The sequence below is a fragment of the Ailuropoda melanoleuca genome, chromosome 16 (genome assembly GCF_002007445.2).
Source record: "Ailuropoda melanoleuca isolate Jingjing chromosome 16, ASM200744v2, whole genome shotgun sequence".
NCBI lineage: Eukaryota > Metazoa > Chordata > Mammalia > Carnivora > Ursidae > Ailuropoda > Ailuropoda melanoleuca.
The window spans coordinates 77,960,948-78,032,502 of record NC_048233.1 but is presented as its reverse complement, the minus strand read 5'-3'; the positions used below and the strand labels follow the sequence as shown (position 1 = coordinate 78,032,502).

Here is a 71,555-nt window from a genome sequence, read left to right as displayed (position 1 = left end):
AAGATTTTTATTTATTTATTTGACAGAGACAGACAGCCAGGGAGAGAGAACACAAGCAGGGGGAGTGGGAGAGGAAGAAGCAGGCTTCCAGAGGAGGAGCCTGATGTGGTGCTCGATCCTGGAACGCCCGGATCATGCCCCGAGCTGAAGGCAGACGCTTAATGACTGCGCCACCCAGGTGCCCCGAGGAAACAAATTTCTTTAAATAATTTTTAAAGTTACTGTCATTTTGAGTTTCCTATTTTATATATCCAATCCTAATTCAAACTGATGTAAATCTCTCTTTTGAAGGCAGAGGGTGGGAGCGGAATGCCCACACAAAGCCTTGGTTGACTATTGGCTTGACTTTTAAGCTTTAGTCAGTTAAAGGAGAATAAAATTAGAAGATATTTAAAAAGGCGTGTAGTTGAGAAGAGGTTCTGTTCATTTTCTCTCTCCCCATTTGACACCCTTCAAGAGAAACAAATGCAGGTAAATTTCATTTTATCTCACTTTGCTTTACTATGCTTCCGTGGATACCGTGGTTTTTACAAATTGAAGGTTTGGGGCAACCCCGCAGTGAGCAAGTCTATGGGCAATATTTTTCCAACAGCATTTTCTCACTTTGTGTCTCCCTCTCACGTTTTGGTCATTCTGGCAATATTTTAAACTTTTTCACTATTATCATGTTTGCTATAATGATCTGTGGTCAGCAAGCTTGATGTTACAATAATTGTTTGGGGCACCACGAACCACGTCCATGTAAGATGGTGAACCTTGTACATGGGGGTGTTCCCACTGCTCTGGCAACTGCTGGTGCCCCCATCCCTCTCCCTCTCTTTAGGCCTCCCTATTGGCTGAGACATCAGACTGAAATTAGACCAATTAATAAGCCTGCAAGGACCTCTAAGTGGTCAAGCAAAGAGTCGATGGACGTGGCAAACTTCCTTGTCTTACTTTAAGAAATTGCCCCAGCAGCATCCCTGATCAGTCAGCAGCCAGCAACGTGGAGGCAAGACCCTCCACCAGCAAAGAGACAACAACTAGCCGAAAGCTCAGATGATGGTTAGCATTTTCTAGCAACAACGTATTTTTAATTAAGGCATGTACATTGTTCTTTTAGACATAATGCTATTGCACGTAATAAAGTATAGTGTAACTATCACTTTTATATACACTGGAAAACCAAAAAAATTCATTTGACTTGCTTAATGTAATATTCATTTTATTGCAGTTAACCCCCCACCCTTCCCACTCCAGATCTGGCACAGTGTCCTTACCTCTGGTGTTTTTGGAGAGGCAGAGTCTTGTGATTTACAGCCCCTCCCACGTGTGGGATGGACATGTTACTTACACTGAAAGAGTGATTCTCCTGCCAAAGAAGGGAAAAGGGACATCTGGTCTATTCCAGATGGACTCATTTGAAATGGAACTTGGAGGAAAGAGAGAGAGAGGTTTAAGGATGATGTCTGGAGAGAGAAAGAGATGCTGTTTCACACGTTCTTATCCCCTACCAAGGTGAGAGACAATGAAAAAAAAACCCATTTTTAAACATGCTTAGATTGTTGTGTGTGGATGATAGATAGAGGGNTTCTTATCCCCTACCAAGGTGAGAGACAATAAAAAAAACCCCATTTTTAAACATGCTTAGATTGTTGTGTGTGAATGATAGATAGAGGGAGAGGGAGAAAGAGGAAGAGGAGAGAGAGAATTTAGATGTGAATGGCCTTGTTATATTCACGTTTCACAAGTGGGACTGCGTAATGCAGAATTCAAAATAAGAAGCTATATCCAACAATACAGAAAATTTAAACAAAACATTTCTCGCTATACTTATCAATGAAATGGAGATAACATTATGTAGGTCACTTTATTATTAGAAAATTAAGAGAGATATTACAAAGAAGTTCTCAGAAGATTGTGACTGATATTTCTAATTTATTATTATTGCTTGTCTAATAAAAATTTTATATGATCATCTTTATAGATGTTAGGAAGGCATAGGACACCATTTGCTCCTGATCAAATTTTATAAAATTTTAGTAGCCTAAACAAAGAGAAATGCTTCCTTATCGCATGTCTTGGGGAAATACTCCTTTATCACCAAAGTCTAGCACAGTTTCTGACACAGAAGTGATTCGACAAAAGTTTGTTAAATTCATCTGAGGTCATTTTGAAAGAAATGTGATGAAGCATCATTAACTTCTAAGGCTGATATTAGTCTTTCTCTCATTTCATGTTAATAAAGATTCCCTCAAAATGACCTTATATCCTCGATTCTTAAAAACCTAGCTTTAAATATTTAGTATGATTTTAGAATAAGAGGGTCAAGGTTTGTTTACAGTATGTGCTTTCAGGACCACGACAGGCACAATTTCACATTAGTCATGAAATATCTTTTATTATCCTCCTCATTTTTAAAGTCACCTATTAACATGGTCTCAGTGAATATAGGATGTGTTCAAATAAAAGGAAGGCCGGTTTCCTTAGTGAAATAACCTTGTTAAGAATTCCACCTTAAGGTATTGCTAACTTCAGCCACTAGATGGCAGCATCAGCTTATAAAACACAATAATTTTGTCCACTGAGGCTTCCTTTAAAATTGAGAGCATTATTAAAATAGGAGGCTTGGAAAAAGCTTTCGAAAGTCAAAAAATTAATTTTGAAGGACTGTGAAATCATATATACATTTTGTGTGTTTGGGCCTATGTACCCTAGTCCCCTATTATCCTTGGTTTCGCTTTCTGAGGTGTTAGTTACTTGCAGCGAATTGCGGTCTGGAAGTAGATGATTGTCTTTCTGATGTATTGTCAGAAGTTCAGTAATAACGTTACGTCGCAATGCCTGTGTCATTCACCTCATTTCATCTCATCATGCAGACATTTCATTATCTCACATCATCTCAAGAAGAAGGATGAATATAGTACAATATTTTGAGAGACAGACCACATTTGCATACCTTTTTTTTTACAGTATATTGCTTTGTTTTATTTTATTATTAATTATTGTCATTAATCTCTTACTGTGCCTAATTTAAAAATTAAACTCTATTCTAGGAATGTATGTGTAGGAAAAAACTGGGTTTATAAAAGGTTCAGTACTACCCACAGTTTCAGGCATCCACTGGGGATCTTGGAATGCATCCTGTGGATAAAGGGAGCCTACTGTACTTTCCACTGGATTTCTCATCACATTCTTTTTTTTCTTTTCTTTTTTTCCTCTTTTTTCTGCCTCTCATCACATTTTTTAACGTTCCTTGTACATAAAAATTTAACATCTCTGATCTACTCTCCTGTTCTTTTTTTTTTTTTTTTTTTAAGTTTTTTTTTTTTTTTTCANTATTTATTTATTCAACAGAGAGAGAGACAGCCAGGGAGAGAGGGAACACAAGCAGGGGGAGTGGGAGAGGAAGAAGCAGGCTCATAGCGGAGGAGCCTGATGTGGGGCTTGATCCCACAACACCGGGATCATGCCCTGAGCCAAAGGCGGATGCTTAACCGCTGTGCCACCCAGGTGCCCCTACTCTCCTGTTCTTATCTTTCAAATTTTGAGGTAAGGTATAAAGGCGGAAAGAAGTCCTATGAAGTGTAACAAAGTTATGGGACACCTGTTCTAGAAGACATAGCTCAGAGATTGTACTCTGTCAACCAACATTCTTACAACCCATTACATTGTCATAATGATAAATAAAAAGGCTTTATAACATTAGCTGCAAAATATTTTCCCTGGTCTGTCCTTTGCAACTTTGAAAATAAATAAAACTGTGTGGGTTTTTTTTTTCTTTTTGCATTTTTATTATGACTTCCATCTTTAAATATCGAGCATACATTAGAATATTTGGCAAGCATTTATTTTTGAGGTTTTTTTTTTAAAGATTTATTTATTTATTTATTTGACAGCCAGCTAGCCAGCGAGAGAGAGAACACAAGCAGGGGCAGTGGGAGAGGAAGAAGCAGGCTCCCAGCAGAAGAGCCTGATGTGGGGCTCGATCCCATAACGCGGGGATCATGCCCTGAGCCGAAGGCAGACGCTTAATGACTGAGCCACCCAGGCGCCCCTATTTTTGAGTTTTTATGGTTTTTCATGTTTGTATTTTAATCTGTTCAGGAATTTAAAAATACTTAAAGAATAATCCCCTTCCTCTTCACAGGCTAACATGTCCATATTAATAATAGTGGTGATTGTAAAGTGCAGTTGTCAGTTCAGCAATTGAGACCCTCTGTAAGAGCAGGTGATAATGTCTGACTCTTGATTTCAGCTCAGGTCATGATCTCAGGGTTGTGGGATTGAGCCCGTGTAGGGCTTCATGCTGGGTGTGGAGCCTGCTTGGGATTCTCTCTTTCCCTCTCCCTCTGCCCCTCCTCCCTGCCCCTCCTCCCTGCCCCCCCCCCCTTGCGCTTTCTCTCTCTCTCTCAAAACAAAAACCAAAACAAAAACAAACCCAACAAAAAAGAATTGAAAAAACGAGCAGGAGAACAGGTGATATAACATTCGTAAGTAAAAGGGAATGTTGCAGGCTTGGTACAGATAATTTTATTTTAAGGCAAATTGGAAAGGTGGAAATCATTCTCTTTTGAGAGATCATGAAAAGTGAGGGTCATGGAAGTGGAGTAACTTGCCCGAAGCTACAGAAATGGGGGACCGAGATGCCAAATTAAGTCAGCTTGGTGTTCAAGCTCCCCTTTCATTGAACAGCCTCTTTGACTTTTTTATTAGAAAACCTACAGCTTAGTGATGGCACTTGTGTTCAGTCATTTGTTCTTATCACCTCCTCTAACACTTCCTTATACAGAAGGTCTTTATTCAGTATGTCTGGTATTTGATGTCCTACTTACCATTTTTGGAATTTTTCTCGATATATTTAGTAGTGAGGTGTTTTATATCAATGCAGAAATATTTTCCAATTCAAATGTAAATTTGAAAAAAATCCTTATGCTGATAATTTCTCAATGGAAAATTTCCATATGAATGGTTAACTGGAGTGACAGTTCAATTCATGATTTCTGTTCCTTGACATCCCCTAGCCAATGATACTTAAAAAAAAAAAATCAAGTTGCTTGTTTATTTATTTTTTTGGTCATTAATATACTTCCATTTATAAGGACATAAGAAAGGAAGCTGAATTACTTCGACAACCCATTTTTGGTCCCCTCTGCATCCCTCACCCCATGTTACAGAATCTTGCAAAGAGTGGACATCGGTCAGGGATGGTATTCATAATATAGCAGGTGGGACAAGGGTACTGATCCATCAAAGAGAATGATGGTTGAAACAGGGTCCTGCAGCCATGCGCTGTCCTCTCATTATCTTTCCAGTGGCTAGATTGCAGGGAAGTCTGGATTTGGAGTAGCGGATGGGGTGCTCAGAGTGGTGGGCACATGAAGAGCTGAGAGAGGCAGCTATTTTCCCAAGACTATGGACGTATTTTGCTGTTTAACAGCCATTCACCCACACTAGTGCCACCCTGGACACTGCAATATCTGTTGCTTTGACTGCATTGTGGTCTATCTCCTTTATGGTCATGTAGTAATCGTGACCCAAAACCACCATAAGAAAAAGTAGCACCAATAAACTCCATATGTGAGGTCCTTACAGGTTTTGAAATTTATAGGGAGAGATCGCTTTAAACTGCAGAGGTCAGAAGGAAGGCTTATGTTTCAGCTAAAAGTTGCATGAATTTGAAACATTTGTCAAAATTGTTCTGATATTATTATAACAAAAGTGCATGAAATTTTAAAAATTAATTTATCCTTATTGTCAACTAAAAATGTGCAAATTTTTTGCAGCAGTGGCTGAATGCTCTGTGATAAAACTTGACATAGTTTATTTGTACCTTTCTTTCCTTTGTTCATTTTTCCTTGCCTAATATTGGCCATGTAGGTTAAGAAGAAAAACTTTAAGGGCACACAAATACACATTAAAAAATAAACTTAATTATTTGCCTTTTCTTTGACAAATAGCTTTGCCTTGTGAATTTGAAATTTCAACGTTAATCAACAGTGATTATATCAATATAGCTAAAAATAAACTGTCTGGAATTTCGGTCTTTATGACCTCAGAAAGTAATTAACAAATAACATTTAGTAGTTATAGGTGTACAACATAATAATTTGCTATATGTGGGGATCACAGGATGGTTACAAGTTTTCACCACAGAGCTACAATTTTTTTTTTTTTGTACTGAGAACTTTTAAGAACTACTCTCTGAGCAACTTTCAAATATACGTACAGTATTACTGACGATAGTCACCATGCTGCACACCACGTCTCCAGGATTTATTTATCTATAACTCATTTCGCTCACCTTTCCAAGCCCTGCCTCTGAAAACTACCAAACCACCCATCACTTCTCTCTATCTGTGAGTTTTTGTTTTGTTTTGTTTTTTAGATTCCACATAAAGTAAAAATCACACAGTATTTGTCTTTCTTTGACTTAGGAAGTAAATTTTAAACATTTTTTATGTTTATTCTGATTTTTTTCTTTATTTTTTATTTTTATTTTTTAAAGAGGGAGAGAGAGAAGGAGAAGGGGCAGAAGGAGAGGGAGGGAGAGAATCTTAAGTAGGCTCTATACGCATCATGGAGCCTGACTCAGGGCTTGATCTTAGAATCCTGACATCATGCCCTGAGCTGAAATCAAAAGTCAGATGCTTAACTAAGTGAACCAACCAGGGAGCTATTTAGAAATCTTAGGGGGACTTCTGGGTGACTCAGTTGGTTAAACGTCTTCCTTCGGCTCAGGTCATGATCTTGGAGTCCTGGGATTGAGTCCTGCATCAGGCTCCCTGCTCAGCCGGGAGTCTGCTTCTCCCTCTCCCTCTCCCTCTGTTGCTCCCCCCTACTTGTGCTCCTCTCTCTTTCTCTCTGTCACATAAGTAAACAAAATATTTAAAAAGATAAATAAAAGCAATCTTAGAAATGTATATTCTAAAGAGACAAAACAGATTTACATAAAGGAATTAAAATACCTATGTGATAAGCAACATAGGAAGAATTAAAATATTCATTTCCATTTAAATTAAGAAGTAAAATTTGCCCCCCGAAAGAAAATATACATATGCTTACAGAACAAACATTAACAAGTTCTTCAAAGAAAAGAACTTTAACCAACCATCAGGAAGACAGTAAACAGGGCCAAAGTCACTCCTCAAATCCTGACAAATGACAAATGCTTGTTGTAGACACTTTACCTAAGAACACACACATATAAAAACCTTTAGCCATATTGAACCTATGAATTCACACTGTCACACAATAAAAATGGATTACTATCCAGACAACTCATTATCAGCAATAGCCAAATTATGGAAAGGGCCCAAATGTCCCTTGACTGATGAAGGAGCCAGAAGATGGAGTATTACTCAGCCATCAAAAAGAGTGAAATCTGACCATTTGCAAGAACTTGGATGGAGCTAGAGAGTATTATGCTAAGTGAAATAAGTCAGTCAGAGAAACCCAAATACCATATAATTTCAGTCATATGTGGGATTTAAGAAATAAAATGGATGAACATAGGGGGAAAAGAAGTGAGAAAGGCAAGCCATAAAACAGACTCTTAATGACAGAGAACACGCTGAGGGTTGATGGAGGGAGGCAGGCGGGGGATGGGCTAGATGGGTGATGGGGATTAAGATGGCACTTGTGATGATCAGTGGGTGTTGTATGTAAGTGTTGAATCACTAAATTCTGTACCAGAAATCAATATTCACTGCATGTTAATTAACTGGAATTTAAGTAAAAACTTGAAACTAGAAAAAAAAAATAAAGAAAAGGGCAATATCCAAACAGTTTTCAGGGGAGAAACAGGATTCCCTTTCATATGTAGAGTCAGCACGAAGTTATCAAAAACTAAGGTCTCAGGGAAAAATTTGCTTTAAGGACTATAGCAGCATGCTAAGAAACCAAAAACTCAACAAACAAGACCTCCTGGAGTAGGGGAGTTGTGTTGTGAAGGGCTTACGCTTTCCGTCACTCAGGCTGGAACCCATATTGGCTCTGTTTTGTCAGGCTGATGCTATTTGTGATGCAGGTGACACGGAACCCTAAAGCGTTCTGTTTTATTGGTTTTTGTTCCTTTCTTGGCAATAAGAAATGTATTTCCCTTGCCATATGCTAACAGTTCAAATACAATGTCTTGCTACACAGCTTAATGATCATTAATATATCCTCAGAGATTCTCTTCCAACCCTTGCTTACAATGGTTAAACTCTGTATGTTTTGGACAAAATCCCAGGAAGTTTAATTTATTTGGCTACATGTGGTAAATGCTATCTTTGAGAAAAGTTCATTTTCCACATTCTTTGCCCTTGCTCCCGAGATATGAACGCAATAGAGAGAGAGGCAAGGAGCACTAAGGTCCTCCAGTAGCCCACCCTCTCCATGTTACTTCAATTTATCAGGATTCCATAGAGGTTCCTGGCTTAGCCCGGAACTAGAGAGAATGGAGAGACTATATCCAGTTAAAAACAAATATAAAATGATCAGAAAACAGATCTCATCAGACTTACTTAGGATATGAAGCAGAACTTTGATTGCACTTTCCCTTAGGGGTTCATTCCCAAGACACGGTAGACATTGGGGACAGAGGATCTTTAATGGCAACCACAAAGAAATGATGATGCAACTAGTTCAGGGAACTTTTATCTAATTGATGAAGACTGAATCTGTTTCTTACAGTGAGTATTCCACATTTTCTTCTTGGAAGAAAAGAAACAGTAAAACCAAATGACTACTGAAAATTCTGACCTACTCTGCATGAGAAGGCAGCCATACTAAGGGGAGGGATGAAAGCTGACAAACTTGGCTTATTCTTACTTTAGTTCTTCACGCCATCTTTAAAGAAGAGAGAGCCTACTAGAATGTAAGCTGAGAACTTCTGAATCATTTTCTGTTCTTTCCACCTGATTTTCAACAAGTTCAAGAGAACACAATTATTTTAAGTGGAATTAAAATAAATTATATATTTGGCTCATGGCCAGGACTGGCATAATCCTCCTCTTCGTTGAATGATTGAGCAAAATCTAAGAAGAGGTAATTTATGTAGACATAAGTTTAGGTTTTGCAACTGGATCAAAATATAGTCATCTAAGTATAAAATGGGACAGATACTTTAGCAGCAGAAGAAGGAAAAAAGATTGCACTGAATTCAACTCACATCCTGTCTACACCACCTGGGTGATCTCCTTGCTAAGGGGAGATTATCATAGATTGTGGTGATATTATGCTAGTGCTCTGAACACAAGTTCAGCTCGTGCTCTGTTCCCCCACTCTGTGTCGTTTGATCTTTATGGAGCACTACATTCTATTCTCAGAAGCAAGTGCAGCAGAGAAGCTGAGAAATTAATATGTTCATGGAAGGCTTGGGTAGGGTTAGAAATCAAGGGTGACAAGGCATTGTTCTGGAGCTTTGGGCAACTGCCAAGTGGAAGACTGAGAGGTGGAGTTGGATGGACCCTGGAAGAGTTCCTAGACTCTTGAAGAGCCCCGAACAAGAGCTGAGTGTGATGGGTGGACCGTCTGCCTGGCCATCCCATCTTTCTCTTTAATGCCCTGAAGCAAGGATCTAAGGTAAGCTGCATTATTGGTCTCAGAGGAGACCTTGCTAAAGTCCAATAATACATTTCAGATTAGAAAACTGGAGGAAACATATCTAGCGTAAGTACGATGCTGCAGCCCAATAGTCCTGGGCTAATAAAACGTTTTAAAAGTGAAGTATAGGGGCACCTGGGTGGCTCAGTTGGTTAAGCGTCTGAGTCTTGATTTCAGCTCAGGTCATGGTCTCAGGGTTGCGTGATCGAGCCCTGCGTCAGGCTCCACACTCAGTGGGGAGTCTGCTTGAAATTTTCTCTCTCTCCCTCTGCCCCTCCCCCTGCTCTCTCTCTCTTAAATAAATAAATAAATCTTTAAAAAATAAGTTAAGTATAAGTATGTTCGGAGTGCTTATACATCTCCCTCTCATTCTAAGTGGATGAGAGTTCTGAGAGAGTAGGAGACAGATTTCAGGTATATTGAACACGTGAAGCAGCTCAGGTCCGAAGACCAGCTGACCTAAGCAAAGGCACCTTGAGAGAGGGTTACAAGGGGTAGATGGAGGGTATACAGGTGGGACAATGTAGGCTCTTGTCCAGATTTCTTCCCTGTATGTTTCCATAAAGGTGATACTCAAGGGCACCAGTCTGTTCTCCTGTGGGCTTCTCACTAGTGGCCGTTGGCTGTAACCTCAACACCAGGCCATTAGGCAGCCAAACATGCATTGCCCTGTACTCATAATGGAGTGGATTTTGCCTCCCTTTGTGAGGAACGGGATTGTGAACACACAGTTTCTGCAGTGTGACAAAGGAAAATGCACAGTCTGTTTGGGCACACACGCGTGCAAAGCCCACCTCTGCCAGTCACCAGCATCATGAATGTGGATTGAGCTTTAATTTTCCTCCTATGTGAAAGGAAATAATGATATTTACCTTGCAGGCATTCAATGAAGCACGTAAGGCAAAAACACTAGCAATTACTGTGCACTTATCAAGGTGCTTAGTGAGACTCTACTAAATGCTTTGCATGCATGATCTCATTGTACCCTCACAAAAATTTACAAAGTAGGTGTTACTATGATCGTTCCTGTTTCACAATGAAGATGTTCCCAGGGTCAGGGAAGGTGGGCTCCAGAGTTGGAGACCATGCATTTAGGCTTGGGTTATAATTTGTAAATTGCACAGCCTCCCTCCTAAAAATGAGTGGCTTCTCATTTCTTCTGCAGCTGGCCTCACTTTCACCCTGCTGTGTGTGTGTTCACCTGGTGAACTCAAGCAAAGTTCACTGAAGTGAGCGTTATTAGACATCTGTTCTGGAACCATCTCTGCCATCAGATAGCCATGGGACCTTGGGGAGGCTACTTCTCTTTTCTAGATTTTTGTTTTCTCCTTTCCTTATTGATGGATTTCTGTGGAGTCTTAAAGTATGATAGCTTCAGATCTGATCTTTTGCCCTGGTCCTCATCTCACTTTTGTTTTCTTGGCCACAGCATGCCACTAAGTCATAGCACCCCTGACGATCTCCCAGTTACTGGTATATTTTTTTTCTGTGTCCCACTTTTGAAGATATGTTCACCACATCTGTTGTGACTCCTCTGTTCTTCTTCTAGTGGAAACCGGAACCAGTCAATGGCCATTGAAAACTACACGAGGGTCACCGAGTTCATTTTCACAGGTTTGAATTACAAACCCCAACTGCAGGGCTTCCTCTTCCTGCTCTTCCTGAGTTTCTACCTCATCAATCTAACCGGAAACTTGGGTATGATTATTCTGATTCGGGTTGATTCCCGCCTTCACACACCCATGTACTTTTTCCTCAGCCACTTGTCCTTCGTGGACATCTGCTTCTCCTCTGTTGTGAGCCCCAAGATGCTCACTGACTTCTTTGTGAAGAGGAAGGTCATCTCTTTCTTGGGGTGTGCTTTGCAGCAGTGGTTTTTTGGGTTCTTTGTGGCAGCAGAGTGTTTCCTCCTGGCATCCATGGCCTATGACCGCTATGTGGCCATCTGCAACCCATTATTGTATTCCGTTCTTATGTCCCAGAGACTCTGTGTCCAGCTGGTGGTTGGTCCCTACGTCATTGGGTTCATGAACACCATAACCCATACAACGAATGCATTTCGTCTTCCTTTTTGTGGCCCGAATGTCATTAATCATTTCTTCTGTGACATGTCCCCCTTGCTTTCTCTTGTATGTGCTGACAGCCGGCTTACTAAGTTGATAGTTTTTGTCGTGGCTGGAGCTGTGGGGATCTTCAGTGGCCTGACTATCGTGGTCTCCTACATTTACATCCTCATTGCCATTATGAAGATCCACTCTGCCGAGGGGAGGCACAAAGCCTTTTCTACCTGTTCTTCTCACCTGACGGCTGTCTCCATCCTGTATGGTACTCTTTTCTTTATTTATGTGCGGCCTAGTGCAAGTTTCTCCCTGGATCTCAATAAAGTGGTGTCGGTGTTTTATACAGCAGTGATCCCCATGTTGAACCCACTTATATACAGCTTGAGGAACAAGGAGGTCAAAGATGCCATCCACAGGACTGTTACTAGGAGAAAGTTTTGTATGGCCTAAATTCTTATGTAGAAAGGAAATTGGGGGAGTAATCTAAAAAGATAGACAAACTGTGTGGATTCCTAAGATTCTAGGCCACTTGCAAGTGTTGGGGGCTGGTTCACACCCCTAATTCATTTCTCCACTTACTCCTTCATTTAGTCAATCAATGTGGATTCATTCAGCCCTATATATGATCTTTTATCTGTAATATACCAATATTATAGTTCACTTCTACAGTCCATTTAATTTTGCTTCTCTCAGACACTTCACAGCCCGATTATTTTAAAAGACGCTTTATTGGGGTGCCTGTGTGGCTTAGTTGATTAAGGGTCTGCCTTCGGCTCGGGTCATGATCTCAGGGTCCTGGGATCGAGCCCCACATCAGGTTCCCTGCTCAGTGGAGAGCCTGCTTCTCCCTCTCCCTCTGCTGCTCCCCCTGCTTGTGCTCTCTATCTCTCACTCTGTCTCTCTCTCTGTCAAATAAATAAATAAAATCTTTCAAAATATAATTTAAAAAAAGCTTTATTATTTAATTTCAGTTATTAATTTTTTTGTCATTCTGCTAACATATTTTCTTTCCCTGCTGAATCTTTGACGTTGGAATTTTAAAATGCAGTGCTCTGGGGGCGCCTGGGTGGCACAGTCAGTTAAATGTCTGATTCTTGGTTTGGGTTCAGGGCCTGATCTCAGGGTGGTGAGATCGAGCCCGTCTTGGGCTCTTCAAGGAGCATGGAGTCTGCTAAAGACTCTCTCTACCTCTCCCTCTGCCTCTCCCCACTGCGTTCTCTCTCTAAAATAAATAAATAAATCTAAAAAAAAAATGCAGCGCTCTGGGTTTTGCACTTATATCTAGATCCCATCAATAGGAATGTGTGTGTGTGTGTGTGTGTGTGTGTGTGTGTGTGTGTATAAAGATTTGGGATTGTATGCTTAACCTCATGAGTGGAATGAAATCCTTAGCTGTATACACTAGTTTTTTTGGGTGACCTTGACACAAAGAACTACGTATATCTCAGGGACTGGAGGTGGATCTGTGTTCAACTCTGACAGGTGGATGGTTCACAGGGATCATTTATAGTAAGAGAGGCTTGTGCTCATCTCTAATGCATCTAACACTGGAAGAGCTTCTGATAGAAGGTGTTAAGCCTGTATTTTCTCAGAATCCAATTTTCTGGAAGATGTTGAGAATATTATTACCTAAACTTCTGCAGGTTGGGGCTTGGTTGTGCGTATGATGGTGCCTTTAAAACCCTGCTAATAAAGTTTATTACCCAGCCAAGAATGTATGAGAAATGCCATAGTTGAAAGTAGGCTCTCAGTCTAGACCAACCTGTTTCTAGTAAGATCAGTAGGTTTGTAGCATCACAAAGGAGTTCGTACATGTGGCTCAATTTGATGGTTATAACTCCAGGGCAAGATGAGTGCTGGGCAGCCTTCGGGTCTGAGCACCATCCCTGCATACGGAGAGTGGACACCCACACCAGGGTCTCCATGTCCTCTCAGAGACCCAGCAAAGTGACCCAGTTCTATCCTATCCTATCTTTCTTTCTTTCTTTTTTTTTTTAATGTATCTTTTTTTTTTTTTAAAGATTTTATTTATTCGACAGAGAGTGAGACAGCCAGCGAGAGAGGAAACACAAGCAGGGGGAGTGGGAGAGGAAGAAGCAGGCTCATAGCATAGGAGCCTGATGTGGGGCTCGATCCCACAACGCCAGGATCATGCCCTGAGCCGAAGGCAGACGCCTAACCGCTGTGCCACCCAGGCGCCCCATCCTATCTTTCTTGATACAGCTTTACCTCTTGATTTTAAATGAAGACACAAAAAGCAGAGAGTTTTATGGAAGAAATGGGTCAGCATTCCTAGGTGACATTATAATATCAAGGGTTAATCATAATATCCTCAGGATTTAAGGAACTCCTACATCTATCTCTTTGCCAGAGATGAATTTAGCAAAGTTGATTAAGGAGCTTTTACTGAGAGTCGTGATTGGTCTATTATTTAGGTAAATAAATAAATGTTCTAACTTTTTAGTACTTTCTAGATACAAAGTATTTTGGGTTTTTTTCTATTGATTTTTGTACAATACATAGTCTCTGAAAATAGAAAATTGATCAGTGAGTTTCCACAAAATCATGGCATGCTTTATAGCTATGGGGCTTTAGAGATAATTTATCCTAACCAGATTACTGGCTCAGGGAAAAATATTTTTTTATTAACCTTTGCTTTGTAAAAGCCCAAAATACAACTTGCTATCAATGTAGTTATGAGAGACTCATTTAAAATTCAGAATGTTGTTTTACAGTGAGTTTCCCGGATGGGATAAGATTTCTCCAAGACCATTCATTGGTAGAGAAGCAACATAATATAATCGGAAAATTTAGAATTGGAAAATGTCATGCATTCATTTATTCAACAAATAATTATTGAACTTCTTCTATGTGGCAGGCACTGAACCAGGTGTTGCATAGAACAGTGAAGAAAACAAACATCATTCTTGCATCTGTACGGTTTACAGGATAGCAGATCTAAGATGTTCTTCTGTTCATTACCCTTTTGATGTATGTCAAGTCTGTGATGAGATACACAGAAGTAATGATAATATCTACCTTATCATAGATTATCATGGAGATTAAACTAAAGAATGGATGTGGAATCACTTCATAAAGTATAAACATGTTTTGCTGCTTCCCAATAAAAACCATTCAATGCAAACAGCAAAAGTCTGGAAACAGAGTGTTATTGGAAGTGTGTCAGATCTCCCAGTACCTGTGAATTGGCAGGATCTTAGGATGCAGTACTGGGGGAGGGGGGACACAGAGGCAGCTGGGACAGTCACTTCAATTCTAATCCTAGATCCATCACTTGAGTTTTGTGATTTCAGGGATGTCTTTTTAATTCTATCTATAAACTAGGGATAATAACGCCTAAATTACTGAGGATTTGTAACCAGTTTCTTGAAGGGGCTGAAGTTCACAGGGTATACGTAGGAGGCAACTTTCTTACGTTTCATCATTGTCCCTTCAAAATGTTTCTGGTCATCTCAGACCTCCCTTCCACTCATTGAAATTGCAGACAGATCAAATAGTTTTTCCTTGAAGTAGGAAGCAAATGATTTCTTTTCTTCCCCAAGTATTGGAAAATCAAGTCCACTGTAATGTCAGATTACACGCCCTTTCCCAGATTACAACATCCTCCCTTCCCTGTCTCAGGTGCTAGTGTCTATGCAGGTCAAAGAGGGGCTAAACGGAGACACTACTGCTGGTCCTCCCTCTTCCGTCTGGGATCAAAGCCAGGATACAAAGAAGAGAAAGACAGCAGAAAGAGTTGGCTGGAACTGTTGGAATGTGTGACAGAGGCAAGATTGCTGGCTCTTTCTCTTGGGGGATTCTTTGGTGGGCTCTCAGAGCCAGAATGCCCTCAGCCATGCCCTGACCCCTGAGTTCAATCTGTTAGCACTTTGGAAGACAATGCCTCCTCTTGCTTGACATTTATGGTCCCTCCAGCAGCTCCCTGGCTTCTGGTCTTGACTCCTGGACTGTGATGATCTCATCCCGCCAGGAGGCTGATTTGAGGGAATTCCTTTTTAAGATGACCCAGAATCTTCCCTCTTTCTTGTGGCCCATGCCTGGCTCCAGAAAACACAGACATGGCTGGGCCCTCCAAACTCTGAAAGAGTAGGCTCTGTCACTTGGTTTGGGTAAAGGCAAAAGAATGGCACAATGACAATTCTCTTTGCAGAAATCCTCCCCCAATCCTCCTGACCTCCTCCCCTCAGGTGCTTTTCCTCTAGGCTTAGGGATAGCAGAAGAAAATGATCCAATCTGTTAATGTTGGAGGATCTGGGATCCCGAGTGGATACTCCCACCCCCTTAGCAAAGCAATGTCCACATACTCTGCTTTGAAAGTCATCAAGTTCAGCCACCTCAGCTTGTCCTTGATTCGGGAACCTTTGCTCGAGTTCTGAGACAACATTATGCATCCTGGTGTAATTTAAATCAGATAATAGAGATTAGGTGCCAAGTTTTGTGCCTTGCTATAAAAAATTGTCAAAGAATACAGGGTATGTTACTCTTGGGACATTGACCAAGGTATTTTTCACTTGTGACAATCCCTAAATATTACTGCATGTAAAAAAAATTTCTCTTTTATTACCAGACACTTCATCATCAGACTTAAAAAAAATCTTACAATTTTTTAGTTTGCTGTGTGATTGCTTATTAACTGAGAAAATATACACAATCAGTTATGTTTTATATTTGCACAGTAATGAGTTAAAGAATAAAGACCTTAATTTTTGCTTTGTTTAAATAATGATACAGTTAGAAATAACAGTTGAAGTTAATTTACCCACAACCTTCACATTAGAACTTAAGTAATATTTGTATCCTGCCCTTTATAATACTCTCAGTCTTGTAGGGGAAAAAAATGAGAGACACAAAAACTCCTTTCTCACTTCTATCTTGGATTAGGAGATGAGAATAGGAATATCAGATCCTTGTTGAATTATCTGGGTGATTTTAACTGTAAAACTGCTCTTGTATGTAAACCAAGGATAATTATCCTAGAGTGTTATAGAGACCTATATCCCTATGTGTGATTTTCCTCTTTTTTTTTTTTTTTTTTTTTGGTCATGGATGGCTTCTTGTGATACTTCCACATACTCCCACTAGGGTTTAAAAGGATGCAGTCATCCAAGTGATGTAGTCACTGCTTAATCAGTATAGGGATTGTGTCACTAGTATGGGGAAGCAAGTGAGCTGTGGGGAGTATACTGGTTTATAGACAGGACTCTACTGTGGCTGATGCCTTCATTTACAAGGATATCTTCTTTACGATATCTCAACCTGCTTTGTGTCTTGACCGTCTTGTGTGCCTGGGATGGAGGGAGAGGAAGATACCATAAGCACTGATGGGTTTTCCCAAGGTAGCATGCCCTAGACATCTTGAATTGTGTGAGTAATGAATAGATAGTGAAAAACAGTCGTAATAAAACAGACTGAGGAAAAGTGCATCTTACATGCTTCACGTCCCTCTTTGTGGCCCATAGAAATCTGACGTTAAATAAACCTGTTTATATTTGATTAAGTCAGTGTTTCCCAAACTTTTTTGGCAATGGAGACCTTTGTAAAGAATTCTTGGTACCATGCGGTAGAACTACTGTCCCGAGGTGCAGTTTGAAAAACACTGTCTTGTAGGGAAAGAAAGGACATGTTAGAGATCCAGATATGTCCTTTCACTTGAGATAGGATGAATTGAGCTTTGAGGAGAGACAGAGCTTTGCCAATATTCTTTAGCTATGTCTTTCAAGTTTTTCTTCACTTCTTAGGGAAGAGGAATGAGAAGTGCATGAAGAAGGAATATTTTTGGGGGTCAATCTTTACTTTGAAAAATGACTCAGAGCAAGGTGAGCAAATGTAAGCATAATGCCAGGGAAACATGTAGGGGTAATGGTGCATTTTCTGAGCTTAAAATGGGTTCAAAAAATGAAAAATTTGACTACTATCATGAAACTTCCATAGGTCAAATAATTAAAAGTCCATGTTAAAAAAAGGGGGGGAATATTTGTAGGAAATACATACTTGGTACTTTCTTTCCTTATTAAGTATTTTTGCAAAGAGCTTGTAGGTGTATGAGAAAAAGATTCTGTACAGAATATCAGGAGAAGGGGAAATCTTAATAGAGGTTGGAAAGTGTCTCAGCATGATGGGTATAACATGGACATTAGAAAAAAATGTTTTTTTGTTAATTAGTGAATTAAATGTTTTGTTAAGTATTGAATTAAAAGTTTCATTTTTATAAATGGTGAAAGAAATTTCAAAATATTTATCAAGTGACTCGAAAATATTCCTGTATTAGACTTCTAATGCCAGATCCAGGATTGCTGGCTCTTTATTTTGGGGGATTCTTTTGTGGGTTCTTCAGAGTAAGCCAGTAATCCCAGTTCAACCACAATTCAGAGGGTTACCATAAGTTCACACTTAGTAATAATTTATCTCCAATGAATCATGTCTTTCAAATGTGCCCCACAGTTATATATCTATATCTATTTATATTTTATTATATATACTATATATTAGTATATAATATATAATATATTATGTTATATTTATATATTTATAAATATATATATATTTATAATTTACACAGAGATAACATAACCCAGTAGAGACATGTAAGTGTTTAACAGAAAGAAGAGTTCCACAAAATATACTTAGTTTTACTACCTGCAGTACATTTTGATCACTCAGTTTCAGGGACTGGCCAACTGTGGTCTTGGCCAACTGTGGGGCCAAATCCAGCCTGGCACCTGTTTGCATGTGGCTTGCAAGCTAAGAATGGTCTTTATGTTTTTAAATGGTTGGTTAAATCAGTAGAAGAATAATATTTCATGACCATGGAAATTATTTGGAATTCAAATTTCAGGATCCATAAATAAAGTTATGTTGGAATACAGCCATGTTGTTACATCGGTTTTCAATGGCAGCCCTATGACATTTTAGGGGCAGGATGACTCTTTGTTGTGAGTACTGTTCTTTGCATTGCGGGACGGTTAGTCACATGCTAGCCTCTATCATTAGAGGCCTGTCGCATCCCCACCCTGGTTATTGCATCAAAAATGAATCCACCAGATGAGCTCTGTGGGATTAAAACGTGTAAGTCAGAACGACTGGTCTGTGGCTTGCTTGGGGCTGCTTTGGGGCTACAAAAGCTGAGTTGAGTAGTTGTCACAGAGACAGTCTGCCAGCAAAGCCTAAAATATTTACATATTATACACCTTTTCATGGAAAAAGTTCGGTGATTCCTGCTTTACTCCTATTCTCTTCTCTTGTATTCCATTCCATTCCATTCCATTCCATTCCATTCCATTCCATTCCATTCCATTCCATTCATTTTTATTCTATTTCTTTAAACAATGCTGGTCATGGCCGACTAAACTAATTTCATTTCCCAATAATAAGACCCAACCGGTGGTTTGAGAAACGTTATCCCTAAGCAGCTCTGGAAAGGCGGTATATGGAATATCGGATAAGAGCATATGCCTCACAGCCAAGCTTACACTCATATTTTGACTGGGTTGCTTCACAGTTGTGTGGACCTGGCCAAGTTACTGAATCTCTCTGAGCTCCTATAACCACATGCACAAAGTGGGGGTGGTAATAATAATAGATACACAGTTAACGTTTGTAAGACTAGGATGGGTCCATGTACATCCTGAGCCCTGGTCATTTGCTACTGTCATTGGCGTTTGTATTAGTTAAAGTCTTCCAGAGAAACAGAACCAATAGGGTGAGTGTGGATAGATAGAATGAAGTTTATTCAAAGGAATTGACTCATGGGATTATGGAGGCTGACAATTCCAAAATCTGCAGGGTGTGTTGGCAAGCTGAAGACCCAGGAAGGAGCTGATGCTGTGGTTCAAGTCTGAAAGGTGTCTGCTGCCAAATTCCCTCTCGCTCAGAAAAGGTCAGTCTTTTATTCTCTTCAAGCCTTGGACGGATTGGGTGAGGCCCACCCACATTAAGGAGGGCAATCTCCTCAAAGTTCACTGATTTAAATGTTGACCTCATCCAGAGACACCCTCACAGAAACATCCAGATGAACGTGTGACCACCTATCTGGGCACTGTGCCCCGCCAAGTTGACACGTGAAACTGACGATCACAGTGGTTACCATCGCATCATGGTAAAATAAAGAAAAGTGATCATTGTTCAGAACACTCAAGAAGTTGGGAAAAGACTGGGGTATCTCACTAGAGTTTGTTTAGACAATTCATTATTTTAAATATAATAATAAGAAAAGTAAAATACGAAATTATAGGGAAGATGTTTTGAATTTGCGTAAAAATCACAAATAATTTCTTTCCAAATTTTTGAATAGGAAACTCAAGTTTGCTTCCATGAGCACTACAGTTTTACTCCAGGCTTTTTGTTGAAATTACTACGAATAATTCCTGATGAATAATTTTTAGTCATAATTTGAAAAAAATTTTACAGCAGTCATATATTTAAAGGAGCTGAAATTAAGTTTCGAGAAATGGTATTAAAGCTGTTTTTTCTTTTCTCCTTTTGACAAATGCAATGTTGAGATTTCTTGGTGTCATGAAAATGGAATTCAGATCCACTTTAATGCTGACAGATTATGTATTTCAAACTCCGATGCATCTGTAACGTGAACATTCACGTGCTGTTAGATGGGTATGCGGCAGTCTAGACGTCAGTCAAATGACAATCAGATGAAAGCCACAGATGCATCTGGTAGATACGAAGACAGACTGGGGAATCCACATGGAGCAACCTTTGCCAGAAACTCCAGCAGGCCCACCTATTCACCAACTCTTACTTGACTCCATCTCCATAGACATTCACTGAATGTACATGTCATGCAACATCATGGTCCCTTCTCTTTGGTGGGGCTGTGGAAGTTGCTCAGGTGTCTGACTTAGACCCCAATAGTGTGTTGCAGCAAAACAGAGAGAGGAAGAATGAATGTAGGGGTTAGTCCCTGTGGGGCCCATAGGGCATGCCAACAGACCCTCTCTGTGTGAACTGCTTTCTGAAAAATGCCCACAGAGGCGGCCCACGGTTGGAGTCTCCCAGGCCAGGGGGGACCAGCTATCCCATCTTCGTCCCCATGTTTCTTGGCACAGCTACACTTTGCATGCTGATTGAAAAGCTCTTTTTGTTCACCAGGGTTGCCCTAGCGGGACGCCTGCTACAGTGTAGGTACTTAGTAATATTGTTAAATGATGACTATAAGCTGCCCAATGCTTAATTTTATCACATTCACCCTTATCTCAGCAGAAAATCTTTGCTTTGTCTTTGCATGTCTAAAAAGCTGACTGACGTTCATAGCACACTATTCACCACAGTCCAAAGCTGGAAACAACCCAAATAGCCACTAAAGGATGATTGGATTTTGAAATGTGGTCTATATCCATACAGTGGAATATTATCCAGCTCTGAAAAGGAATAAGATTTTTTACATGTTACAACATGGATGAAACTTAAAGACGTTATGTTAAGTGAAATAAAAATAAAATGATACATACATATGTGACATAGAGACAAAAGACCAAAAAAGAAAGAAAAGAAAGAAATCATCTAACTTAGTAGCAGTTATATTTGTGGGGTAAGACTGGCCAAACATGACTTCTCAAAAAATTTTCTCTCTACATTTCTATAATTAGTTAAATTTTTTTAAAAAATGTATTTAAAAACTCCCGGAAATCTCTTCAGAACGCCCACTTAATTCTCTACTTTCTTTTTCAAGGGTAGTGACTCTCCTCCTATTTATTTTTAATTGAGGTTAGGATTTGAGAAGAAGCCTGTTTTACCTATGTGTTCTTCATTTTCGATCAGTAGCACTGTTTTAAGCCTTGTCTTGCCAATGTATAGACTTCAAGTATTTAATTTACTATTTGCTGGTATCAACCACTCTTGCCTGGTATCTTGATTTGCCTGATTTTATACGTGAGGCCCCTGTGCCATGGATTTTCTACCCGATGAGAGAGGTTGTTAGTCGGTTCTGGGCCTCTGGACCCTCTGGTGGGAAAGACTGTGTTGGGGGCAGGGGGAAGGAGCAGAAAGGCGGAATGGGGTGGGGGCTGGGGAAATGACATGCTTACAGTTTTACATAAATTTGTTTTGGAAAATTGAGACCCAACTAATACTCTGGCAAATATGTAAATAACCATGGGGGAAGCCTGAAACCATAAGGATCATTGGCAACATTGATAAAGGGCTGTCCATCTTGTCCACTTAAGATCAAGAAAATATTGGGTTCAGAAGATCATTGGAGGAGTGGAGTTTTGGATTCTGTCACTAACCTTTGTTGTGATCTTCAGAAGCTAACTTGCTTCTAAGAGCGCTTCATTTTCCTCATTTATAAAACAGAATTAGAAGCATTTATGAACAATGAAATAAGGGTTATTTATGGAAGTTAAATAGTACAGGGATTTGTTGGTGTTTATCATTACTGTTAATCAGAACAACCAGAAAGATATAGTCTCCATCCTCAGGAAATTTCCAACCAAATAAAGCATGGCCAATGTATAAATGACTAAAATTTATAACAACATAATAGTCATAAAAGCAAGTACATGGCTTAATGGAGGCTCAAAGGAAAGAAGAAAGGAAGACATAGAGGAAGAAAAGAAAGAGTGAAGCTTTGTGTTGGATTAAGGTGGTGAATGATTTCATGGAGGAAGTGGTCCTTGAGATTGGCAGTGAAGATAGGGGTTGAACGTCTAGCCATGGTGAGGATACCGAGTGGTGAGAATGGCACAAGGAAGGGCTCAGTGATGTGACAGAGAAGGGATCTGATTTAGCTGAGATGATAGGAACTGTGAAGGAAAGAGGTGGGGGGAAATGGATAGAAGATCAGATGGAGTCAGATCCCCTAATCAGTGTGGGGTGTTGGGGCATTATTTTTTCTAGGTGGGAGGCCAGCATTTATAACAGGTGGGGCTACCCAGTGGAGAGGCGGCTTTGTGGAGGGTGGTCAGGAATGAGAGACTGGAGGTTAGGGACCCGGTAGGAGCTAGGGCAATGGCCAAGGTGGGAAGAGTGATGGCCACACAGTGAGAACACTTAATATTGGTAGAGCTCCTACTACATCCTGGGCACATTATGTGCCTTATTTAATTTTCCACTGCAGGCACTGCTGTTTAACCTGCTGTCACATTGGAAGGAACTGAAACACGACTTTTAAATTTAACTTCAAGATCAAGTTCAAGATCAAGAGACGGTGCTCCAAACTAGAGGTGACTGTGTACAACACACCTGTTCTTTGACACAACCAAGATGTGAATTACAGACTTTCCTATGACAGCCTCTGATTTTTTATAATTAATCTCCTGGGTTAGTCAGACATTGCTGAATTTGGAGTAAATTTTTGTTTTGTTTTGTATGGCGGGGGGTAAAATTGCAAGGAGACAGGATTGCAATCAAGGGAATGATCATGCTAGAAAGTGGCCCCTCTGCTCTGATCAATTTACAAAGGCATCACCCATCCCCAGGATCAGCCCTTTTTTGCTGCCTCTCCTGTGCCAGGCCCTGGGAGCCGACATTCAGAGTTGAACAGAAATTATCACGCATGAAGTTTTCGTATTTCAAATTGCCTTGATTAATTAGTTCCTCTGAAACTTGTTTAGAAGTAAAATAAATTTTTTCGAGTTCGGTAATTGCGGCTCTCTGAGCGACCAATCAACCCTAATGATGCCCAAGGCATCTTGTTAGACACGGGATCAGTAACAATGTTGGGCCTTGAAGCCTCGGTCTCACACAGGCAAGAAGAGTGTAAGTTAGCATTCTGCTGTAATGGTTTCTCTGAAAAGTTAACTCCTGATGGCTCAGGCTTCAAACTCACATATAGTTTTTTTGAGTCACAGAAATGTTAGAAGCGAAAACTGCCTTCCACATACGCTAGGGTGAGCCCTTTCTTTGTTAAGTGAGGAAACTGATCTGCTCAAGGTCATGGCGTTAGAGGCACAGCTCTGTCAATAACCTGGTCCTCCTGATATTTAGAGCAATTACTCCTTGTATGGTGACACCTGCTCCTGAAAAAGGAAGGAAAGAAAGAAGGAGGAGGAAGGAAGGAAGGAAAGGAAGAAGAGAAAGCTCCAATAGCTCTCACAGTGGGAAGGAGTATTAGGCATTTTATGATTAACTCATGACTATTTCCAAAGGAACTTCCCCCAAAAAAGATAATTATGTTCTTATGGAATTTTAGAAAGTTGTGATACAACAGTAAAGGAGAATTTTTTTTTTTAAAAGAGAGTCAGTGCTTTCTGGTACTTTCTGATGAAGCCAATAAAGAGAAGGAAATAATTTTGAGCACTCAGGGGAGTAATGACACTACGTTAAACCTTTATCTCCTCTCGGTTCTCTTTTTACCCATTTTTTAAAAATTAGATTTTTTTCTGTGAGAAATATTTGATTGATATAATCTCTCAAATAGATATAGCTGTGCAAATATATTTTGTGTTTTCTTATATATGTAAACTTTGCACATATGCACAGTGCAGCAAATATATGACAAAACAAACGTTATACTAGCCTAGTGGGGAGGCGAGGTCCTGGACTGAGAAATTTAAATAGATATTACAGCGCTAAGGTTTAAGATAAAAGTGAGAAAGTTGCAACAAAAAGGCATGTTGAATTATGCAAAAAAGCAGTAAGGGACCTTGGTCTTATAACATATGCATTCATCAACTCAAAATAGTTTAGAGATGTAAATGTAAGACCTGAAACTGTAAAAACTCCTAGAAGAAAAAGTAGGGGAAAAGCTCCTTGACATTGGTCTTAGGAATAATTTTTTGGATTTGATATCAAAAGCGTAGACAACAAAACCAAAAACAAACAAGGGAGACTACATCAAAGTAAAAAGCTCCTGCACGGCAAAGCAAATAATGAACACACTGAAAAGGCAACCTATTTATTGGGAAAAAAATACTTGCAAACCATAGATCTGATAAGAGGTTAACATCCAAAATATATAAGGAACCCCAAAAACTCAGTGGCAAATCAAACCAAACCAAACAACAAAAAACCTGATTAGAAAATGGGCAAAGAACATTCATAGATATTTTTCCAAAGAAGACATATAAATGGCCAATAAGTGTTTAAAAAGATACTCAGTACCACTAATCATCAAGGAAATGCAAATCAAAAGGAGAGTGAGACATCACCTCATACCTGTTGTGATGACTATTATCCTAAAAAGACAAAAGAGGGGCACCTGGGTGGCTCAGTTGGTTAAGTGCCTGACTCTTGATCTCAGCTCAGGTTTTATCTCAGGGTCATGAATTCAAGCCCTGCATTGGGCTCCCTTAAAAAAAAAAAAAAAAGCCAAAGATAACAAGTGTTGTCAAGGACTTCGAGAAAAGAGGACCCTGGTGTGCTTTTGGCGGGAATGTAAATGGTTACAAGCATTATGGAAAGCAGTATGGAATTTCCTCTTCTGGGTCATAGAAAATTAAATCAGGACCTTGAAGAGATATTTACACTCTCATGTTCTTTCTTTTCTATTCTTTTTTCTTTTCTTTTCTTTTCTTTTCTTTTCTTTTCTTTTCTTTTCTTTTCTTTTCTTTCTTTTCTTTTTTTTCTTTTCTTTTTTCTTTTCTTTTCTTTTTCTTTTCTTTTCTTTTCTTTCTTTTCTTTTCTTTTCTTTTCTTTTCTCTTCTTTTCTTTTTTCTTTTCTTTTCTTTCTTTTCCTTTCCTTTCTTTTCTCTTCTTTTCTTTTTTCTTTTCTTTTCTTTCTTTTCCTTTCCTTTATCTCTTTTCTTTCCTTTCTTTTCTTTTTCTTTTATTTCTTTCTTTTTTCTTTCTTTCTTTCTTTCTTTCTTTCTTTCTTTCTTTCTTTCTTTCTATTTTTTAAGAAATAAAAGTTTATTGAAAACACTGCAAGGGAGCAGCAGGCAGGAGAGACTCTGTGAGGAGGTGGTGGTGAGGGGCCACAGTTACAGGGTGGGGTGAGGAGGTATGAGAATGAATGGAATTTTCCCTTTTTTAGTAACTGTTCCCGGTTGTAAGTAGTCCACTGGTTAATTCGGTCCTGTGGCTATTTTGAGGTGGGTCACTTTTGCCCTTGTGCCTGCTCAAGTTTCCATTGGTCAAGCCTATTGCCTAAAAGCAGCCTGTGCATTCCCTGCTGACAGATCAACAATGACAAATCTTTGGCATTTGGGGGGAGTCTCATCTTCAGTAGCTTCTTCCTGCTGAATGAAGGGTACAGACATGCCCCTACCTATGGGTCACATTGGTCAGTTGGGGAATTTATATATAGAAGTTACAAAAGGTAGAGGCAGCTGAATCCAAGGGAGACAACATGTCTGAATCTCCCTGAACAGAAAGGATTATCTGTTGGCTGGAAGTTAGGTAGTGAAGGAGTTTTGGCTCCAGGAGGAGAGACATCAGAAAAGACAACAAAATAGGGGCACGTGGGTGTCCAGGTCCGTTAAGCATCCAACTCTTGATTTCGGCTCAGGTCATGATCTCAGGGTCATGGGACTGAGCGCCTCATTGGGCTCTGCGCTGGGTGTGGAGACTGCTTGGGACTCTCTCTCTCTCTCTGCCCTTTCCCCAGCTTGCACACCCTAGTGCATGTTCTCTCTCTCAAATAAATAAATAAATCCATACTTAAAAAAGGCAACAAAATAAGATTATTATTATTATAAGAAAGAGAAGCCCACACTGAAACATTGTTTACAATAGCTGAGATTTGAAAATAATCTAAGTGTCCATCAATGAATGAATGGATAAAGAAATTGTGATTATATACGTTCACTTTTTAAAATGAAAGAGATACTGTGTTTGCGACGGCATGGATGAATCTGGAGGGTATTTTGCGAAGTGGAATAAGCCACAGAAAGACACATAGTGCATGATTTTACTTATATGTGGGATCTGGCTTATATATGAAATCTAAAAAACGCTTCTCTCATAGAGAGTAGAATGATAGTTACTTGGGGCAGGGAGTTTGGAGGAAGTGGAGAGATGTTGGTCAAAGGGCACGATGTTTCAGTTACGTAGGACAAATAAGCTCCAGAAATCTAATGTACAGGATGGTGACTATAGTAAGTAATACTGTATTTTATACCGGAAATGTGTGAAGAGATCAGTCCTCAGGTGTTCTCATCAAATGCACAAAAATGATAGCTATGTTAGGGGATGGATATGTTACTTAGCTTGATTGTAGTTATTTCCCTATGCATATGGATACTAATCTCATGCTATACAACTTAAATATATACAATTTTTATTAAAAATCAAATTCAAAGACGTGGAATTTGATTTTCTCATTTTTATAAATCATGAAAAATGCAAGTAATTGGCCATCTACATTTGGCAATGGTTATACTATTTTTTATTTGGTTTTATGCTTTTATATTGAAAAATAATATATATTCATGGTAAATATTCTAAGGTATGCAAATGAGTCCTCAATAAGAAGTGATCGCAGCCCAGACCTCCAGCTTCCCTCTTTAACATGGATTAGTATTGATAGTTCTGTGTGCCCTTCCAGAAGACTTTTACCCATTTATAATACTATACGTGAATGTATCTTTGCATACACAGGCAAAAGGAAAGATACTGCATATACTGTGCATTGCTTTTTTTATTCTAAAAAAAACTCAGAGATTATTATGTTTCAGTATATTAATTAATTAATTAATTAATTAACTAATCCCACAAGTTTTTATCAAGTACTACTGGGCTAGGTGCTATGTCGAGGGCTATGGCAGGGCAGGGATATAGTATATTAATGAGTAAAAACAGATTTAGACCCAGCTTTCTTGGGGTTTACGGTTTAGGGAAGAGACAGGGAGGCGTATAGCCACGGATTCATGCCAATTTTATAACATAATAAGTGCCATCAAATAAGGATGCTTGGTTGCAGATACTTTGAAAGGTATAGATTCTATCCAAGTATTTAAAGCAGCAGGGCCTGGCTCATGGAAGGTGCTTCTTGCAGAACAGGTGTATGGATATACTATATATGTGGTATCGCTTTTTTCTAGCACCAGGTGTCAAAATTCTCCCCACGAAGCTGATGTTGGAATGTATTTTTTGGCTGTCCACATATGGGTAAATAATAATGTAAAGGCAAAAGTTTTAAATATTCATTAAAAATGTCATTAATTACACTTAATATATTTGTAAGTCCTGGAAAAAATAATTTTAAATTCTTTCTTCTTTCCCTGATATAGGTAATATATTAATGGAAGCCTGTTATTCAAAAGAATCTAACACTGAAGTAGACAGAGGAAAAATGAAAGTCCCCTCAACCTCCCACCTCGTATTTACCCCCCTTAAAATTCAAGTTTCTTCTCATGAGGTAGCAAGCCCCTCCTCCTAACTTTTAAAATAGACTTTTTTTTTTTTTTTTAGAATAGTTGTAGGTTTACAGCAAAATTGAATGGAAGCTCCAGGAGACACGTTTTTCCAGTGACATTTGCCTGCAAAAGATACTGTCTTAAATATCTGCCTGCGGGCGCCTGGCTCTGGTGGTGAAGCATCTGACTCTTGATTTTGGCCCAGGTCTTGATCTCAGGGTCCTGAGACGGAGCCCTGCAGTAGCTCCACCCTGGGTGTGGAGCCTGCTTAAGATACGTAACTCATAGGGCGCCTGGGTGGCACAGTGGTTAAGCGTCTGCCTTCGGCTCAGGGCGTGATCCTGGCATTATGGGATCGAGCCCCACATCAGGCTCCTCCGCTATGAGCCTGCTTCTTCCTCTCCCACTCCCCCTGCTTGTGTTCCCTCTCTCACTGGCTGTCTCTATCTCTGTCGAATAAATAAAATAAAATCTTAAAAAAAAAAGATACGTAACTCATGAATCGTTGAACGCCATATCAAAAACTAATGCTGTAGGATATGTTGGCTAATTGAACGTAATAACAGAAAAACTGCCCCCGCAAAAAAGATTCCCTCTCTTGCCCTCTGCCTGTGGCCCCCGTACATGCATGTATTCTCTCTCTCTCTAAAAAAAAAGAGAATCTGCTTGCAATTACATTTTCCACAATCAAATTGTCTTTCTTGGAGGTAGGGGCTGCATTTTTATTTGTCTTTGATTTTTTTAAAAGATTTTATTTATTTATTTGAGAGAGAGAGAGAGCACAGGCACAAGCAAGGGGTGTGGCAGGCAGAGGGAGAGGGAGAAACAGGCTCCCCGATGAGCAAGGAGACCGATCTGGGGCTTGATGTGGGGCTTGATCAGGGCTTGATCCTAGGACCCCTGATCATGACCTGAGCCGAAGGCAGAGGCTTAATCAACTGAGCCACCCAGGCGCCCCTATTTGTTTTGATTTTTAACCATTGCAAGGCCTATTTAGTTGCCAGGTTTTAAAAACCTATTTGTTGAATTTTTTTTCTTTTTTACTGAAGTATAGCTGACACACAATATATTTTTCAACTTTTAAATGAGTGCCTAAGACTATTTCAGTTGGGATAGGCTAGATTATATTACATTTCAAGTCCTTGGGACACATCATCTTTGCACTGATCGCTTCAAGCATCCAGTTTCCCTCCCTCTTTTGGTGTCATCATCACCAATACGTAGCCGCCACAGTTTGGCAGAAGGAGAAGAGACAGAAGGGATGATGTGTATGGGGTTTCATGGCTGGAAATAGAAATAGGGTACTTCACTTTCTTTTTTTTTTTTTTTTTTTTTTTGTATTCCATTATTCAGAATATAGTCACGGGATCCTGATAAGTACAAACTGGGCTGAGGAATGTGGTCTTCCTGTGTACCTGGAAAGAGGAGATGGGCTCAGGGCCCTCTAGCTTGTCTATATTAGTAGAGGGTATGCTTTTTGAGAACTTGGACATCTTTCTTCCTTTTAAGTTGAATTAAGTGGAAGGACAAGCCATTCCCTACCCATGTTTGCTTGCATTGATGCTGTTATTCACACTTAAAATTCCCAATCATCCTGCTCAGATTTGAAATACTTTTGTGTGAACATCAGTAATGCTTCATTAGGGTGTCCTCTCTTTTTCTCAACAAGGTCTATGTGAAATATCAGTACACATTTACTTCCTCCTCTTGGCAAAGTATCATTTTGCCTAGGATTCTTCTTTTTTTGAACATGTACGAAATGACAGAATGAGAAATCATTTTAGTGTTTGACTGACAAAGATTTTCAACAGGCAAGCTTGGCAGGTCAGAGTTTTAAGGCACTTTAAAGGGAATTTTATCCAGTTTACTCTTTTTGCCCAAATTCCTTTGATAATCCATTTCAAGAAGTGTCAACGTCACTCTGGAAGGCTTTCATGTTGAGGGATGCAAATCTGAAACCTGTAGCCCAATGGCTGTGAACCATGGACTGTCCTGAGAATCTAATAGACCCTCTTGGAACAAATGAGCACACAAACAAGATTTCTCCTGAACATTTTCAGGGAGAATCTTGGACCCCTTGAAAGTCATCTGTGTTCTTCCTAATGAACAATGGACCTAAAATTAGAACTCCTGCTCTAGCAGAGGCAGAGAAAGCCATTCAGGTGAAAAAAAAAAAAAAAAAAAAAGAGGATAGAAGGCTAAGTACTAGAGCTCCTAAAACATACAGAGTGCATTGGGACTAGGTCCGATTATACTGATTCTGCCATTAACTCTCTTCATGGTCCTGGGCAAACCATAGAAGTTCTCATAATCATACTAAACAATTGCTTTCCTCTGTAGTTGTGACAACCTGAACTAAAAACACCACAAGGACAAGGAATCTTTTTACTTTGTTCAAGGTTGTATCTCTAGTGATTAGCACATAATTGGATAAATGGTCCATAGGCATTGTTCAATAAATATTTGGCCTATGGCTAAATGGGACCTAAGTTATTTCTATTTGATTCTGTTTCTGATTTTATCTAAAATCAATTTCATGAAAATAAAAAAAAATGAAAGTTGGCCAAAAATAATTTTATTCAATTATTCACCTATGAACACTGAGAAAGTTCTCCTTCTACCATTCCACTGGAATTGAGGAACCAGCTCCAGGAAAAGGGCATAATCAGGGTACACATATTTAGAAGTGTGCCTTTGGACACACACGTGGTTCATAGAACACTGGGCTCAAGGGACAAGAGAGACACAGAGTCCCTAAAAGGATTGAAGGGACTTGTCACCCTCCCTCTGCAGTTTCCTGCCCTGAGAAAGGAAGCTATTTTATAAGTATGTTGTGCAGAAGAGTTAACCATTCACAAATTTAAGTAGGCTCCATGCCCAGCGTGGAGCCCAACATGGGGCTTGAACTCATGACCCTAAGATCAACACCTGAGCAGAGATCAAGAGTCAGACACTTAACCAAATGAGCCACCCAGGCACCCCCAGAAGGTCCTTATTATCTGATGAAAACAGATACCAGGCAAATGTTCATGAAATACACCAACATGGGAAATAAAACCAACATTTTCTATTATATTGTAATGAAGTGTTTGATAGAATCAATCTTGAAAAACAGAACAAAAGCTATGAAACGTTATACAGAATTTTAACTATGTATAAATTCATACATAAAACTAATAAAATTAAATACTGAAAGGGACATAATATTTTCAACATTCCATTATGGTTATTTATGGCTCATTTATGAAGGGTGTTAGTTTCACAAGACCCATTGGAGAACTTCATTGATTTCCTCAAAGGTTTCTCTTAATTTGTGTATCTCAATTCTCTCCGAAGCTCTGTTAGGTCATCCTGATTGGTTTTCCTTTATTTAATTGCTAGGTGGCTATATGTCAGACCCTCAGAGCTCAGTAGATGTATCTGCGGTGGGAACATGTATCCAGCATGACAATTTCCTCCTGTCATCAGCTTTCATTGTGTTTGCATTGTATCTTCAGAGGATAACATGACCAAATAAACCAAGCTCAGACCTTCAAATACATTGACTCTTTGGCTGGGCGGGTTAGCTGTTATGAAGCAGAGAGGTATGTTTGAGTGTTCAGAATTTCCTAAGGGGTTATTTCTTTGAATATTTGTTTTTTGTATTAGGCCTTCTATTTCTTAACATAACCACCTCATTTTTTGGATTTGAATCATAAATACAGACCACAGAACCTCTGTGTATATTCCATTTCTCAATTCCTCCAGGCTCAGTGCCTCTTGTATTTGGGAATATCGTAATAGAGTTTTCTTTTCTTGTGGGAGGCTGATGCTCTCGTCAATGCATCTCCCCACCTTCCCGTTATTACACTCTCCTCAGAGTGCTGTAGGGAGGAATTTTACAAAAATATTAGTCAGCAATTTCACATCACCAGAAAAACTGCAATTCCTGAAATTTTAGTGCCTCGCCTTCTCAAGAAAGATGTAAAACGCACTGCAATGTTCAAAATAGAGAAATGCGACATCAAGAACAATATTAATATTGGTTCTAAGTTTATATATCGATTCCCGATGTTACACACTGTAGTTTGTCAGAGCGCATTGGGCTGGTGATCACCTAGTACAAAGTGCAGGGAGTGATTAATTTTGCTGGTGCAGGGGGCATGGGGAATGCTAAATGTATTAGGTTAGCTTTTGATTTGAAGCGTGTGGCTTGAGTGGAAGCATGCCAGGTATAGTAGCATGCAAGAACCTTCTAAACACCAGGGGCAGTATGCCCAAATCCAAGGAGAGGTGGTAACAGTGGCGGCTTTTCCAGGCAACAGCCCAAGTTCTGAGGGCCTGCGTCATCGAGGGCACGGTGGTGGTGAGGAGCAGAAGTGGCTGAAAAGGAAGGCTGTAACTTACGAGCCTTTGTGTCTTGCAGAGGACCTTGACACATTCTCTTGTCAAGTTGCCATATTAGTCTGAGGTTGTGAGATGGACAGGTGATTTACAATCTAAGTCATAAACAACAATGGTAACTTTTTTTTTCTGATTTAGTTTCTACTTATGAAAGTGCTAATGACCCACTCTAATCTGTCCAGTCATATTTTTTGGGGGGTCTCCCCCATAATGCAACAGTCTGTTACTAAAGTTGAAGAATGCAGTCAGTGAGTATGATCCTATTCCTCCTTTCTATCCTTCTAAAAATGGCCTCTGATCCCTCCTTGACAGTTGCACCAGGCATCTCTGTCCTTTTGCAATCTCTGTGTGGTTCCTAGCAATTCCAGGTGCTCCGTGATGTTCTCCACCTCTCATCCTCCAGGAGCTCCCCCTCCTTTCTATGCTTCAAGATCGGCCATGTGTGGATGAGCGTTGCTCAGGTTGTGCTGATGGCATAAGTGCTCTCCAACTCCACCTGGAGTGCTGATACAATCTTTCCAAGTCACAGTACAGGGATGGCCTGTAGGTTTTACAGAGACCCAAAGAAATAGCACTTTTCCTGACATAGTATTGTCTCTTAAAATGTCAATGGCTTCACATTGTCCATAGAATATACTCCAAAGTCATTAACAAGGTCTTCCCAGTTCTATGCTGTCTGGTCTTGCCCACTTCTCCTGCTTAATGCATTGCTGCTCTATTATCTCTCTATTTATCAGGGTCCAGCCACCCTGAACTTAGGTGCCCCTGTTTTTTGATTTTTTGAGTGATATTTATTAAAACTTTTATATATTCTATCTCATTTCATCCTCACAACAATTATATGGGGAAGACTGGCTATTTCCATTTTATAGGTAGGAAATCTGAGGCTTAGTGAGTTTAAATGCACTGTTCCCGATCTCGCAAATAGTGAGTTGTAGACTTGGGGTTCACACTTAGCCAATCTCTGTCCTGGGCTTGCTTCTTAATCATTATAAGCTCATCTAAGACCTTACCTTGACTCATAGTTATATCTCCTCCAACATCTAACTCAGTGCTGGATACCTAGGAGTTGCTTGATAAATATATTTCAAATGGATAAATATAATCATGGTCTGAGATAGAGATAAAGTTTGCTCTAACCACGTGGATTTGCTTCTGTCTGTTGATCTCATTTCTCAAATTCCATCTCTCAATTTCATTTTTTGCAAAAGGGCATGTTTTATTAAGTGGTACTTAGCATGGTTCAGAGCTAAAATTCTAGTCTTCATGACTTTCATTATTACTATTGTCATTACAGACTACAAATAATTCCCGAGCATCTATTGTGTGCAGGCAATTCTATTGGTTACTCTTTCTGCTGAGTTCTGTTTTATCTCAAATGCACAAAAGAAACTCATAAAGAAAATGGACTTTACAGGTTAATTGGACCAATTATATTCATGGTAAATGATCTCGCCCTTCTTCATTCCGGAAAGATAACTGAGCACCATAATTGTTCACTTGGCACCAGAATAGCACGTGAAGATCCGATCTGGTTTTAGTGGCATATCCCAAAGGGAAGCTCAGGCTTATATCTTCTCCCGGCACCATTGGAAGGAGGATTCCCGTGGAGTGAATAGAAGGCCCCCCCCCCCTTTTTTTCCTAAGGTAAAGTGAAAAATTGTGGACTTCAGTTGAAATTCAAATGAAGTTATTATTTATGTTCATGAAGTAAGTATTGTGTTTAACCAGAGGAATCCTCAGTATATCACTATATGGACAAACCCCCCTCTAATTCTTAATATAATCAAACCGTAACGTAGTTTGACTGTGAAATACAGTAAGGTTTTCTTCCTTATTAACGTATGTGATGGAAAAAGCTGAAATGTCTCCAAATATCTTGTGTTCAGTTCCTTTTTCAGTGAAACAGGCAATTAGGTGTGTCATGATGGATGTTTTCATTCTCACGAACCCTCTGTAGCTCTATGTAGTTGTGTGGGGTACTGTTGTCTCTCCGTGTATTCTGCAGGAAAATTATTAGCCCTTAAAGTAGGTCAAACTATAGAAATATTAACTTGAGTCAACATTTTCATGACCTTAAAACATTTCTTTTTCTATGTTAGGCAGTGCATGGAATAGGAGCTCTTTAAGAGAAAGAATACGATTGTATCTATCATCTATCATCTATCGATCTATCATCTATCATCTATCTATCATCTATTTATCTATCATCTATCATCTATCATATATCTCTATCTATTATCTATCATCGATCTATCATCTATCATCATCTATCATCTATCTAACCTCTATCTATCATCTATCATCTATATCTCTACCTCTATTTATATGTAATCTCTCTATATCTATTTCTCTCTATATATCTATCTATACCTATATCTGTATCTATTTGTCTCTATTTTTTTCACTTTTTTAAATATCTGAGATTTTTATACAGAAATACAGATATAGATATGGTGGCAGGTGCATGTGGCCTGGAGAGGACTGAGTGCTCAGAGCTCAGTTTCTTGTAGATGACCACTCTCGAAGCATCTACCTCTTAGAAAGGTCTCCCTATAAGGAGGTGTTTGAAAGATGGGCAGGAGAGATGTTTTATGGGGAGAAGTTTTCTGAGCATCCCGTGACTCTAACAAGGCATGCAGCCAGCTTTAAGTCTACGAATAAATGACAAATAAAAGTAGCCCAAAAAAGCTCTTTTTTGTGTGTCTCCATACATAAGAATACTATTCAATATATTTTGCATTATATTTCACTCATTCTTTTCACAAGGATTCTTAGAAGAAATAATATCAAAGTTGGTAATAAGAATAGTAATGTTTTGCTCAAATTCTTGGCTGATTTACTTGTCTTTTGGAATGCTACTAATTGTATAAATGGGCTGGTGAAAAGTTTTGAGGGATGTTTGTGGTCTGCACAGAGCAGTGGATAGGACTTGCTTGTATGCAACATGTTTTATTCTTGCCTCTATCTTATGTCCTGGTCTGGCATTTCCTTTTCACATTTTCTTATTTAAGTTATTTACCTGTGTCTTATGTCTCACCTTAGACACCTTCAACCCTTTGTTAATTTGTAAAAGTATTGACATACATATTCACATATGTATACATTGACATGTATGTTTATTTTCTATTTTAATAACTGGAGAAGCAAACAGGAAAGATTGGGGAAGAAATGTCTCTTGCAATGTTCATTCCCAATATAATTCTGCAGTCAAGCCCAGCAATCTCCCAGCTTGTGTAAAAGCCACATATCAAAGAAGGGGAGGCTTCTGGATGGCCACATGTGAAACTCTAAGGAGTCAGAGACTAGGTACAGTTGGAAGTCCTTGGGAGGTAAAGCAAATATATCTGAAGACAGATTACCGAGGTGAAGAAATTGTGAAGTCATAGAGAATGCAATCCATAGTTTTAGCTTCCAGTTTTCAAAGTGCTTACTCACATCTGTGATCTCTTGAGGGCCACTGAACTAAGGAAAGTAGGTGAGACAATAGTTTAAAGTCCATCACATAGCATCTGAGCAAAATTAAGTGTTTTTTTCCCCTCAAGCATAACAGATTTTTATTTTTTATTTTTTAAAAGATTTTATTTATTTATTTGAGAGAGCGAGAGAGCGAGAGAGAGAGCATAAGCAGTGGGGGAGAGGGAGAAGCAGGCTTCCCGCTGAGCAGGGAGCCCAATGTAGTGTTGATTCCAGGACCCTGGGATCATGACCTGAGCTGAAAGCAGACATTTAACCAACTGAACCACCCAGGCATCCCTCAAGCATAAAAGATTTTTAAAGCCTTGGATCTAAAGCAGAAATATTAGCTCAGAACCCTAACAGTGATAATTGAGCTCTTTTTTCATTGTGCTGTGCTGGAGTAGTAGGCGTCCTGGGGTTTTAACACAGACAAACGGAGATGGTGCTTCCCACTTTGCTAGTAACACACCTGGCTCCTGTGTCTGCCTCGGAAGGAAAGAAGACTGTCAGAAGTTGAATTCCACAACTTCCTGTATTAACAAATCATCATCAGCTTGGTGGCACAAAACAACACAAATTGATTTTCTCACAGTTCTGGAGGTCAGAAATCCAAACTCAATATCACTGGGCCAAAATCAAGGTGTTGACAGGGCTACTCTCCACCCAGAGGCTCCATTGGAGAAGCCAGTCTTTGCTTCGCAGGCCTGGTGGTGCAGGCAGTCTCTTGGTTCTATCACTCCAGTCTCTGCTTCTATGGCCACATTGCCCCTCGTCCTAAAATAAGCAGAGAAGCAGAGATTGGTGGTATTGTCAGCTTCTGCAAGCTATGGAGCACAAGAGATTGCAACCCCAAGGAACAAGAAGAGGTAAGAAACTATTCTTCCTTAGAGACTTCAGAGAGACCACGGTTCTACGGATGCCTTGATTTTGGACATTTAGCCCTCAGTCTGTAGTCAAATCTCCCTCTGCCTCCTTCCTATAAGGGTATTTGTGATGGCATTAAGGGCCCACTCTGACAATCTCCCCAACTCAAGATACTTAATTTTGAACTTCATGAGTCTTTTCTCATATAAAGTAATATTCTCAGGTTCCAAGAACTAGAACTTGGATATCTTTACAGGCCATATTCAGCTTACTGTATTGCTCCAAACCACTCCGTATGGTCAGTTTGCTATTTTGTTTTGTTTTAACTCTTTACAGGAAATTCAACCACATCATGAACACAATTATCCATTGGTTAACATTTTGTTTCCTTTCGGCAACCATTTGAGTGCCATACAGGTGGCAATGGCTCCCATTCCTATTATCAAAGGAAAACTAATATTCAAGTCACACAGTTTTAACTTTATGCATAGCTGTGTTCTTGGTTTTGTGGATAAAAAGTTGAATAAAATGTAATTATTGCTTTCAAAGAAATTATTGTAAATGCATTTCCAAGGGTATTCCAAAATATGATTAGAACAATACAAGTATGCTTCTTCGTGTAATTCTCTAGTAAAGACAGAAGGAGTCAATGACCAGCAGAGAAACCAGAGCATTCCCTCAAGCTTCCTTTTTCATATCTTTCACAAGGTGCTCCTGCAAGTGCAAAGAGAAAAGATAAACAACTCAATCACCCTCTCTGGAAAAGGAGGAAAAATTAGTTGAAAAATATATGGTGGCAGGGAATAAAAGGTAGAGCATAGTGAGTGTTGTAGGTGGTATTGTAATAGTGTTGTATGGTGACAGATGGTAGCTACGTTTGTGGTGAGGACAGCATTCTGTATAAACTTGTTGAATCACTGTGTTGCACACCCGAAACTAATGTAACATTGTGGGTCAGCCATACTCAAAGACAAAAAATATGGTGACACACACAATGTCATGTGCATGATAACTGATCTCCCACAACATAGAACTGACTTCTCAGTTGTCTGAAAAGACTGGTATCCACTATGGCATGAACCTGTTTCACAATGAACAACATACATGTGCCAGTTGGGTAGTTCCATGATCTAACATGGCAAATGATAGGGGAAGTTGATATACTGATATACTGACATATTTATTAATCTTTTCACAGAAAAGGACCATAGAAATACAAAATTGATGGATGAGAAAAATTTCACCAAAGTGAAAGAGTTTATACTTTTAGGGTTTACAGCAGACTTGTGGTTACAGAGAGTACTCTTTGTCATTTTCCTCATCATCTATGTTGCCAGTCTCTCAGGGAACATCACCCTGATTTTTCTGATCTGTGCTGATTCTCGGCTCCACACAGCCATGTACTTCTTCATTGGGAATCTTTCATTCCTGGATCTCTGGTACTCTTCTGTCTATGCTCCCCAAATTCTTATAACCTGCACCTCAGAAGACAAAAGCATCTCCTTTGCTGGCTGCCTAGCTCAGTTCTTCTTCTCTGCTGGACTGGCATACAGTGAATGTTACCTGTTGGCCTCCATGGCTTATGACCGCTATGTGGCCATCTCCAACCCTCTGCTTTATTCACAGGCAATGTCCTCAAGGTTATGTGCAAGTCTTGTTGCAGCTTCATACCTTGGTGGCTTTCTTAACTCAATCATCATTACCAGCGAGACATTTACCTTGAGCTTCTGTGGGAGCAATATCATTGACGACTACTTCTGTGATCTGCCCCCCCTTGTCAAGCTGGCCTGTGATGTGAAGGAGAGCTACCAGGCTGTGCTCTATTTCATACTGGCCTCCAATGTCATTGCTCCCACTGTGCTCATCCTTGCCTCCTACCTCTTCATCATTGCTGCCATCTTGAAGATCCGCTCCACCCAAGGCCGCCTCAAGGCTGTCTCCACCTGTGGCTCTCACCTGACAGCTGTCACCTTGTACTATGGCTCTATTCTCTTCATTTACTCCCGACCAAGTAGCAGCTATGCCCTGGAAAGGGATAAAGTGGTGTCGGTTTTCTACACTGTGGTGATACCACTGTTGAATCCCTTGATCTATAGCTTAAGAAATAAAGATATTAAAGATGCTCTAAAGAAAATGTTAGATAGGGCACCATTTTTTAAATGAAAATACTTGGGAGACATGGCTATATCTTTTTTCTAGGTTATTTCCATATCATCGTTATTAGCCTAGACTCTCAGAAATAACAAAAATAAGCAAAAAAATAAAATCCTGGATAATATGGAAACACTTGACAGCAATTGTTTTTTAAGTTGGCACTAATGTATTTGAATACATGCTTAAAATAAATAAGGTGGGTATATTTGGAAAAACTGCTATGTCTGCCACCTGGGAACAGTCTAAAATTCCTGGGATTCTGAGGAGGGTGAACGAGAGCAGTTTTCATTTTGTTTTGTTTGCCGTGATACAAAGATTTTTTTTTTTTTTGGCAACAGATACAGGAAATCACCAATATCTCAGAATCACAGTGAGCTTTCAGTGGAGTATTTCCCCAACAATTAGAATAATCAAGGGCAGGGACGCCTGGGTGGCACAGCGGTTAAGGGCGTGATCCCGGCGTTATGGGATCGAGCCCCACATCAGGCTCCTCTGCTATGAGCCTGCTTCTTTCTCTCCCACTCCCTCTGCTTGTGTTCCCTCTCTCGCTGGCTGTCTCTATCTCTGTCGAATAAATAAATAAAAATCTTTAAAAAAAAAGAATAATCAAGGGCAAAAGAACAGCAGTTGTATGAAGACAGAAATAGACATGTAGATAGATATAGATAGAGAGACAGAGAGACAGATTCAAAAAGCTTTTGTACCCATGAGAAGATTCATTGTGCAAATCTGTACTAGGTGAAGCAATAAACAGCCATTAAAGTCTTATGAATGTTTGTGTTTCTTTGCTTGTTCAGCTTTATGCATGAATTCATGACAACTTGGACAATAGCTCATCATAATGTCTCTCATTTCCTAATTTTAAGTCTTTTTACATATAAAACATGAAGCCTTACCCACACAAAAAAGCTCTAGTGTTGGTAACCAAGCCTATTCATTCGCTAGTGTTGCCATAACAAAATACCACAGACTGGTTGGCTGAAACAACAGAAATTTGTTTTCTCATAGTTCTGGAGGCTAAAAGGCCAAGATCAAGGTGCTGTTAAGGTTGATTTGTTCTGAGGCCTCTTTCCTTTGCTTGTAGGCGGCCACACTCTTGCTTTCTCCTCACATGATCTTTTCTGTGCACAAGCAAACCTGGTACCTCCTTGTGAGTCCAAATTTCCATTTCTTCTTTTTATGAAGACTTGGATCAGAATTGGATTAGGGCTCACCCTAACCATCTCATTTTAACTTATCACTTTTAAAAAAAAATTTATTTATTTATTTTAGAGAGAGAGAGACAGCATGAGTGGGAGGGAGCAGATGGTGAGAGAGAGAGAATCTCAAGCAGATGCCATGCTGATCACAGGGCCCCAAGAGGCTTTATCCCCAGGGTCCCAAGTTCATGACCTGAGCTGAAACCAAGAGTTGGACCCTTAGCCTACTGAGCCACCCAGGTGCCCCTTAACTTAATCACTTCTATAGAGGCCCTATTTCCAAACACACATTCTGAGTCACTATTAGTCGACATATGAATTTTAAAGGGCTGCCATTCAATCCATAATGTCAGGGATTAATAGGAGTTTCCTGATGAATGAGACAGAGAAACGGAGCCTGGAAGCACAGTGGAGACAAGGAAGCATAGAAGATCTGGCAGTAAAAAAAAATTATGGACCACAAATGACGCACTCTAGAAAAGTTTAATTAGAACAATTTGGAGAGCTTCTATTATCAGACACATTTATGATTCTATTGTGACTTAATGGTATGAGAGTGAGATTTTAGTAAAATATTTTTTATCTCATCATATCCTAATTAACATGCCATCCTCATACTCTAAATGAACTCTAATTGATTCTTTAGAGACTGAGGTGTATATTTCTGGGCTGTTCTGTGGAAGAGGTCTCAAAGGTCTGTTGAGAAAATACATATACCGAGTCCAACAAAGCATGACAAAATATCAGAGGAAAGGGAAAAGCCTGTCACTTCCAGCATCTGTCCTTCCTGGCCAAGGGTAAGCAACTGGAACCAGGGGTAGTTAAGTGGTTTCGCTTCAGCTCAATGAGAAGGGGGATCCAGAGTCAGGCATGGCTCTCAAAGGATCGCTGTTATGCCAAACACACACACACATTCACACAGACGCACAGTCTTCTAAATAGGAGTCCACTAATGAGGTGCCTAACTTTCATCTAGAATTTGAAATTCAGTCTGGTCATGTACTCACTAATACAGTGGGGTAAACAAAAGGAGAATATGGTTGACATACTTTTGGACTATAGTGGGACTGGTGGTCTGTGCTGTCCTAGCTACTGTGTGTGATATTTTCATTTCTTGCTACTAGTTTTCAGGTGTTAGAGGGACACATTCTTCCCCCAAATGTTTAGTGCTCCAGCGGAGGGAGCAGGAAACAGGAGAACACACATCTTGAGAAACCATTCTACCTGGGATGTTTTAGCACGATTGGCTCAGACTTTTTTTGTGTCTTTTATTTCACATCCACACTTTCATTGCAATTTATTTCAAATTGAAGATGGATTTTAGGACATCCTGATGGTTATGAGTGTGATTTTTTAATAATCTTTAATAATCTCCCTTCTAAAGTGATACAGTACGCTGAGTCAGGAAAGTCCAGTTGAGGGTAAATTTGTCCTAAGTAGTTTGTATTAGGTTAGAAGTAGACAGTATTTTGGGGGAAAACAGCTTCAAGATAGAAAGATGTATCTATATACACATTTATTCATTCTAGAAATATTTATTAAGTGCTAATTAGTTGCTGGGAACAGTTCTATATATGCTGGGAACAGCAGTAAACAGAACAGAAAAATTGTACTGACCTGTGTCATTGCATGTTGACGGGGAAACATGGACAATAAACCATATTCAGGAGTTAGAAGATGACAGTACGTCTTGGGGAAAATAGAACAGAGTCTGGGTTCACACCTCATCTGCAAATCCCATTCAAATGTCATTTTCTGACAAAGGCCCATTCTCATCACTCTATTTCAAATCCCATGCCCTCTTCCCACCAGCAATCCCCATCCTCTTGTTTTGCTCAAACTCTGCTCTATTTTCCCCAAGACAATTTGTGTTGGAGTAAAGGCCAAAATCCTCCATATGGCTTCCAATAGACTTTGTGCACTGATCACTCTTGTGGTTCACCTACTGTTTCCTCTCTGCACCCCGTCTTTACTTAACCTCTCTCAACTCTTTGAGCTCACCAGACTCTCTCTCCTGCGAGGGCTCTGATATGTGTTCTTTTTTCTCATCGAACTGCTCTCCTCTCCTCCTCACCCTTACACTGGGCTAGCACTGGGCTCATTTCCGTCTCTTTTCAATATCTCTTCTTCTGTGAAGACTTTGAGCCGTAGACCAAAAAATTATTAATTTTTTTTTCAGTTTTTTGCCTCTCTAGAGGGCAGGAGTAGAAGAGTAGTAATGGGCACTGTCAGATATTTTCATTGTTCCCCCAAGTTATATAGTATTAAGGATGAACTTAATAAGGCACAGGTGTTTTTCATTGTATAGATGAACGATAACACAGCAGAGGAAGTTCATAGTAACTATTGGGATAATGGCTATCACCCATGGTTTATACATTATCAACATAATGCCCATAAATCCCTGCCGAGATAAATATTACTCAAGCTTGAGCAAATTCAGAAAAATTTATAGTGTACAAATGAACACCAGCATAGCACAATAAATGTGAAGCTCTTGGGATGTGAAATTATTAAGGGGAAATCAATCATGTGAGTAATTTAGTTTGACTGAAGTCCTAAATCGGTGAAGACAAGTAGTAAGAGAGAGTCGTAAAGGTAAGTTAAAGCCCACGTATGGAAGGGGGTGCAGGACTAAAGCATCTGTGCTTTGTGTGCCGATGAGACGAGATCCATTATATGGTAATACTTGGAGGAATGAGTGATCTTCAGGATTCCAAGCTGTATCTACCACAGTATCACCGATCAAGTCATGTCCTCTCCAAGCATCATCAGCTACATTTGAAAGTTAAGGACACCTAATATTTAAATATTAAGGTACCTCCCTTCCTAACAAGCAGACCAGTAGACTTTGGGGTAGAAAATTGATGTTTACAGTCCAGTTACCACTGATTCTGGCTTAGCTCAGAGGAGAATGTTCTGAACATGGAAGTAAATCACAATCCTCTCTTAGTTTTAGCTTTTTCCCACTACCTTTTTAACGAAGGGCTAGTCAGCTGGTATCAGCCCCAATTCCATATGTTTTGAATTAGATTCCTCCTTTTAGCTTCTCCCTCAGAGTTTTAGAGCTTCAAGGTAATTTGGAAGGATTCATGACTTCTCAATCATCAACACCAAAAATTGTGCTCTTCCTAATATGCAGCATGTACTATTTCCAAAAACAGCTCACCTATATATGAGAATCTCCTTGATCAACAAGAGAAAGTGGGGGGAAATGTTCTTAAAAAAGGCTTTTTAAAAGATCTTTTTATTAAGTAAAGAAATTCTGGTTGTCAGAGGACTATATATTGCCCTAACCAGGAGAGCAAGAGAAAAAATAATTTACTTATAAAAGACATAAATGGCTTAACAGTTGAGAGCACATATTCTTGATAAAGAAAATTCCGTTTTTAAATACCAGCTGCTTTTGATCTGTTCTGTGACTTTGGAATTTTTTCTTAAACTCCATGAGAATCATAATAGTTCCTACTTCATGAAGTTATAGAAAGGATTAGTGGCTCAAGATTAGTATTTAGAATATTAACTGGCACATAGTATTATATTATATTTTATTATATTTTATTTTATCATATCATATCATCATATCATATCATCATATCATATCATATCATATCATATCTAATGCAAATGTTGTATTGATAGTTACAGGAGTGTTACAGTCTGTTGGTATTGTACAATAATGAGCACAATGCCTGACACGTAAATTCTCAATAATGCATGAAGGATACTAAAATTTTTTGAGCACTTACTATGTATTTAACATTGTTGGATATTTTCATGCATGTCTTCTTCACTCAATCAAACAACCAGTTGGGGGCTTCTTTTTCTTTTTTCTTTTCTTTTCTTTTTCTTTTTTCTTTTCTGGTGGACTAGGGGACTTTCTCTGCATTAAACAATTAATAAGTGAAGGCCCTAATTTCACAATCAGATTCTAACACTAATTCCTATGGTCTACCCAAGTCACAGACTGAAGTTTTATCATTCTAGGTAATCAAGGATGAAAGTCCATAAATGTCCTAATAATTACTGACTTAACTTATGCCTTTGTTTACTTATTTCAATAGAAAAATCACAAAATGATTTTTTTTCCCCTCCAAGTCCTTATCAGGCTTTCTTCTCTGTGGACATGGAAGTAGGAAATCGTACCATTCTCACTGAATTCATCTTGGTGGGCTTCTCAGCAAACCCACGGTGGCAGCTGATTCTATTTGGAATTTTTCTGGTGCTCTATTTGATGACTTTGTCAGGGAACATGACCCTGGTTATCCTAATCCGAATTGATTCCCGTCTGCACACCCCTATGTACTTTTTCATCGGCAATCTGTCCTTTTTGGATTTTTGGTACACTTCTGTGTATACTCCCAAAATCTTGGCTAATTGTGTCTCAGAAGATAAACGTATTTCCTTGGCTGGATGTGGAGCCCAGTTGTTCTTTTCCTGTGTTGTAGCCTATACTGAGTGCAATCTCCTAGCAGCCATGGCGTATGACCGGTATGCGGCAATCTGTAACCCGTTACTTTATTCAAGTACTATGTCCAGTTCTCTCTGTACTGGGCTCGTTGCTGGCTCCTACTTAGGAGGGCTTTTGAATGCCATCGCCCATACTGCCAACACTTTCCGCTTGAGTTTCTGTGGTAAAAATGTCATTGACCACTTCTTCTGTGATGCACCGCCATTGGTAAAAATGTCTTGTACAAACACCCACGTCTATGAAAAAGTCCTCCTGGGTGTGGTGGGCTTCACAGTCCTCTCCAGCATTCTTGTCATCCTGATTTCCTATTGCAACATCCTTCTGGCAATCCTGAGGATCCACTCAGCCTCGGGAAGGCGCAAGGCCTTCTCTACCTGTGCTTCACACCTCATCTCGGTCATGCTCTTCTATGGATCCCTGCTCTTCATGTATTCAAGGCCAAGTTCCACCTACTCCTTAGAGAGAGACAAAGTGGCTGCTCTGTTCTACACCGTGGTCAATCCACTGCTCAACCCTCTCATCTATAGCCTGAGAAACAAAGATGTCAAAGAGGCCTTCTGGAAAGCAACACAAACCGTAAGGTCACAGAGATGAAGGTTATCTTGTTACAGAATGTTCTTAATTTTCCAAATTATTGGCTTATATGTATGTTGGTAATCATTGCAATTTTCCAGTAAATACAAGTCATACTTAAAACAATGACACATTGAGAAAACCACTCTATTATTATTTTGTGATTAAATTATTATAAACCTATTAATTTTGGGTTGTTTGGTGTTTCACAATATTGTATTTTACTTTTTTGTACTGCTAGATTTATATAACACTTATCCCCTTGATTATCTTTGGGGGATCTTGGAAAGAGAAAAGAAATTGGATAGTTTTTGTGGATGCAGTTTGTCTTTGAACCTTGGCAAGCAAATTTTATTGTGTGGGGAAAAGATCTACAATGGTTAAACTGCTGGAAATTTACTCAAGATTTTACAAATATTTATTTTTAGTAATGCGTTCTCTCCATACTTCTTTGTAAGGTTTTAATTGAGTATACAGAAAATACCTTTGTAAACCTTGTGCCTTCTATATCAATTTAATATTAGCAATATGTTTAAGAGTTGTTTAGAACGAGCAAATAAACAGCCAAAATACCTTTCTAAACCCATGGAGAGATATGTGTCTCTGGAATTGTATATCACTTCAAAAGAGTGCTCTCTCCATGGAGAATAGAATGCGGATTCTGCTTTATACTCTCTCACTTTGTACCACCACATATTCTCTGTGAAGGAAAAGATCAAGACCAAGTGGAACAAACTGTAACAAATAAACCGACTAACAAAAACCCCACCATATTCTAGATCCACTCCTTTTTTTCCCCCACCGGAAGATTTTAAATATAAAGAAACTTACAGCTCAATATTTAGTACATGACAGATTTGGTCGATATTTTTTTCAATACTCCTTACAACCACAGTGAAAAATAAGGATTATTAGTCACATGTGACAAATGAGTAGCTTGTGCCTCACCAGTTAGTACTTTATTATTGAAAGACTATTGCTATTGCTGTAATGGGCACAGTTATAAAATGCATTTATTTATTCATTTGTTTATTTTTAAAGATTTTATTATTTATTATTTGAGAGAGAGAGAGAGAGATTGAGAAAACAAGTGGGAGGAGGGGCAGCAGGGAGTCTGATGTAGGACTCAATCCCAGGACCCTGGGATCATAACCTGAAGGGAAGGCAGAAGTTTAACCAACTGAGCCACCCAGACATCTTATAAAATGCATTTAAATTTTAGAACAAGTAGGTGGAGTCACTTCAGCACTTCCGTTAGCTCCAACTCTTCTGATCTTTCTTTTCCTCTGCATTCATCAAATCACACCTCATGGCCTTCTCTTTTCATTACAATATTCTTAACACTTTTAAATTACTTTTTCTAAAGGTGTTTATTAATTTTATTTGAGAGAGAGAGGTAGGAAGAGAGAGAGAGAGAAAGAGAAAGAGGAGGGGGAGAAAAGTCAGAGGGAGAGGGAGAGAATCTCAAGCAGACTGCCCGCTGAGCACAGAGCCCACCTTGGGGCTTGATCCCACTACCCTGAGTTCATGACCTGAGTCAAAACCAAGAGTCAGATGCTTAACTGACTGAGACACCCAGGCATCCCAACATTTTTTTATTCTTCTATTACAGAAGTTCTGTAAGTACTGTATGAGAAGGATTTGAGGTGAATTACACAAGTCTCCAGAATTTCTTCACATTCCCATAAAGCTCAGTATGTAGGGAAAAAAAAGAAACAGGTTGATCTTAGGGGAGATAGCAAAGTAAAATTTAATCTGTTGGGATCTCAGAAGCAATATATATACACTTCTATTTTGCTTTAAACCCTAATGCTGCTTTTTAAAACTATATTAAATTGAACCAATATTTTATACTATAGATTATAGTCTGATCACTAAAGCAAATCAAACTAATATGAAAAAAAACCTTTTTTCACTGGATTTATTTGGCTAGAAAAAAAGATGTGTTGTTTAAAAAAGCCAGCTCCCCAAGCTTCTTCTGAAGGAGTCCATTCTCCCTGAGCACTGATTTGAGAAATGTATGTCAACTCAGACTTCTGATTGTGTTAACCAGACAAGTTTTTTCAGGGCTTCTTTCACATCCTTATTCCTCAGGCTATAAATCATGGGGTTCAACATGGGGAATAGCACAGTATAAAATGTCGATACCATTTTATCCCTCTCAAGGGAATAGCTAGAACTTGGGCGAGAGTAGATGTAGAGAATGGAGCCATAGTACAAGGTGACTGAGACCAGGTGGGAGGAGCAGGTGGAGAAGGCCTTCCGGCGACCCTGGGTGGAGCGGATCCTCAAGATGGCAGCGATGATGAAGAGGTAGGAGGCCAGGATGAGCACGGAGGGGGTGATGACATTGGAGGCCAGGAGGAAGTAGAGCACAGCCTGGTAGCTCTCTTTCACATCACATGCCAACTTCACCAGTGGTGGGACATCACAGAAAAAGTCGTCGATGACATTGTCACCACAAAAATCCAGTGTGAATGTGTTGCTGGTGAGTATTATTGCATTGACAAAACCTCCAGTGTAGGAATATATAACCAAACAGATGCATAATCTCCTTGACATAACCTGAGCATAAAGCAGGGGGTTGGAAATGGCTGCATAGCGGTCATAAGCCATGGCGGCCAACAGGTAACACTCACTGTATGCCAGCCCAGCAGAGAAGAAGAACTGACACAAACAGCCAGCAAAGGAGATGCTTTTGTCTTCAGAGATGCAGGTCACCAGGATCTTTGGGGTGTAGACAGAGGAATACCAGAGATCCAGAAAAGAGAGATTCCCAATGAAGAAATACATGGGTGTGTGCAGCCGGGAGTCATTACAGATCAATATTATGAGGGTGGTATTTCCTACCACAGTCAGAGAGTACACACCAAGGAATACCACAAACAGGACCAACTGCATCACTGGGTCTGTCGTGAAGCCCACCAGGATGAACTCAGTCACCGTATGATTGCTTCTCTCCATGGTTTAAAGAGACCTCATCTACAAATGAAAGAGTGAAGAGTTTAATTCCCTCAACCCATATTTTGGGCGAGCAATCTCTGTGATAAGCCTGTGAGATACAGTCAAGGCTATAAATTGTTAGGACAAGGAAGATCAGAGCAGGAATCTTACCTGACTAGGGCAGGTGATGCAAGTGTCAACATACTCATTTCAATGAAATGCATTTAATAATAGGAAAGCTTGAGTGTTCTTGGGGGCTTATTCATTTTTTAAGAAAATATTTCTTGTGCCCCAGGTGCCCTCTAGGCATTGGGATACAGCAGTGAGGACAATAAGGCTGACCCTTATTCTATGGAGGCTTTATTTAGAAGGGAGACTATATAATAAGTAAATGAACACGTCAAAATATTTTCAGTTAATGTTAGAGATATTAAGAAAAGAAAAATAGATGGTAGGGTGAAAATGAACTGCGAGAGGAGCTAATTAAACTTAGACACTGAGAGGAAAAAGATGTTTCTTATTTCCCAGCTATACATGGACAAGTTGTTCAAAGCCCACGAGAGATGGGAAAGTCCTTTCATTTGAAAGGTGGCAGAATATGTCACCCCCAAATATGCCTTTCTGGCATATTTTTCTCTTTCATTAATGTTGTAGCTTGTATCATTACTTTGTTTTTATTGCCAAATAATATTCCTTTTTATGGATACACCGTATTTTGTTTACCTATTCATTAATTGATACATGTTTTATTGTTTCTACTTTTTGCCAATCATGAACAGTGCTGTTACGAACACCCTTATACAAGTTTTGTATAGACATATGTTTTCATTTATCTTGGGTAGATACCTAGGAGTAGAATTGCTGAGTCACATGGTGCATCTATATTTAATATCCTGGGAAACTACCAAACTGTCTTCCAAATGAACCCTGCCATTTTTCAATCACATCGGCAAAGTACGTGGGTTCCAATTTTTCCTCATCCTGATACAAGTTATTATCTTTTTGATTTTAGCAATCCTATTGGGTGTGAAGTGGTATAATATTGTGGTTTTGATTTACATTTTCTTTTTTTTAAAGATTTATTTATTTATTTGAGGGGGGTAGGGGGGGCAGAGGGAGAGCGAGAGAGAGAATCTCAATCAGACTTCCTGGTGAGCACGGAGCTGAATGTGGGGCTTGCTTATATAGCCTGAGATCCTGACCTAAGCCAAAATCAGGAGCCAGATGCTCAGCTGACTCAGGCACCAGGCACTCTTTGATTTACATTTTCTTAATGACTAATGATATTAAGTGTCTTTTCAAGTGCTTATTAAGTATCTTCTTTGGAGAAGTATATATCAAAAGCTTTCGCTCATCATTTTATTAGTTTTTTTGTCTTTTCATTGTTGAACTGTAATACTTCTTATATATTTTGGATACAAGTCGTTTATCAGATATATGATATGCAAATATATTCTCCCATTCTCTGTTTTTTACATTCTTGATGATCTCCTTTGATGTACAATAGTTTTTAAACTAGATAAAGTCCAATTTATCTCTTTCTTCTTGCTTGCTCTTGGTGTCTTATTTAAGAAACCGTTGCCTAACCCAAGTTCACAACAGTTTTCTCTGTTTTATCCAAGTGTTTGAGTTTTAGTTCTTACTAATGATGGTTAATGATCCATTTTATTTTATTTATTTATTTATTTATTTATTTTTAAAGATTTTATTTATTTATGTGACAGAGAGAGAGCCAGCGAGAGAGGGAACACAGCAGGGGAGTGGGAGAGGAAGAAGCAGGCTCCCAGCAGAGGAGCCCGATGTGGGACTCGATCCCGAAAGGCCGGGATCACGCCCTGAGCCGAAAGCAGACGCTTAACGACTGCGCTACCCAGGCGCCCCGATGATCCATTTTAAATTAATTTTTGTATATGGTATGAGGTGGGGGTTCAGTTTCATTCTTTTGAGGGTGAATATCTAGCCCCAACAGCATTTGTTGGAAAGACTATATTATCCCTACTGAATTGTCGTGGCATCTTTGTCAAAAAATCAGGTCACCATTGTTTGTTTCCTATTGCCCTTGTAACAAATTACTTCACATGTAATGGCTTTAAACATCACAAATATATTATCTTACAGTTTTGTAGATTAGAAAGAAGTCCAACACGGGTCCAACTGCGCTGAAATCAAGATGTTGGCAGGGCTGTGTTCCTTTCGGAAGCACTAAGGGAAGATCCAGGTCCTTACCTCTCCCAGCTTCTAAAGGTTGCCCACATTCCTTGGTTCATGGTCCCTCTTCTTCATCTTCAAAGTCAGCACCACTGTATCTCTGTGGCCACATCTTCCTTTGGCTCTCAACTCTTTTGCCTCTCTTTTCACCTTTAAGGACTCTTGTGATTATATTCAGCCTAGGTGGTAATCCAGGACAACCTATTTTTTAATTAATTAATTAATCAATCACAAGATTTAATGTACATTTATTCCTAATATGTGGAACATATAAGGATTTTATACTGAATAAATGATATTCATTAAGCCAAAGGAAAAGGAAGAATTTATGTCAAGGTTTTTTTTCCTTTTTTTTTTTTTTAAACTGCATTATCTTGAAATACAAATGTGGATTCTCATCACTGAAAAATCTTCGTTTTTTTTTCATTTTAGTTGCATTTCTTTTCTTTTTTGTCTCTACTCTCTACTGGTAAACACTGTCTAAATCAATCCATATGCAACCATTTCCACATCTTCATTCATGAAACAAATTGTGATCAGCTGCTCTTGTGAAATAGAGCATGACTTTATACATACAGAAACTTGGACATTACCCTCTTTTTTTGTTTTGTTTTTGGTATTTTATCTCTTTTTTTGGAGGGGGGAAGATGTGGCCCTAGTGAAAAAATATATAAGATAAAAATAAAAAAATATTTAAATCTACCATCGCTTTATAGTTAACACATCATAAAAAAGAAACTAAAAATTTCATACAAAAAAGAAAAGAAACCAAAAAAAAAATGACCATATGTTTAATATATAATTTCTATACCCATCTCAGCCAATAGGCAGTAAACACTTTTTTTTAGCGATTATAGGAATTGTGAAGAACTGTCATTTGGAAGGTCAAATGATAAATAGCAAACATGATGGTAGTGGGGAGATTATCAGGACAATTTATTTTATAAGTGACCTTTTTATTTTATTTTGAAGTAAACTCTACCCCTGGTGTGGGGCTTGAACTCATGACCCTGAGATCAAGAGTTGCATGCTCTAATGACTGAGCCAGCCAGGACAATCTATTTTAAAGTCAGGTGATTAGCAACCTTAATTTCCACTTCCCATGTATTCTTTTGTTTTTATAATAATATATATATATATTTATCATATTATGTTAGTCACCATACAGCACCTCCCTAGTTTTTGATGTAAAGTTCCCATGTATTCTAACATCTTCATGGATTCCAGGGATTAGAGCATGGGCATTTTTGGGAGATGTTACCCTACCTACCAAACTGTAAGTGTAAGGATTTATTTCTGGGTTCTCCATTCCATTCCACTGATCTTTATGTCCAACTTTATGCCAGTAGTTCACTGTCTTAATTACTGTAACCTTGTTAAGTTTTGAAATTGTTCTTTGGTCTTCTCTTTAAAATACTTCTTATCTTCCTTTAGCCTCCCCATGTATTTTAGTTACCCTTGCATAGTTGCTTCTCTTTGTTCAACCTTGTATAAAAACATTTAGCTTTTGTCACTTCTCGAGGTCTTCATTTCCTTGTGAGGGCTCCCATGTCATGTAATATTTATGTTAAATAAATGTGTGTGCTCTTCTCCTGTCAATCTGTCTCCTGCCAATTGAATTCTCAAGCCCAGCCCAAAACCCTAAGGTAAAATTTTGTGTCTCCTACACAGTTTGCCTCCACAATCACAGAGAAAGCTCTCCCCTCAGTTATTGTGAAGAAGCCTTTGGCACATTTATCATAAGTCTCAGGGAGAGAAACAAATTGAGAATCAGAGAGAAATTTCAGACTGGAAACCAATAAGTTAATTCATCTGGTTATGTCAGGTAACCAAATATATGATGTCATTGTAAGTCTTTTGGGTCTAAAAATCTGGGACTTAACATTTTTCTGCAGGTTTGTAACTAGCCATGTACAATGCTTAAAAAGACACTTATCCCAACTTAATATTGTTTGTAGTAATAGTTCTCAATTTTATCACATTGAAAAACTTCCACTTTATAAATAAGCATTTAAAATACTTTCTTTTTACTCCTAAAATGAAATTTATGGTTAATACAACCTACTTACAAACATATGTGTGTATATGTATATAAAATATCTAATTCTAATTGTAAAAGTGATAAAAAAGAGAAGTAGCTCACAATATAACTATTCCATGTTAATAATTATAGGATTTATTCTAAAATAATGTGAATATTAATATGTAAATCCTGCACTATTTGGTGAAATGGTTATACATGTATGTAGAATCATCACAATGTAACAGTGATTCAAATATCAAGAGTGGCATTTCCATCAGTGATAATATTTTTCTGAAAAGGTGAATAGTTCTTGATAAAATTCCAAACAAAATAAATGATACTCTTCCCTCAATTTTGAATTCCTAGGTCAGTTGATTTATAGTGTTGCAAAATATAGTGTTTATTTGTAAAGTGGAGTAGATTTCAAACACATAATTATGAAGATCTTTTTTCAATGCACAAATGTCAATCAAGACACTGGCTGTAGAGGGTGGGACTGCACCCTAGGTGCAAAACATTTTTCATCCTTGTCTACTGCTTATTCAATGGGCCCTTGATCTTTGTGGCAGTCAAAAATCCAACATTACATTACAGAAATGTTCCTTAAAGGATGTTATCCCTCTGTGAAGAAACCACACTCCACAGGTTTGTATTTTACTTTGTGACTTACTATATGGGTCTTCGGGGAATTATGTGAAAAAACAGAAAATACCTGGAGAATATCTCTGAGTGGTAAATTTCTACTTTTCATGGGCATACAGGATCACTGGAGCCAAGCAGAGATAAGATCCCACTAGGATGTAAATTCCACGAGAGCAGGAATTTTTGTCTGTTTCATTGTTATATGTCTAGTGCCTAGAATAATATCTGGCATATAATAGACACACAATAAATATTGAATGAATGAATGAATGAACGGGGAGCCCTGAGTTGGAAAAAAACAAACAAATAGAAATGATTTTCTGGGTGGCTTCTAATTATGTCATTTTACTCTTAAACCATCAGCAGAATTGTTTTATATCCCACATGCATTTTCTGGCACCAGTAATCCCTGCCTTGATCTTTGCAAACAGAAATAGGAAAAAACAAAGGAATCTGCCTATAAAAAAGGCTTACCAAATATTTGTTTGCCTAAATGGAGTGAGTCTGTGAAGATGTTTTTTTCACATGAACAACAGATTTTCCGTCCTATGTCATGATGGATAGGAAGCATGTCTTTACAATCAGAGCTGAGTGCTTTAAACCAGAGATACCCAGGGTATCATGGAAAAAGCATTTGACTTGCAGGATATTAACAAGGGTTCAGGTTCTCCATCATTAGTCAATATTGTAAAGCCTCAATTTCTTCATATGTAAGGGATAACTTCTCTCTCCATAGGGTTGTTTTAAAGAAGATAACTCAAGTATGACTAGGCACAGTGCCTAGTACATCATAACCACTCAGGTAACCAGTGTTCTCAAATTCTGTGCCTGTTAAGAATCACCTGGCCCAGCCCCAGAATTTCTAATTTAGCAAGCTGTGGGTGGGGCCCAGGAACTTGCTTTCAGTAAGGCAGCCCAAGGGCTTGTAATGCAGATTGTCCATAGATCAAGTCTGACAAACGCTGAAATAAATATCATTTATATTCCTCTTTTTCTTTCTTTCTTTTCTTTTTTTTTTAAGTAGGCTCCACACTCAGCGTGGAGACCAAAGCGGGGCCTTGAACTCATGACCCTGAGATCAAGACCTGAGCTGAGATCAAGAGTCGGGAACTTAACCAACTGAACTTAACNTTTTTTAAGTAGGCTCCACACTCAGCGTGGAGACCAAAGCGGGGCCTTGAACTCATGACCCTGAGATCAAGACCTGAGCTGAGATCAAGAGTCGGGAACTTAACCAACTGAGCCAAGGCACCCCCTCAGTTACATTGTTCTTATTCTTTATCATAGAAGTGTGTCTGCCATTACAATGTTGTAAAAACTTGGGGAGTTAAAGATGTGTTGCCTAATGTTATGCAAGAGATGAGCTATGAACAAATCTACTTTGACAGCTAATGCCAGGACAAAAACCAGCAAAGCATACATTTCCTTGGGTAGAGACTGGCTTGAAGAGTTGAGTTCGGTTTTGTCAATCCCACTGCAGTAATCTGGCGGTGCTTGCTAACCAGCGAACCTGTGATTCTTCCTAAAGAGAGTTATACTTTTGTATGATAAACTAAATGATGCATTTCCATCCCTAATTACTAGAATATAAAGGTTTGTGTTGAGAGATAGGTCCTTTTGTCAGGAACTCTTCTTAAAAATACCCTATGATGTGATCCTTTTTTAAAGCATATTAAACTGAAAGAAATTTAACTTTTTCGGATGGCTTTGGCCTTTAATAATCTCTAGGAATCTCAGCTACTGCAGCCTCTCGCTCCAGCTGTTCTGTAGATATTAACAAGGCTGTTTCGTTTCTAAGTGGTTCCTGACATTGCTTGTTTGTGCATTTAGTTGTTTCTTTCTCCCTTGTCTTTTTTTTAATAATATTAATTGCCTTTTTTGATCTGTAGTAGTAAGATATGCTCTTTCTTCTTGTGAATTTGACAGTTTCAGAAACTGCAATAGGAAGATGGAGAGGATATTTCAAAGGAAACCCTTTCTTTAGCACTTATATCTTACTCTGTACATGACCTTTGTCCTGATTGTGAGGAACAAGTAAAAATTTCCATCTATGTCTAACATCTGGATCAGACAACTTACCTAAAATTCTCAGCAATGCCATCACCTCAACAGAATTCAAATCTGCTTGCCTCAGAAACTTTTATAGCAGTTTCTGGATCCCCAGAGTTGGAGATTCCTGTTACCCCTCAGGATTTCATAAACTTGGGAAACAACCAACCAGACAATTAAAGAAAATTGTGTGTTGACAAATGGGGTATCGTTTAACAATGGAGAATTCTTTTTTTGAGACTACAATTCCCTCATGAAAAAGTAATCAGTCATAATTTGCATTCTCATTTTCTCTTGACTCGTGTGGAAGCTAAACTAGACATATATGTGCACATGTATTATGTATGTAAATATATACCATCTACATATATCTGCATATTAAAGCACATTTGTTCAACAATAGGATATTTCCCTTAAATGTTGAATACCTTTCTTTTGTCCTTCCAAATCCATTCTCCACCCTTTGACCCTCCTCTTTGCTCCAGGATACTGAGCTAGATTAACTGGATCAGCAGGAAGGATCCTTTGATCCTTTGCTCTCTGTCTACTTAATAGGTTTAGCCAGTGGTTGTCATCAGTGGGGAAGAGATTGAGGTCTGACTGGTTTTCTCCAGTCTTCTCTCTTGCACGGATGCCACGGGGCTGGCTGTATCCCTGGACTTAGATCATATCGCCTATCACATGATTCATTTCAAAGTTCTCCCTCCATTGCTCATGACCTCCATGTCTTCATGCACCTTCAAAAATAAAAAAGGGGGGCCCCTTTTCCCCCTCTTCTATCTCTCCCCCCGTTCATGCTCTCTCTCTCTCTCTATTTCAAATAAATAAAAAATCTTTAAAAAACTAGCAAAGGTTATAGCTCTCAGAAGTTCTTAGTTCTGAAGTTACTGCACTATTCCTTAGGCATTCTCTATACCACACACATTTCTTTGTAATAATCCCTTTTTAAATCCTCCCCAAATCAATCAGTTTAATTGGCTGTCTGTTACTTATAAGATACTGATCCTAGAAGTAGTACCAGGAGATAATCCAAATGGGATTGGATTGTTCATATATTTGAAGGTTAGACATATAAAACCATCATGGTAGGAAATGGGACAATGGTAATCTATTGCATCCAGTAGCATCAAACTTATTGAAATGATCACAAGTGGCTTCATGGAATGAAGGACAGATTGATGGCAAGGCATTTTTTTTTTTTCCTGTGGCACAGAGGCATGCAATAAATATCATGTGGTGATTTAGCTTCTGCTGCAGTTTAAACCGGAACTGTCTGACTTAAACAAACAGGCAGCCAGAAAGCCATATTGCAGTGAATACTCTGACGCAAGATGGAAAGAATTATACAGTATGCCACAGTTGCGTGGTAACCAAGTATTTTGTTCAGATGTTTGTGTCAACGTCTCATGGATTAAGTGGTTTTTCTTTTTTCTTTTTTTGTTTTTTTAAATATTTTATTTATTTATTTGACAGAGAGAGAGACAGCCAGTGAGAGCGGGAACACAAGCAGGGGGAATGGGAGAGGAAGAAGCAGGCTCCCAGCAGAGGAGGGAGCCCAATGTGGGTCTGGATCCCAGGACCCTGGGATCACACCCTGAGCCGAAGGCAGATGCTTAATGACAGAGCCACCCAGGCACTCCTGGATTAGGTGGTTGTTAAGGAGTGAGATCGATGGGAAACCAACCAAGATGATATTTTTCTTGTAAAGGAAACATTTTATTTTTGCTTGGATAAACACTAGCCCGGGATGCTCTACTAGGGCAGTATGACCTCTTATATAATTCTCTGACTTAAGCTAGTGTACAGCCATCGAAAACATAGACTTATGGCCATGCAAGGTCCGTTTGAGGAGGGACCTTGAAACAGCCAAGGTATACACTGTATGTCTTCCTCCAAGCCTTCTTATGGATGTCTTGTTGCCATTTATGAGGGTAATTCCATGTTAGGAAAATGGAAGTACCGAGATCTTCTGTGGGTTATTAGATACTGGTTCTGAACCTACACTAATCTACAGAACGGAAAACACTAGAGGTATATACTTGCCAGTGAGGGTAATGGAAACAATGTAAAAGATAATTTTGGCCTGAATGTATCTTTCAGTAGGTCCAATGGGACCAGGTATATAGTCAATCATTATTTACCCAGACCCAGATATAATATTGTTATAGATGTGTAGACAGATACACAGATTGGAACAAGACCCTCATTTTAGTTCTTTCTCTGACCTTTGGAGTGAGGGTTATTAGGTTTAAGGTTCAGGTAGAAGTTGAAATTGCTCTGCTAAGGCAGTGAACAAAATCTCAACCTGAGGGGAAGTGCAGAGATTAGCGTTTTCATCAAAGACTTGGAAGATACAAGGGTGGGGATCCCAATTCGTCGACCTTTAAGTCATTTCTTTGGGGGGAAAGGGACTGAGGATCTGCAAGGTGGAAGTCATGAAAAAACATGTTTTACAGTTAGATTGGAGAAATGATGCAGGAATAGTAACTTTTATCTTGAGAAATAAAATGGAAGGAGTCAGTTTGTGTCGAAAACAGTTTTTATCCTAAAAATCTGTACTGTTGAACAGGCTCACCCTGGCATGAAGCAGTTGTAGCCTTTGAGGAATAAAAAAGTGTGTTTTGAGGTCACTGAGTTTGTAGAGGAGGCTGATAGACTGTTAGATATTATATATCTAAAAAATCATAGACTTTGTATAGGATATCTTCGTTTTCACACATATGTGCACAATTCTATCCACACATGCATATTCAGAGAGGCTGACACTAATCAGGTGGTTGAAGTGACATGCTCTGTGAATGTCAGTCAACCTCTTTATGCACACACACAGCCTCTTTCTTCTCTTCCTCCTGTCCATGCTCAACAGGCCCTTGTACAAATGGCTAGAGCAACTGAAATGGGCTCAACAACATGGTTTTCTTCATCAAGACTAATTTCACTATTTCCACTGTTAGGTATCCCAAATGCCAACAACAGAGATCACAACTGTGCCTCTGGAACGCCATCATTTTCTAGAAGGATTGGTGAACCACTTGGGTAGCAGGGTGATTAGATTACACAGNATACACTACTTTTTACTAATCTAAAATTACAGAGCTAATGACTCTCTTTCCAGGAATAACCACATTTTGGGAGATTTATTTGATTTACACATCCATTTGTCTACCAGTTTGTCTCGACAGCACCTGCAGATGTAGACGTACATCATGCCTTTTTCATGAACATGGTATCCCACCAAACATCACCTCTACCAAGAAATACATGAGATGGCAAAGGAATAGTAACTAGCTCCTCCAAACCACAGAAATTATTGGTTTTACTTTTTGCCCTGTCATTTACAAGTGATTGGCCTGATCAAATCGTGGAAGGGCTTTATGAAAGCTCAGTCATGGTTGTTGAGGTGTCCTCTAAGTAGGCTGCATGCTTGAAAACAGCAGCCAATGCAGGGCTCCATTTCCTTTAGGGGAAATGTACATGTCTATGAACCAAGAGGACAAGGTTTGCATGGAGACTGTAGTGGCAACAAACTGAGCCTTCAAAGCTCCAAGTACCGGGAGTATAATTGTGCAAAGGTCCTAGCTGCTGATCTTTGAAATACATTTCCCCATTTGTGTCACAGTCATGCTTCCCACAGACTGCTCCCAGCTAATGACTGAGCACAGCAGGGATACCAAGGCAGGACCATGCTTCTTAGGCATTGGATTGGTGGCTAATTTTAGCTCAAGTACCTACCTTGCTGAACCTACCAGAAACTGAACAATGGTGTAGGATGCTTTTGCCCATCCTTCCTTCCCTCTCTTCTTCACTTGTGCTCAGACTTGTCTCATGATTTACTGGCACTTCTTGCTTCTTCTGTGTCCCTCTCCATTTTCTCTTACAAAGATGCAACTCTGTCCCCTAATAAAATCCTTGCACTTTTAATTCCACCTTAGCGTCTTCTTCTTGGAGGACCCTGACTACTACAGCCTTTTTTACTATTACATCAAATAGCCCGCGAGAACATAATTTCCCTACCCATAAACTTATACTCAGTTTATTTGGAGTCAATGTGCACAGGGGTGGAATGTTCCAAATGACAACTCCCAATGCTCTGATTAATTAGAATCTGGGACTGTACTCTGGCCATGTTGGGTTCCTTGTGCATTGATCGAAAAGGGGTCACTCCTTTGGGTGGGGTGATTGACCTCAATCACCAGGGAGAAATTAGTTAGTGCTACAAAATGAGATCAAGAAGAATTATATTTGGAACCCAGGAGATTGAGCACTATATTTCATAGTATCCTTTTGGCCTATTCTTTGAAAGGGAAAGTACTGCAACCAAATAAAAACAAGATGATCAAAGACTCAGACCTAATAAGAAGAAACTATGGACACCTTACCAGGTAATTCTGATCTGACTGAGGTGTTGAGAAAGAATGAGTGATCCAGAGTTACACAAGAAGCCAACAGAGGGTGGACTTTTAAAAAATGTTTAATTTAGTAAACTTTAAATATACAAATAGTACAACTTAGAAAAAAACTTTCTTTCAAACTTCAATCTTCATTTGCGATTTGAGTCGTTCAGTTCCCTTAGGACCTTATAGTGTAATGAATTACAAGTTAATCTGGGAGATTCCATTCAGTGCTGCACAACAAAAAACTGGAAGTGAAGGAAGTGTTCCCAACTGTGATTAAAAAACTTGCTGCCAATCTTACAACTTAAACGTATTCTAAACATTTTCTAAAACATCAGTGCCACAAATTTAATTACATTTGTGTAATGTACTTATTTATTTTTACATCTTCTAAGATTAGTCTTAGCTATACTTTATCTTCTCACTAGGGTCTTAGTAAGTTATTTAGACTTGATTCTGGAGTTGAGATAACTTTTCCATACACAACATATTATGCCTCCATACTTTGGACAATGAAAATTACAGTATCTGGGTAGATATTCATAATTATTTGGACTAGGATTTGATTGCTTTTCCTAAAAGGATTGAAATTGCAGTTTTCAATATGTAGTTGGAGCATCTCTATTGTGGTTAAAATCAGCATTTATGATATTAGGATGTTTTAAGAATGTTATTACACCAGTGTTACTTTTTGTTTCTGTGTTTTCCTCTGGAATGATTTATTTTATATTTTCACTTAAGCAACATGAAACATATGATTTTCTGCCAATGTGGTACACCAATTATATCTGTTCATATTACTTAAAAATAATATGTTTTATTAGAATTTTACTATTATTTGTGGGAAATATACATCTTTTAGAAAACAAGAGTCTGAGTTGGCATGAATAGAACCATTTTAGAAGATGGTTTAAATCAAATATTTTGGAATTCCACTGTTGTGTTCTGTCTCTATTGGGGTACTATGTGTTACAACTAATACTGATTACAAATCTTGGATTTACTTTATGGATTAATGTGTATCATTGCTGGTGTTGATGAGTCTTTCCCACTTTGCATGGAGCTCCTACATTTTGGGAGACTACTTGCTTGAATTTCACTTTCTTGTCATGTTTGTTTGTTAGTTTACTATTCCTTTTACCAGTAAAACATATTCATGTTTTATTGATATAAATTATATTTTCATTGTTGCACTTTTAAAAATCAAAATTAAATGCAACTCCTCATACTTACACTTTTGTTGTATCACCACCTGTGTGTATGACCTATACAGATTTTTCTCTTTTGAGGAATGGGTAGTCATAACCTTTTACGTCTCAAGTTGCTTCATCTCTGTAGTTATTATTCTTTATCCTAACAATTGTGTTTTGATGCTCAGATTGTCACAATTTGGTTGTAGAGGACCTTGTAAGTTCACCCTTGTAAAATAAAGGAGGAACTCGGGGAGTTACAATGATTTACAAAAATCATATCTATGGAAACTTGACTGATTTTTCCTTAACTGGGGGACATATGTAAGAAAGAGAGATTGGAAAGAGCATGCATGTCCAGCCTAGTTGTACCAAGTTCTTTCATGGGTGCCTCTGGGTCTTTGTGATAATGCTTCTGGGAAAAAGTGTGCGTATAAAAAGGGTTAAGAAACCCTGTTAATGGAATAGAAGAGTATAATTTCAACCAATTAACTTCATAAGAAAATGCTAAAAATTAACTCAGCCAATTTGTTCCTATTTTTTTTTTTTTTTAGGAAATAACAATATAGATACTATTGTGTATATGTCCGTCAGCCATAAATATTCTCATGCAAGGGGAGTGGGCTGTTCTGTCACATTATGGAGCTAGGGAAGACTTTTTGGTGTTCAGTGTTTTACTTGTTTTAAAATAGAGTAACATGAAATTCAATACAAATTCTTAAATCTTATTTCTAAATTCTATCCCCTAAATTGCTTTAATCTTCTCTTATGTCCTTAAATTGTCATGTATCAAGAGTATAAATTCTTTAATTTTCATTGAAGGAATTCTTAATCATGATGGGAGCTCTTCTTGGGTAGCTCTTCTTGAAATAAAATAAGCTGTATCAAAAATTGTCACTGTCTCTGTAGAAGGAGGGAATCTAGATTTATTTAATGAGTTTATTCAGAGCCTCTTTCACATCCTTATTCCTCAGGCTGTAGATCATGGGATTCAACATGGGGAACACCACAGTGTAAAAGGTAGAAACTATTTTGTCATTGTCCAAAGAATAACTAGATCGGGGACGAGCGTAGATGTAGAGAATGGAGCCATAGTACAAGGTGACAGAGACCAGGTGGGAGGAGCACGTGGAGAAGGCTTTGAGGCGACCCTGGGTGGAGCGGATCCTCAAGATGGTGGCAATAATGAACAGGTAGGAGGCCAGGATCAGCACCGTGGGGGTGATGACATTGGAGGCCAGGATGAAGTATAGCACAGTCTGATAGCCATCTTTCCTGCCACAAGCCAACTTCACCAAGGGAAGCAAATCACAGAAAAAGTCATCAATGACATTGCCACTACAGAAGTTCAAGGCAAAAGTTCTCTTGGTGAGGATGGTAGAGTTAATAAAGCCACCAAGGTAGGAGGATGTGACCAAAAATGCACATAGCTTTATAGACATAGCCTGAGAATAGAGCAGTGGCTTTGCGATGGCCATGTAGCGGTCATAAGCCATGGCTGCCAACAGGTAACACTCACTGTATGCCAGTCCAGCAGAGAAGAAGAACTGACACAAACAGCCAGCAAAGGAGATGCTTTTGTCTTCAGACATGCAGGTCACCAGGATTTTTGGGGTGTAGACAGAGGAATACCAGAGATCCAGAAAAGAGAGATTCCCAATGAAGAAATACATGGGTGTGTGCAGCCGGGAGTCATTAGAGATCAACACCATGAGGGTGGTATTTCCTACCACAGTCAGAGAGTACACACCAAGAAATACCACGAACAGGACCAATTGCATCACTGGGTCTGTTGTGAAGCCCACCAGGATGAACTCAGTCACTGTATAATTGCTTCTCTCCATGGCTCACCTAAGAGGAGATAAAATGAGATTTCAGCTTGCTTCTTTGTGGTGAATAAATAGAAAATATGTTAAATGAAATAAAATTATATAAACTGGAGTTTTATTTATCATTTTTATATTTTAACACCTGATCATTTTATTTCCCTTGATTCCAGACTCACTAGTTCAAATTCCTACTTAACATATCTTACAGGAGATCTACTGGGCATTTCAAAAAAAAACTGAGTTACAACAATCCTTCTTCAGCCTGCTATTCTCTCAGACTTCTCCACTGCAGGAAATGGCATTACCCCAGTTTAGGGGAAATCATTGGCTCTTCTTGACTCCTCTCTGACTTTGACATTCTCACTAATCAGCAACATCTTGATTCTAACCTCACAACATATTCAGACCCTGACCAGGGTTTCCCTGCTCTGGTGGTTCTGCCCCAGGCTAAAACTACTGTGATTTCCCATAGGTGTTGTCACAGAGGCTCTAAGGGTCTCCCAGCTTCCTTTCTCCTTCTATCCTTAGCCCAGCTGGGTCTCTGAACAAGAGAGTGATCCTGTTAAAAACCAGTTATATCGTGTTACTGTTGTACTTCCAGCACTCCAGTGACTTCTCAACTACCAGAGAAAAGCCAAGGTCCCAGGAAACATGGACAAACATATTGCCTCTCTGCTTCTGACTCCTACTGTCTACTCCAGCAATGCCATCCTTCTCTCAATTCTTAGAATAAATAGGGGGTGCTCTGAACCTTTGGAGTTGTTTACCCGCCACGGCCAGGATGCTCTTCCTCAAGTAACTTTTTAGCAAACTCTCTCATATTTTTCAAGTCTGAATTCCCACATCTTACCCCTTTTCAGGTGTTCCTCATCACCATATTGCAATCTACTTTCCTGGAGTTTCTTGTACCCCTTTTCTGCTTTTTCATTCTCCCTAGCACTGCTCATTAATATTATATACATCACATTAACTTATTTTCTTCTCTCTTCAGTAGAATGTTGATAAAAAAAAGAAAAGAACTAACACACCTTCGAAAGACTGCTTTGGGTCCTGGGACAACAAATCAAGCTTTAATTATAGTTTCGACATATCCCAAGAATGTGACCTTATAACAGTCAGTGTGAAATGGCCCGATCAGCACTAGGGAGGTCATCTGCATGGTCAAAACACTGTTTCCCTCTTTATCCCCAAAAGATGTTCTGGCCTGCAGTAATCCTTTCTTTTCTTTTGCTAATAAATTCTTTGCTCCACTCTCCTTTCTACTCAAAAGTTCCATTCCATACAACTCCCAGTCCCTCTACTTGCCAGATGGGTTGCTGGTTGATTCATGAATCCCCTGATAAAGCCAATTAGATCTTCACCTTTACTGGACTGAACTTTGTTTCTCAACAATATACCCTTTCCCCTTGCTTTTGAATTCAGATGCTGTCACAGGTAAGGACCTTGTACATGTGGGGTCAGATAAATGCTTCTAAGTAGTACCCAAATCATCTGGCAGAGTCCTGTGCCTCACATGTACAGCCAGCCCTGATTACAGAAATGTAATATATAACCCTGAACACAGAAATGTCTACTCACCTTACTCAGGACCAAGCACTTGCCTGAAACTCACAGTCACAGCCAACAAAGGACCACACTGTGGATCCAAATATCTTATACTTGCTCAGGATCCCCAGTGTATTTGATTCCTTAAGCACCCCAGGGGTTCATAGCTTTGAAAGTGCATAAAGGGCAATGAATCAAAAAGTCTGTTACCTTTATTTAGGAGATTCTTCTTTCTCAATGCAAGAAAAAAAAAGGATGATTTTTAAAGTAAGAAAAATCATTGTGATATTTTGAGAAAGTACTCTCTGCAAAACACCTTCCTGGAAATTGTATTTGATTGTCAGACAAGTCTGTGGAGTAGGTATTGCAATTTCAGGCACAGACAAGAAAATGGATCCAGAGCATTTAATGAACTTTCCAAAGGAAAACCCAGAAGTAAATGCAGTCAGGATTTAAACTCAAGGCAGCCTGTGTTTCCACAGGTGGAAAGGGGGAAGCTTCACAGTGTAGTGGGGTATTTGTCCCCCAGGGGACCTTTCGGCTAGGGACACCTACATTGCTCCACAGGAACTCTGCTCACTCACAGATACACACACGGCTCATTTATACCCCAAATGATGCTCACTTGTGAGGTTTTTACACTTGCTATTCATTCTCTTTACATTCTTCTTTTTTCTCCTTTAGCTGTTCAAAATGTAACACCATCTCAGACACGTCTTCCCTGATCACCCCCTTCAGAATTGTGCCCCTTCCACACCCCAGCACTCTCTATCCTCTGCCTTGCTTTAACTCTCCAGTGTACTTATCACCTGGGGTACCATATAATCCACTACTTTATTTCCTGTCTACTCCCAATGGGATATGAATACAAGAAGGGCATGTTCTGTGGCTTGTTTTGTTCACTGCTGAATGTCAGTCCTTAAAACAGTATCTGCCACAGAGTAGGCATGAATAATATTTGCTGAATAGAAGAAAAGATGGACTGCCCTAATTCTTCAGAGGCATGTCAAAGAAATCCACATTCTGGTCTGCCCCAGTGATGACATTTACAAGGACTTCTTTGTTATTCCACCTAACTGGCAGTAACAGAAATTTCTGAGGTTCTGTGCTAGTCCCAGGCATGCACAAGAAAAACTATGGACCAATCCCCAAAGATAACAAAGTCTGAACACTGAAATATACACACTAATTGAATTTCAAAATAGAGTATACTGTGAGGGAGGTTGTTTCCATTTGAACAGAATTCTTTCATGTTGAAGAGCTATGAGGAACCATATCTTTGAAAGGAAAGGTGACCAAGATTGGTGGGCAGTCCAAGCTGAGACAGCACTGGGCCTTAGAGCTGATGACGGGGATTCAAGTTCAATCTCACTGCTTACAACTGTCAGAAGACCTTATACAAGTTACTCAATTGTGTTAAAGCTTGTAAAAGAAGAATAATAATTGTAAGTACTTGAGAGGGCTGTTGGGAAGATTGAAGGATATGTTTCTAAACTAGTATTGGAGGACTTGACACATGAACGATGCTCACGACATCAGCGGCCCTCTATTTCAGAGAGTATCACCTGCCATGGAGTCAGGCTGTAGCTTCTTGCTCCTTGTCCCTTCGAGATTCAAACTGAGTAAGTCAGTTTCAAGGAATATTTTTAGAATGCCGTTATTAGACCTTATTAGGACTGTTACAGAATGAAAGCAGTCCTAATTTACAGAGGTGTGGCGACTAAAGGAACTAACATAGGTTTGGATACAGGTGTTTTGCAGGAGAGTCTTTTTTGGGAAGCAATGTGGACTCCTTAGCATGAGATCCAGGGTCAGAAAGACCTGAGATGAATTCTAATCCCAACTCTTTCTAAACTGGCCACCTTGGAACATTTAGTTAATACCCCTGACAATCAATTTCATCATGGGTAGTATCATGCACTTCTCATCTGAAAGAACACATTTCTAAAAGATTGTGGGGCTATTTACTAGACACGATGTATCTTTAAGGAGATTGGGGGTATTTGACATCTAAAATGGCTATTACATGTTGAGCATTAACTATTTTGTTGGTTATTAATGTCATATGATCGTGAAGTGTGCAATTGTTAATATTATGCCAAAAAGTGGAGATAAGAAAATTGATGGCAACATAGTCCCTTTCACCTTTGCTGTTTTCCTCTGCTAGTCAAGCATACTCTCCTTTGTCCTTTCTTGATGACTGTGATTGTCTGTATCTCTTGACTTCTTTATTTCTCTGTTTTATATACCATGGTTTTAAGAATAATTATGGAGGTTTTTGGGTCATTGGTGTCTTTGGGAACCTGAACTCTGTGGATCTTGGAAATACGCTAATCCTCACCCTGGACATGCGCAACAAAATAGTGCTCATAATTTTCCATTGTGTTTCCCTGGAGACTGAAACATCGATGCTAGGTCACAGGTTCAAGTGTTACTTAAAGAAAGGAATTCTGTGGGGTACCCTGGGTGGTGCATTCCTTTAAGTGTCTGCCTTCAGCTTAGATCATGCTCTCAGGGCCCTGGAATGGAGCCCTGTGTCAGGCTTCCTGCTCAGGGAGGTGTTTGCTTCTCTGTCTCCCACTGCCCCTCCTGCTCACGGTTGCTCTTTCTCTCTCTCTCCCAAATAAACCAATAAAATCTTTAAAGATAGAAAAAAAGAAAAGAAAGGAATTCTCTGATGGCCAGGCTTACCCAGAGCCTATGGCAAGCTATCAAGAATGATAAGTTGTTGTATAAAATTCTCATTAAATGTGACTCCCCCCCACACCAGGAAACATACATTTTAAAAGAAATTACACTTGTCATGATTTATTTTGAGCCTGAGTCTAGATAGTTTTCTTAGTCTGCTTCTAGAGCTCTTACGGTCAACACAAAAACTTACTTTTTTTGGTGTCAATTGTATAGTTTTATTTTCCATTCCTTCATTTGCTGCAAACTGCCCTTTGTCACCATAAATAGGAGAAAAAGCTAAGCTGTGTTTCTTCCTCTGAGCTGTTGCAGAAACTGCTATAAGATGTTGGTAAGACTTGAAAAGGAGGCTTTGGACCTTCTGCCATATAATAGAATGTAAACGGCTGTTGACGTGTTGTGGGATAAAGCCAAGTTTCTATGCCACAAGTAATACCTAAATCCCACAACTTAACCAACATTCATGTCAAGACCTCACTCCAACATTCTAATATTCAAGTCAACTAGTTCCAGAATCCTCTAAAGAGTTAGTAGATCTTGTTAAAAAGAAAACCACAGGCCCAGTATGGAGTCACTTACGGTAATTAAAGCCCCACGTCAGCAAACCAAGACTTGATACCTAAGCTAACTGTCGTTTCAACCCCACTCCCCCACCATCGGTAGGTCACCTTTAACTAGTCAACATGGAGTTACCTAGTGAGATACTCCTCCAGATAGAGTCCTTCCATTCCACTTAGGAAGGACATCTTGCCTAGAACAATGTATTCTTTGCTGATAACTTCCATTTCCACCCCTTTTTTTCCTTTAAATGCTTTCTCTTTTCTACAGCTTGACAGAGCTCCTTTCTATTTGCTAGATGGGATGCTGCCCACTTCATGAATCACTTAATAAAGCCAATTTGATCTTTTAAATTACTCAGTTCGATTTTTGTTGTTTAACAATCCCAAGGGTTTTATACCCATGGAATTCCTCATGGCTTTGTAGCTTGGGGGAATGGCAAAGAAGGCAATTAAACAAAGCTACACATTGACAAAGTCAGGTCAGCCTTATTTAGGAAAGAATCAGAAAGGTTTTGTTTAGAGACTGTGATTCCCCAGTGATAGATGTGTTTAACCATAATTTTCCTTTGCATTCTGTATCTTTTGCTGAATATAAATAAATAAAGAAATATCCACATATATACAGCTGAGTACTGATAAACATATAAGTACTGGTTTTGTAAGCAGCAAGAGTTAGGTTCCCTAGAACACAAAACACAGACATAGCTTTCTTGACAGAAGAAAAGTCATTTTAGGCCCCTGGCCATCAAGTGAAAATGTTAAGAATAGTCATTATCAGGCCAGGAGATAGCCTAATCATATCCGGAACAATAAATCAGTGGTAAAACTCCCAGTGCTGATTCAAAGGGAAGATTGCCTTGATGTATTTTCTTGAGTTATCTTTGCAGGATCTAAACCCCTCTGCGCACTCAGTTACTGGAGCAGCTGGGGTCAGAGAATTGATGATGCTGATCCCTGTGGGCTCTTGTGACTTTGACCTGGACTCAGGCACCTTAAGATTGTCACCTGACCCAATTCTATGCTAAAGTTCCCACTGGGCAAGCCCCTTCCTGAAGATGCATGCACCCTTGGCTTAAATCTACTCCATCTTTGTTGTTCGGGAAAACACTGCTTTGGGAAGGATACCTGGTATGCTCCTTTACTTCAGGAGAGTAAAATCTTTTCTTTTGCTACTGTTCGACTTGGTTGTGTCTTTTGGCTTCACACCCACCAAGAGGCTGACCCAGTTTCAGGCAACAATATCTCTGTCGGGTACAAAGGTACCTACCATTTGCCCTTCCAGGTGGCTGCCATCCTTTGTCATCCTGCTTTCTGCTCCAGGAGACCATCTTGATGAACTGTATGAGTTAATTTGGCCATTGTGGGGGAATTAAAAGGAGAAAAAGGATGATTTAGAACATGGATTCTTAGATTTGGTTCCTGCAGAGCCAACCAAGGCCACATTAATCCCTAGACCTATGCCACAGCTTTTATCCCATTTCTTTCAACACAAAATATCTCTCCCCCTCTCTTTCTGGCTTCTGATACCTGCTGTTTCCCCTTCTCCCTTCAGTCCCACATGTACAGTAAGATTCTCTGTCAAAGGACTGGCCTGTCCTTTGTGGCTTTTCCATATTCTGTTCAAATCTTTATAATACTCCCTTTATTAAGTACTCTTCAGTCAGAGTGGGCCATCTGTTTCCTGACAGGACTCTGAGTGATGGAATAATTAATATTAGGAGTAGCCTAGAATGGAACCCTGGGATTAGTTTGCTCACATATTTAAGGCATGTGCAGTTATATCATGTATTAGGGAAATGGGACACAGGTGAGCCATGGCATGTAGTGACATCATGAAAATTTAAATCATCACCAGTAATGTCACAGCTTGAAGTGCAGTTGAAGAGCAAAACACTGAAAACTCAATTGGGTATAGAATTGATCAAGACCATAATAATACTGATTGGAAAAATCATGGGGTCTTCTGAACTGAAAACTAGGTTGTCTGACCGTGAACACGATGGGCATTTGCAAAGCCTTGACTGCAGGTTTTGAGGTGTTTCCCATCTCTGTTAGCCCTTTAGGTTGAGGTCCAAGCTGGGTAAATGTGATTGTGAGGACTGCAGAGAAGAGATACTACTGACATTGACCCTTGAACAACACAGGGCTGAACTGTCCACTATATTGGATTTTTTTCAATAAATACAGACAAGTAAATGAAAAGTATTTTCTCTTCCTTGTGACTTTCTTCATAATCATTTTTTCTCTAGCCTAATTGTAAGAATACAATATGGAATACATAGAACATACAAAATATGTGTCAGTCTATTATTTATGTTGTCACTAAGGTCTCGTCAACTGTAGGCCATTAGTAGGTAAGTGTTTGGGGAGCCAGAAGTTATATGCTGATTTTTGAATTGTGTGTGGGTCAGTTGCCCTTATTCCCACACTGTTCCAGGGTCAACTGTAAATGCTAAACATTGCCAGAGATTTTGTGATAATCTAACATAATTGATGGAGGGAAGAATTGGGACCATGAAGCGATGAGATAGGGATACTGGGCAGACAAGGACAGGGCCACAAATAAAAATTCTTGCCTGATGAGGCAGTCCCTAACTTCTCCCACTTGAGGGAAATAGCTTTACTCTGGGCAAGTTTTCCAATGACTGCACTTATGAAGTTGCCTTATGAGCTCATGTAATTCTCAACACCCAACCTCACCACACCATACCAGCTCTGCAGGGAAAGTTAAATATCATTAACCCAGATGGAGAAATCAAATACTTTCTCTTAGAGTGAATATACACTAAGAAATTTAAAGGATCTTACCAATTTGCATTGGCACAAATCTGGGAAGTAGGTATGAGATTGGGTTCTAAAGGTCATAAACGAAGAAGAATGAAATGTAAGGATTATTTAAGCCACGTTGATCATCAGAGGTGCACCCATGAAAGATTCAGGAACTCACTGTGTTTCCTCAAGAACCCTAGGAATTTATACTATAATTAAAGTCTCACTAGGATTGATTCTTTTGAAATATTTACTTACTGAGGACAAAGCATTCCCAATGCAGTGATGACAAAATATGTGGTTTAACATCAAAACCATAGGCTTAGTTAATTTCTTCATGATGTCTGTATTTAGTGTTTTAACCTCCTCACATTTGCATATATGCTTATTTATAATCTTTTCATGTCTTAGTGATGTTTATTTGGACCTTTCCTCAAATTAAGGTAACTTTACAAGGTAAAAATGAAGAAAAATATCTTATCAGGCTGGCAGTGATTTGTTATTTGGAAAAATAGTTTTCTAAAGATAAATTAAGCAGAAGCAACATGTCCCATGGTTGTTTCCTTTTTTACTGTTAAACTTTTAATGTCAATATTACTTTTCAAACAGTAATGTTGTATTTTTTTTCAAAATGGTATCTCCTTTTAAAATTATTTTTTTCAATTTTCAGCCAGCATTAAATAACACATTTTAGGTTATTATTTGATATAAATTTAAGACATGAGAATTTTTCTGGAAGGTTGTAATCTTGTAATAAGTTTATTTTAATTATAAGTGTATTCAATCTTCATTTGTTAAATCAGAGATTGAGTCTGCATAGTTAGCTATTCATTTAAGATCTGTTATCTAATTCAGAATATTAGAACTATCCTGTCCCAACCTGGTTATTATATGTGATATCTGTTACTGATTATCATTATTAGTATTCATCAGTGCTGATTATTCCTTTCTGATCTTTGTGCAGCTCCTAATTTTACTGGCACTGCTTGGGAAACACAGCTCTTTATATTTATTCTTTGCTGCCTATTCCAGTAAAACATGGACATATCATTATTTATTTGAATTGCTATGTATTTTTCTATGTGATCTACTTATTTACTCATATTGGTACTTTTGAAAATCCAGTAAAATGAAATAACCTATTATATTTCCCCTTCTTTTGATTTATCACTTGCTTGCTGTATCCTTTACATATACTTCTCCTATTTTGAGCATCCTGGACTCCTTAGCAATAAAAACCATACTGTTTTGGTTATTATCATGATTTTTCTTTGATACCCAGAATGCCACACCTTAAACCTCACAGGACCTTTTATGTTGGTACTTTTCGTCCCTGTCCTTATCATTTGTAGAAACCTCCATGTTTTCTAGACACAACAGAATGTTTCAAACACGTGCTATTTTTTTTCTCACTCTAAAACATAGGCTGAATTATCCTGTAAGAAATTCTGATTCTTGGGGGGCCTGGGTGGCTCAATCTGTTCAGCATCTTCCTTCAGCTCATTCATGATCCCAAGATCCTGGGATGGAGCCCAGTGTTGGGCTCCCTGCTCTGAAGGGAGTCTACTTCTCCCTCTCCCTCTGTCCCTCTGCAGCTTATGTTCTCCTTCTGTCTCTCAAATGAATAAAATCTCTCTCTAAAAAAAAGACAACTGATCATTAGGTGTGCAGTGGTATTAAGGATAGAAATTTCAGTCTTAAATGTGCAAAAACCATG

The 71,555-nt window shown here is 39.1% G+C and overlaps 5 protein-coding genes across 5 annotated transcripts; 3 read left to right on the top strand and 2 right to left on the bottom strand.

Annotated features, from left to right (window-relative positions):
- The first annotated feature begins 11,135 nt into the window (after positions 1-11,135).
- On the top strand, positions 11,136-12,077 carry LOC100469010 (olfactory receptor 1009). Its single transcript, XM_002922682.2, has one exon. It carries the CDS (start codon positions 11,136-11,138, stop codon positions 12,075-12,077), a length of 942 nt encoding a protein of 313 aa, XP_002922728.2.
- Positions 12,078-37,825: 25,748 nt separating this feature from the next.
- LOC100468758 (olfactory receptor 1013) lies at positions 37,826-38,737 on the top strand (the record flags this gene model as incomplete). The annotated part of the gene is made up of 1 exon (XM_002922681.3): positions 37,826-38,737. A coding segment is annotated over exon 1 (912 nt), but the record flags the coding sequence as incomplete, so codon positions are not given.
- A 5,328-nt stretch (positions 38,738-44,065) lies between these two features.
- Positions 44,066-45,019, top strand: LOC100468508 (olfactory receptor 9G4). Its single transcript, XM_011229251.2, has one exon. The coding sequence runs from the start codon at positions 44,081-44,083 to the stop codon at positions 45,017-45,019; it is 939 nt and encodes a 312-aa protein (XP_011227553.1). The 5' UTR covers positions 44,066-44,080.
- Positions 45,020-47,026: 2,007 nt separating this feature from the next.
- LOC100468258 (olfactory receptor 1013) lies at positions 47,027-47,962 on the bottom strand. The gene has a single exon (XM_002922679.1). The coding sequence runs from the start codon at positions 47,960-47,962 to the stop codon at positions 47,027-47,029; it is 936 nt and encodes a 311-aa protein (XP_002922725.1).
- A 13,411-nt stretch (positions 47,963-61,373) lies between these two features.
- Positions 61,374-62,291, bottom strand: LOC100468005 (olfactory receptor 9G1). The gene has a single exon (XM_002922678.4). The coding sequence runs from the start codon at positions 62,289-62,291 to the stop codon at positions 61,374-61,376; it is 918 nt and encodes a 305-aa protein (XP_002922724.1).
- Positions 62,292-71,555: the final 9,264 nt, after the last annotated feature.

What these genes read in the sequence shown, in the direction of transcription:
- LOC100469010 (XM_002922682.2), top strand. Translation starts at nt 11,136, where the DNA reads ATGGCCATTGAAAACTACACGAGGGTCACCGAGTTCATTTTCACAGGT.
- LOC100468508 (XM_011229251.2), top strand. Translation starts at nt 44,081, where the DNA reads ATGGAAGTAGGAAATCGTACCATTCTCACTGAATTCATCTTGGTGGGC.
- LOC100468258 (XM_002922679.1), bottom strand. Translation starts at nt 47,962, where the DNA reads ATGGAGAGAAGCAATCATACGGTGACTGAGTTCATCCTGGTGGGCTTC.
- LOC100468005 (XM_002922678.4), bottom strand. Translation starts at nt 62,291, where the DNA reads ATGGAGAGAAGCAATTATACAGTGACTGAGTTCATCCTGGTGGGCTTC.